This window comes from Vitis vinifera, chromosome 13 (genome assembly GCF_030704535.1).
Source record: "Vitis vinifera cultivar Pinot Noir 40024 chromosome 13, ASM3070453v1".
In the NCBI taxonomy this organism is placed as follows: domain Eukaryota; kingdom Viridiplantae; phylum Streptophyta; class Magnoliopsida; order Vitales; family Vitaceae; genus Vitis; species Vitis vinifera.
In genome coordinates this window covers 9,724,515-9,794,863 of record NC_081817.1, presented here as the reverse complement: position 1 = coordinate 9,794,863, position 70,349 = coordinate 9,724,515, and the positions used below count along the sequence as shown (strand labels likewise).

General features: G+C 35.0%; 2 protein-coding genes and 4 long non-coding RNA genes across 8 annotated transcripts; 3 read left to right on the top strand and 3 right to left on the bottom strand.

The window, feature by feature from the left end:
* Positions 1-19,493: 19,493 nt before the first annotated feature.
* On the top strand, positions 19,494-20,412 carry LOC104881194 (uncharacterized). Its single transcript, XR_787183.3, has 2 exons — positions 19,494-19,808; positions 20,175-20,412. It is a non-coding gene; the product is annotated as an uncharacterized LOC104881194 (long non-coding RNA).
* An 8,450-nt stretch (positions 20,413-28,862) lies between these two features.
* Positions 28,863-31,585, top strand: LOC132254886 (protein FAR1-RELATED SEQUENCE 5-like). The gene is made up of 4 exons (XM_059741896.1): positions 28,863-28,892; positions 28,978-30,576; positions 30,745-31,203; positions 31,487-31,585. The coding sequence occupies exons 1-4, from the start codon at positions 28,863-28,865 to the stop codon at positions 31,583-31,585; spliced, it is 2,187 nt and encodes a 728-aa protein (XP_059597879.1).
* Positions 31,586-33,356: 1,771 nt separating this feature from the next.
* LOC109123715 (uncharacterized) lies at positions 33,357-33,763 on the bottom strand. The gene is made up of 2 exons (XR_002031502.2): positions 33,668-33,763; positions 33,357-33,569 (listed from the first exon to the last, which is right to left on the bottom strand). It is a non-coding gene; the product is annotated as an uncharacterized LOC109123715 (long non-coding RNA).
* Positions 33,764-35,575: 1,812 nt separating this feature from the next.
* LOC104881203 (uncharacterized) lies at positions 35,576-36,112 on the bottom strand. The gene is made up of 3 exons (XR_002031493.2): positions 36,025-36,112; positions 35,791-35,937; positions 35,576-35,697 (listed from the first exon to the last, which is right to left on the bottom strand). It is a non-coding gene; the product is annotated as an uncharacterized LOC104881203 (long non-coding RNA).
* A 477-nt stretch (positions 36,113-36,589) lies between these two features.
* On the bottom strand, positions 36,590-37,143 carry LOC104881191 (uncharacterized). Its single transcript, XR_787180.3, has 4 exons — positions 37,076-37,143; positions 36,927-36,984; positions 36,731-36,850; positions 36,590-36,630 (listed from the first exon to the last, which is right to left on the bottom strand). It is a non-coding gene; the product is annotated as an uncharacterized LOC104881191 (long non-coding RNA).
* A 13,807-nt stretch (positions 37,144-50,950) lies between these two features.
* Positions 50,951-56,751, top strand: LOC100254093 (uncharacterized). 3 transcript variants are annotated; one of them, XM_059741574.1, is made up of 8 exons: positions 50,951-51,210; positions 51,738-52,225; positions 53,221-53,706; positions 53,794-53,943; positions 54,308-54,406; positions 54,990-55,040; positions 55,142-55,572; positions 56,057-56,751. In XM_059741574.1, the coding sequence occupies exons 2-8, from the start codon at positions 51,784-51,786 to the stop codon at positions 56,666-56,668; spliced, it is 2,271 nt and encodes a 756-aa protein (XP_059597557.1). In that variant the 5' UTR covers positions 50,951-51,210; positions 51,738-51,783; the 3' UTR covers positions 56,669-56,751. The 3 variants fall into 3 exon arrangements, with proteins under 3 accessions (XP_059597557.1, XP_010658757.1, XP_010658756.1); XM_010660455.3 differs by having other exon boundaries at positions 50,952-51,205; positions 51,750-52,225; XM_010660454.3 differs by having other exon boundaries at positions 50,952-51,210; positions 51,750-52,225.
* The last annotated feature ends 13,598 nt before the right edge of the window (positions 56,752-70,349 follow it).

The window sequence follows — 70,349 nt, the reverse complement described above, 5'->3', positions numbered from 1 at the left end:
AGTGTAATGGACCTATTTAAACAACGACCAAGCCATATGATGCCCCAAAAAATTTTAAAAAGCCCAAAGAAGTGGAGATTTGGGAGGGGACGAAGAATGTGATGATTCCTCACATTCTTCATACCCTTGTGAATTTTTTTAGTATTTTTGGCTTTCGATTTTTCCGGATATCATTTGACCACCTTCTAAGTGTAACGGTGCTATTCAAAAACCATCTAAGGCATATGATGTCCCAAAAAATTTTTAAAAGTCCAAAGATGTGGAGATTTGGGAGGGTACGAAGAATGTGAGGATTCCTCACATCCTTCGTACCCTTGTGAATTTTTTTAATATTTTTGGATTTCGATTTTTCCGGATATCATTTGACCTCCTTCTAAGTGTAACGGAGCTATTCAAATAACATCCAAGGCATATGATGTCCCAAAAAATTTTTAAAAGTCCAAAGATGTGGAGATTTGGGAGGGTACGAAGAATGTGAGGATTCCTCACATTCTTCGTACCCTTGTGAATTTTTTTAGTATTTTTGGATTTCGATTTTTTCGGATATCTTTTGACCACCTTCTAAGTGTACCGGAGCTATTCAAAAAACATCCACGGCATATGATGTCCCAAAAAATTTTTAAAAGTCCAAAGATGTGGAGATTTGGGAGGGTACGAAGAATGTGAGGATTCCTCACATCCTTCGTACCCTTGTGAATTTTTTTAGTATTTTTGGATTTCGATTTTTCCGGATAACATTTGACCTCCTTCTAAGTGTAACGGAGCTATTCACACAGCATCCAAGGCATATGATGTCCCAAAAAAATTTTAAAAGTCCAAAGATGTGGAGATTTGGGAGGGTACGAAGAATGTGAGGATTCCTCACATTCTTCGTACCCTTGTGAATTTTTTAGTATTTTTCGATTACGATTTTTCCGGATATCATTTGACCACTTTCTAAGTGTAACGGAGCTATTTGAACAACATCCAAGGCATATGATGTCCCAAAAAATTTTTAAAAGTCCAACGATGTGGAGATTTGCGAGGGCATGAAGAATGTGAGGATTCCTCACATCCTTCGTACCCTTGTGAATTTTTTAGTATTTTTGCATTTCGATTTTTCCGGATATCATTTGACCACCTCCTAAGTGTAACGGTCCTATTCAAACAACGTCCAAGCCATATGATGCCCCAAAAAATTTTAAAAAGCCCAAAGAAGTGGAGATTTGGGAGGGTACGAAGAACGTGAGGATTCCTCACATTCTTCGTACCCTTGTGAATTTTTTAGTATTTTTGGATTTCGATTTTTTTGGATATCATTTGACCTCCTTCTAAGTGTAACGGACCTATTTAAACAACGTCCAAGCCATATGATGCCCCAAAAAATTTTAAAAAGCCCAAAGAAGTGGAGATTTGGGAGGGTACGAAGAATGTGAGGATTCCTCACATTCTTCGTACCCTTGTGAATTTTTTAGTATTTTTCGATTTCGATTTTTCGGGATATCATTTGACCACCTTCTGAGTGTAACGGAGCTATTCAAACAACATCCAAGGCATATGATGTCCCAAAAAAATTTTAAAAGTCCAAAGATGTGGAAATTTGGGAGGGTATGAAGAATGTGAGGATTCCTCACATTCTTCGTACCCTTGTGAATTTTTTAGTATTTTGTGATTTCGATTTTTTTGGATATCATTTGACCTCCTTCTAAGTGTAACGGACCTATTTAAACAACGTCCAAGCCATATGATGCCCCAAAAAATTTTTAAAAGGCCAAAGAAGTGGAGATTTGGAAGGGTACGAAGAATGTGAGGATTCCTCACACTCTTCGTACCCTTGTGAATTTTTTAGTATTTTTCGATTACGATTTTTCCGGATATCATTTGACCACCTTCTAAGTGTAACGGAGCTATTCAAACAACATCCAAGGCATATGATGTCCCAAAAAATTTTTAAAAGTCCAAAGATGTGGAGATTTGCGAGGGTACGAAGAATGTGAGGAATCCTCACATTCTTCGTACCCTTGTGAATTTTTTAGTATTTTTGGATTTCGATATTTCTGGAAATCATTTGACCACCTTCTGAGTGTAACGGAGCTATTCAAACAACATCCAAGCCATATGATGTCCCAAAAAATTTTTAAAAGTCCAAAGATGTGGAGATTTGGGAGGGTACGAAGAATGTGAGGAATCCTCACATTCTTCGTACCCTTGTGAATTTTTTAGTATTTTTGGAATTGGATATTTCCGGATATCATTTGACCACCTTCTAAGTGTAACGGAGCTATTAAAACAACATCCAAGCCATATGATGTCCCAAAAAATTTTTAAAAGTCCAAAGATGTGGAGATTTGGGAGGGTACGAAGAATGTGAGGAATCCTCACATTCTTCGTACCCTTGTGAATTTTTTAGTATTTTTGGAATTGGATATTTCCGGATATCATTTGACCACCTTCTAAGTGTAACGAATCTATTCAAACAACATCCAAGCCATATGATGTCCCAAAAAATTTTTAAAAGTCCAAAGATGTGGAGATTTGAGAGGGTACGAAGAATGTGAGGATTCCTCACATTCTTCGTACCCTTGTGAATTTTTTTGTATTTTTCGATTACGATTTTTCCGGATATCATTTGACTACCTTCTAAGTGTAACGGACCTATTTAAAGAACGTCCAAGCCATATGATGCCCCAAAAAATTTTAAAAAGCCAAAAGAAGTGGAGATTTGGGAGGGTACGAAGAATGTGAGGATTCCTCACATTCTTCGTACCCTTGTGAATTTTTTAGTATTTTCCCATTCCAATTTTTCCGGATATCATTTGACCACCTTCTAAGTGTAACGGAGCTATTCCAACAACATCCAAGGCATATGATGTCCCAAAAAATTTTTAAAAGTCCAAAGATGCGGAGATTTGGGAGGGTACAAAGAATGTGCGGATTCCTCACATTCTTCGTACCCTTGTGAATTTTTTATTATTTTTGGATTTCGATTTTTCCGGATATCATTTGACCACCTTCTAAGTGTAACGGACCTATTTAAACAACGTCCAAGCCATATGATGCCCCAAAAAATTTTAAAAAGGCCAAAGAAGTGGAGATTGGGAGGGTACGAAGAATGTGAGGATTCCTCACATTCTTCGTACCCTTGTGAATATTTTAGTATTTTTCGATTTCGATTTTTCCGGATATCATTTGACTACCTTCTAAGTGTAACGGACCTATTTAAAGAACGTCCAAGCCATATGATGCCCCAAAAAATTTTAAAAAGCCAAAAGAAGTGGAGATTTGGGAGGGTACGAAGAATGTGAGGATTCCTCACATTCTTCGTACCCTTGTGAATTTTTTAGTATTTTCCCATTCCAATTTTTCCGGATATCATTTGACCACCTTCTAAGTGTAACGGAGCTATTCCAACAACATCCAAGGCATATGATGTCCCAAAAAATTTTGAAAAGTCCAAAGATGCGGAGATTTGGGAGGGTACAAAGAATGTGCGGATTCCTCACATTCTTCGTACCCTTGTGAATTTTTTATTATTTTTGGATTTCGATTTTTCCGGATATCATTTGACCACCTTCTAAGTGTAACGGACCTATTTAAACAACGTCCAAGCCATATGATGCCCCAAAAAATTTTAAAAAGGCCAAAGAAGTGGAGATTGGGAGGGTACGAAGAATGTGAGGATTCCTCACATTCTTCGTACCCTTGTGAATATTTTAGTATTTTTCGATTTCGATTTTTCCGGATATCATTTGACCACCTTCTAAGTGTAATGGACCTATTTAAACAACGACCAAGCCATATGATGCCCCAAAAAATTTTAAAAAGCCCAAAGAAGTGGAGATTTGGGAGGGGACGAAGAATGTGATGATTCCTCACATTCTTCATACCCTTGTGAATTTTTTTAGTATTTTTGGCTTTCGATTTTTCCGGATATCATTTGACCACCTTCTAAGTGTAACGGAGCTATTCAAACAACATCTAAGGCATATGATCTCCCAAAAAATTTTTAAATGTCCAAAGATGTGGAGATTTGGGAGGGTACGAAGGATGTGAGGAATCCTCACATTCTTCGTACCCTTGTGAATTTTTTTAGTATTTTTGGATTTCGATTTTTCCGGATATCATTTGACCACCTTCTAAGTGTAATGGAGCTATTCAAACAACATCTAAGGCATATGATGTCCCAAAAAATTTTTAAAAGTCTAAATATGTGGAGATTTCGGAGGGTACGAAGAATGTGAGAATTCCTCACATCCTTCGTACCCTAGTGAATTTTTTAGTATTTTTGGATTTCGATATTTTCGGATATCATTTGACCTCCTTCTAAGTGTAACGGAGCTTTTCAAACAACATCCAAGGCATATGATGTCCCAAAAAAATTTTAAAAGTCCAAAGATGTGGAGATTTGGGAGGGTACGAAGAATGTGAGGATTCCTCACATTCTTCGTACCCTTATGAATTTTTTTAGTATTTTTGGATTTCGATTTTTCCGGATATCATTTGACCACCTTCTAAGTGTAACGGTGCTATTCAAATAACATCCAAGGCATATGATGTCCCAAAAAATTTTTAAAAGTCCAAAGATGTGGAGATTTGGGAGGGTACGAAGAATGTGAGGATTCCTCACATTCTTCGTACCCTTGTGAATTTTTTTAGTATTTTTGGATTTCGATTTTTTCGGATATCTTTTGACCACCTTCTAAGTGTAACGGAGCTATTCAAAAAACATCCACGGCATATGATGTCCCAAAAAATTTTTAAAAGTCCAAAGATGTGGAGATTTGGGAGGGTACGAAGAATGTGAGGATTCCTCACATCCTTCGTACCCTTGTGAATTTTTTTAGTATTTTTGGATTTCGATTTTTCCGGATATCATTTGACCTCCTTCTAAGTGTAACGGAGCTATTCACACAGCATCCAAGGCATATGATGTCCCAAAAAATTTTTAAAAGTCCAAAGATGTGGAGATTTGGGAGGGTACGAAGAATGTGAGGATTCCTCACATTCTTCGTACCCTTGTGAATTTTTTAGTATTTTTCGATTACGATTTTTCCGGATATCATTTGACCACTTTCTAAGTGTAACGGAGCTATTTGAACAACATCCAAGGCATATGATGTCCCAAAAAATTTTTAAAAGTCCAACGATGTGGAGATTTGCGAGGGCACGAAGAATGTGAGGATTCCTCACATCCTTCGTACCCTTGTGAATTTTTTAGTATTTTTGCATTTCGATTTTTCCGGATATCATTTGACCACCTCCTAAGTGTAACGGTCCTATTCAAACAACGTCCAAGCCATATGATGCCCCAAAAAATTTTAAAAAGCCCAAAGAAGTGGAGATTTTGGAGGGTACGAAGAACGTGAGGATTCCTCACATTCTTCGTACCCTTGTGAATTTTTTAGTATTTTTCGATTTCGATTTTTCAGGATATCATTTGACCACCTTCTGAGTGTAACGGAGCTATTCAAACTACATCAAAGGCATATGATGTCCCAAAAAAATTTTAAAAGTCCAAAGATGTGGAAATTTGGGAGGGTACGAAGAATGTGAGGATTCCTCACATTCTTCGTACCCTTGTGAATTTTTTAGTATTTTTGGATTTCGATTTTTTTGGATATCATTTGACCTCCTTCTAAGTGTAACGGACCTATTTAAACAACGTCCAAGCCATATGATGCCCCAAAAAAATTTTAAAAGGCCAAAGAAGTAGAGATTTGGAAGGGTACGAAGAATGTGAGGATTCCTCACACTCTTCGTACCCTTGTGAATTTTTTAGTATTTTTCGATTACGATTTTTTCGGATATCATTTGACCACCTTTTAAGTGTAACGGAGCTATTCAAACAACATCCAAGGCATATGATGTCCCAAAAAAATTTTAAAAGGCCAAAGAAGTGGAGATTTGGAAGGGTACGAAGAATGTGATGATTCCTCACATTCTTCGTACCCTTGTGAATTTTTTTAGTATTTTTGGCTTTCGATTTTTCCGGATATCATTTGACCACCTTCTAAGTGTAACGGAGCTATTCAAACAACATCTGAGGCATATGATCTCCCAAAAATTTTTAAAAGTCCAAAGATGTGGAGATTTGGGAGGGTACGAAGAATGTGAGGATTCCTCACATCCTTCGTACCCTTGTGAATTTTTTTAATATTTTTGGATTTCGATTTTTCCGGATATCTTTTGACCTCCTTCTAAGTGTAACGGAGCTATTCAAATAACATCCAAGGCATATGATGTCCCAAAAATTTTTAAAAGTCCAAAGATGTGGAGATTTGGGAGGGTACGAAGAATGTGAGGATTCCTCACATTCTTCGTACCCTTGTGAATTTTTTTAGTATTTTTGGATTTCGATTTTTTCGGATATCTTTTGACCACCTTCTAAGTGTAACGGAGCTATTCAAAAAACATCCACGGCATATGATGTCCCAAAAAATTTTTAAAAGTCCAAAGATGTGGAGATTTGGGAGGGTACGAAGAATGTGAGGATTCCTCACATTCTTCGTACCCTTGTGAATTTTTTTAGTATTTTTGGATTTCGATTATTTTCGGATATCTTTTGACCACCTTCTAAGTGTAACGGAGCTATTCAAAAAACATCCACGGCATATGATGTCCCAAAAAATTTTTAAAAGTCCAAAGATGTGGAGATTTGGGAGGGTACGAAGAATGTGCGGATTCCTCACATTCTTCGTACCCTTGTGAATTTTTTAGTATTTTTGGAGTTCGATTTTTCCGGATATCATTTGACCACCTTCTAAGTGTAACGGACCTATTTAAACAACGTCCAAGCCATATGATGCCCCAAAAAATTTTAAAAAGGCCAAATAAGTGGAGATTTGGGAGGGTACGAAGAATGTGAGGATTCCTCACATTCTTTGTACCCTTGTGAATTTTTTAGTATTTTTCGATTACGATTTTTCCGGATATCATTTGACCACTTTCTAAGTGTAACAGAGCTATTCGAACAACATCCAAGGCATATGATGTCCCAAAAAATTTTTAAAAGTCCAAAGATGTGGAGATTTGCGAGGGTACGAAGAATGTGAGGATTCCTCACATCCTTCGTACCCTTGTGAATTTTTTAGTATTTTCCCATTTCGATTTTTCCGGATATCATTTGACCACCTCCTAAGTGTAACGGTCCTATTTAAACAACGTCCAAGCCATATGATGCCCCAAAAAATTTTAAAAAGCCCAAAGAAGTGGAGATTTGGGAGGGTACGAAGAATGTGAGGATTCCTCACATTCTTCGTACCCTTGTGAATTTTTTAGTATTTTTCGATTTCGATTTTTCGGGATATCATTTGACCACCTTCTGAGTGTAACGGAGCTATTCAAACAACATCCAAGGCATATGATGTCCCAAAATAATTTTAAAAGTCCAAAGATGTGGAAATTTGGGAGGGTATGAAGAATGTGAGGATTCCTCACATTCTTCGTACCCTTGTGAATTTTTTAGTATTTTTGGATTTCGATTTTTTTGGATATCATTTGACCTCCTTCTAAGTGTAACGGACCTATTTAAACAACGTCCAAGCCATATGATGCCCCAAAAAATTTTTAAAAGGCCAAAGAAGTGGAGATTTGGAAGGGTACGAAGAATGTGAGGATTCCTCACACTCTTCGTACCCTTGTGAATTTTTTAGTATTTTTCGATTACGATTTTTCCGGATATCATTTGACCACCTTCTAAGTGTAACGGAGCTATTCAAACAACATCCAAGGCATATGATGTCCCAAAAAATTTTTAAAAGTCCAAAGATGTGGAGATTTGCGAGGGTACGAAGAATGTGAGGAATCCTCACATTCTTCGTACCCTTGTGAATTTTTTAGTATTTTTGGATTTCGATTTTTCCGGATATCATTTGACTTCCTTCTAAGTGTAATGGACCTATTTAAACAACGTCCAAGCCATATGATGCCCCAAAAAGTTTTAAAAAGGCCAAAGAAGTGGAGATTTGGGAGGGTACGAAGAATGTGAGGATTCCTCACATTCTTTGTACCCTTGTGAATTTTTTAGTATTTTTCGATTACGATTTTTCCGGATATCATTTGACCACCTTCTAAGTGTAACGGAGCTATTCAAACAACATCCAAGGCATATGATGTCCCAAAAATTTTTAAAAGTCCAAAGATGTGGAGATTTGGGAGGGTACGAAGAATGTGAGGATTCCTCACATTCTTCGTACCCTTGTGAATTTTTTAGTATTTTTGGATTTTGATTTTTTTGGATATCATTTGACCGCCTTCTAAGTGTAACGGACCTATTTAAACAACGTCCAAGCCATATGATGCCCCAAAAAATTTTAAAAAGGCCAAAGAAGTGGAGATTTGGGAGGGTACGATGAATGTGAAGATTCCTCTCACTCTTCGTACCCTTGTGAATTTTTTAGTATTTTTCGATTACGATTTTTCTGGATATCATTTGACCACCTTCTAAGTGTAACGGAGCTATTCAAACAACATCCAAGGCATATGATGTCCCAAAAAATTTTTAAAAGTCCAAAGATGTGGAGATTTGGGAGGGTACGAAGAATGTGAGGATTCCTCACATTCTTCGTACCCTTGTGAATTTTTTAGTATTTTTTTATTTCGATTTTTTCGGATATAATTTGACCACCTTCTAAGTGTAACAGACCTATTTAAACAACATCCAAGCCATATGATGCCCCAAAAAATTTTAAAAAGCCCAAAGAAGTGGAGATTTGGGAGGGTACGAAGAATGTGAGGATTCCTCACATTCTTCGTACCGTTGTGAATCTCTTAGTATTTTTCGATTACGATTTTTCCGGATATCATTTGACCTCCTTCTAAGTGTAACGGACCTATTGAAACAACTTCGAAGCCATATGATACCCAAAAAAATTTTAAAAAGTCCAAAGAAGTGGAGATTTGGAAGAGTACGAAGAATGTGAGGATTCCTCACATTCTTCGTACCCTTGTGAATTTTTTAGTATTTTCCCATTCCGATTTTTCGAGATATCATTTGATAACCGCTTGCAAGCAACTAAAGGTTGGCTGATATGGATGTTCGTTTACCAGAATGATGTCCCTTCAAAGGAAGAGCAATTACATGTAGCAAAATGCCAAATTGGCCTATCAATACACGAATCTGTGGAGGAATCCAAACAAATTACAACTTATACAAGTAAATCTTAACCGGTCGACCGGTTCTCTTCAACCTGTCTCCTACTTATCTCAACCGGTAGCCACTAGCCATTTGAGAATCCTACCACCAAAAGGGCCAGTGGCTACCGGTTGAGCTAAAGATGCAACCGGTAGAATATAACTGGTCGACCGGTTAATGTATTCATTTTGTTTTCGTTTAGGTATGTGATATGGCGATTAGATCAAAACATATGACTTCTCTTTGTTACTATTCCCAACATAGATCAAGACATAGGCTTATCCACAGACAAGCTCACATCAAACACCAAACGGATCTTGTGATCCTTAAAAAACCCAACCTTATCATGTATAGACATAGGCTTCCAATTCATTTGATGCAATTTTTGGTTAAATAACGCATTTCAACATGGACATAAAGAACATGAATAAATGAATAAATGACCTTGGGCACAGATCATAATAATTGCATTGGAAGTAACTAATGAATTATATAACCTTATGCTACCACCATATGCATCAGTTTTTGTACCTTTGTTGGTTTTTGTTAGTTTATTTCAATCCCACAAAGTCGTTCCAAAATTGACTAGATTAAAAAATGTTGATCTTATGTTGAATCCTCATTTAAGGGGTTATAGACATTTGATCCTTTTTCTTCAATAAGCCATCAAGTCTTTTTTGGATAATCGAAATTAGGAGGTGCAATTTAGGCAAGTTGTCATGACTTAACCCAACCTTAATTTGGATAAGGTTCAAAAATTATTTATAATCTTAGGGTACAATTTTATTTCCCCAAACTTAATTAAGGTGAAATACAAATAAAAATTCGAACAACCCAAACCTAATCTAAATCCAATTCAATATTTTTATAATAATTATAATTTAAATTATTTTACTTAATAACTTCATTTTATTTAATTTTGTACATGTTACAATAATAATATCAAATTACTATTTTTCCCCCTTTTTTATAAATACAATAACGGTGCGAAGACGGTCGACTGGTTTAGTAACCGATCGACCGGTTCGTCGGGGGTCAGAATTTAAAACGGCCCCCACGCGCTTCATTTCTCCCGTTTTCGCCTCAATAGCTTCCCGCCCCTTCATATCCATGCTTCCCGAAGAGTTTTTGGCCAGATTTCAGCCCGTTTGCAGGCTGAGGACATCATTTTGGGATGGATTTGGGCTAGGGTTTTGGTTAGAAACCTAGGGTTTCACCTCTTCAGGGCGCCTCCTCTCTTCACCGCGCGTGTGAGGGCTATTCAGCTTCATCTCCAGGCGTCTAAGGTTTCGGGTTTGTGGTTGCATCTTCCTCTTTGCTTTCATTCCCTGTTTGGACTCCTTCTTCACCTCTTTCACTTCATTGATGGCACCACGGAGAGAGACGAGGACTTCCAGGGCTCAGGGCAAGCGCCCTGTTGACCCATCTCAGCCCGAGCAGTCGGAGGCTCGCCGAAAGGCGAGGTTTGACACGACACTTTTCAGTTCGAATGAGGACTATCAGCGCTACAAGCAAAAATTTGCTCAGAGGAAAGTCATCCCTGGGAGAAGGGTGAATTTCTCCCAACTTCAGCACTTTGGCTTTGAGGGGTTGTTCGGACGGATGGGATGGCTGCCCGTAATGACGATCTCTGAGCCCGTCTTCCTGACTCTGGTGCGGGCTTTCTATTCTCGGGCGAGTTACGAGGTTGGAGGACCTGTATTATCCACTGTGAGAGGCGTTGAGATCCGTTTTAGTCCGGAGAGCATCTACCGCATTCTCGACATCCCTTCGGTTGGACTCCATGTTTATGAGGCCAAGGTGTGGCCCACTGTGCCAGGATTTGAGCCTAGAGAGGCTGTTTAGAGGTTGTGCGGACTTGCCGATCCTCAGGGGATGGGCAAACCATCGGCTCACAGTTTGACAGTGACTAGCCGAGTCCTTCACCATATGATTTGTTCGATTCTCTTGCCACGTGGAGGACATCTAGACGAGGTCTCCTACCTCGAGGCTTTCATTGTTGACTCGATCCTCACCGGGAGACGGATTCATGTTGGCTACCTTATGATGATGCACATGATCTCCTGTGTTGAGAGCTCGACACGTGTACTCCCCTACGGCCGCTTCCTTACCCGTGCTTTCAAGGATGCCGGGATCGACTTGAGTAGAGAGACAGATATTGAGGCTCCCACTACTTATGACACGTATGATGCGCAGTCTCTGGGGCGCATGAAGTTCGAGAAGGCACCCGATGGCTCATGGGTTAGGAAAGCTGAGCGACAGGCTCGGGGACATGATCAGATACACCCTGGAGTAGAGGAGGAGGCTGAGATCAGAGAGATGAAGGCTGGGTTGGACCCTCAGAGGGACTTTGAGCATAGAGGGCCCGATGTTGACATTCCGCCACCACATCAGTCAGAGGGCATTCATTGTGAGGCTACCTTCTCCGAGCCTATGATGACTGAGCCGTCCTTCATAGCAGACCCTTCATCTCAGCCATCATTTACCGAGCTACCATCTCAGGCTCCTCATGCTACTAATTATCCACCTTGGATGGATTTGTCAGCACAGATCAGCTCTCTCGAGACCCGTATGGAGGAGTTAGTCGTAGTGCATGATACTCGTTTTTCTTCCATAGAGGATCACATCGATCAGTCTGAGGCCAGCTTCACCTCTCAGTTTGAGCATCTCGTAGAGAGGATTGAGCGGCTTGAGAGCCACCAGGAGAGGCACCACGAGGAGATGATGGCTTACCTACGTTCTGTGTTTCCACCACCACCTCCTCAGCCTTGAGTGTGTTTGGGATCCCCCTTCGTTTCTTTTTGATGTTGCCAAAGGGGGAGATATTTATAGGATGTACGATCTATAGGATCTACGAGTCTCTCATGCATGTCATTGTTATCAATGTCATATCTATCTTATTGTACATGTGAGATTTCCATATATATATGATATGATATCTTTATCAATTGATTCTTCGTGTTTTACATTGCTTATCATTTGATTGATCCATGATTGGTTTGAGGGGGAGATTTCTTTCTCTCCTAGATAACCAAGGTTTGTCAGCATCAAAAAGGGGGAGATTGTTAGCCCAAAGGTTCTCCTAATCGGGTTTCGATGATAACAAACTATGGTTAAGTAACTAATTGGTTTAATGTTTAAGAATCTCAAGTAGTAACTCCGAAATTCATCAAAGGACCAAATGGATACAAGCTCGAGACGCTTGGAAGACTTGAGATCATAGGAAATGAATGTAGGATGATAGCATGAGTGCAATTAGGATGTTCATACCTTTTCATGCATCTTGGAAAACTCGGTTTTTTATTTAAAACTTGATTTTCTTTAAAACCCGATTTTTATCAAATATACCTTAGGCTAAATGATTCAAAATTGGCATATTAGCTCACCTAAAGACATTGCATAAGTGTTAGAAAAGGAAGGAATTAGAAAATAGGTTTTGCGAGTCCAAAAAATCTCAACCGGTCGTCAATAAGACCAACCGGTCAAAGTGTTGATTCACCGGTCGACCGGCTGATGTCGTCCGATCGAGTATCGATCGCGGAATATTTAAAACCCATGGAGGATGTAAATTATAGCTGGGTAGTCTGAATTTTTAGACACAAGCATATTTATAGGACGAGATATGGCAGCATTTGCAGTGCAAAGTTCACTGAACTGCTGGCTTATGATCTATATCATGTTTTGGCTTTTGACGAATAACCTTTCATGATTAAAGTTTTATACACTTCATTGGTGAACCCTTCCATATTCCAAGTGTCAATAGATAATTTACATTTTTTTCCAAGGTTGGGGGTTTAATTTGACTGTGGAGAATTGCATTTTGAATTTCTTTTTGGAGAATTTTTTGTATTGAAGCTTGGTAGCTATTGGGGTGTTTTGGTAAGAAGCTGACTACTAAACCTTGGATCTTGTCTCTGGAAGGATATGAAGATACTTGAGCAATCCCTGATGGGTATTGGAAGCCTTTTTAGAAGTCAATAGTAGCTCAATGTTACCTAAGAAAAAAAATAAAAATAATAAGTAAGAGTCCATGGATTATATTAATGGATGTGGTGATACTCTTGCTCTCTTTTTGCGCATTTGGTAATAAAATTTATTACTTATATAAAAGATAATAATTTGTAGATGAGCTGATGTTTAGGCATCATGTTTCCTTGTTACGGTAGGGGATGAATTCAATACAGGGCAAAAAGTTAAGATCGAAGCTGGAAAAGCCCATAACCTTCCATTTTTCCCCAAAGAAGAGGAGTTGAGTGAGGAAGAACTTGAAAAGATGCTAGAAGAATGTTACAAGGATGGTTCTAAATTTCTTACCTATGCTGAAGATGATTATGAGACGAAAAGCTCAGTGAAAAAGAAACTCGCTTATCCCTTCTATTAAGGATCCAACGATCTGGAGCCATTGTGCATGGTACAATGTTTAATAATTTGAGATCTGGAAAGTCAAGCTGCAGATAATATCTGCTTTTTGTGTTCATCATGTAAAGGGTTTTATTTATATTGGAAGCTGATAAGCAATGTCACATTAATGAGGTGTCCTCTCTCTCTCTCTCTCTCTCTCTCTCACACACACACACACACACACACACACACACACACACACATTGCCATTCTCTGTTACTGGAGAAATTGCTGATTTGATATTATTAGTACCCATGTTGCTGATAGTGTTCTAAGTGGACTAATATGAATCTATTCAATTATAACTTTAGGCATGCAAAGGTCTTGGTAGTATATACACAAGCCGAGTGGCACCAGTTCCAAAAAATGAAGTTACCCATTTGCTATCTGTACGAAGCAAATGCATTGAAAGTTCTAAGGGCACATGGGCCCGTATGAAGAATGGGAAATACAAGGGGGACCTAGCTTAGGTACTATTTTCCCTGATTGACCATGCTAGTTGCTTGTTGGTTGTAATACTTATTTCATGTGTTATTTCTGTAGATTGTGGTGGTGAGTGATGCTCAAAAGAAAGCAACAGTAAAGCTGATCCCAAGAATTGATCTATAGGCGATGAGCCCAATAATTGATCTATAGGCGATGGCGGAAAAATTTGTAATTTACTTATTGCACAAAATTTTGTCTTTTTCATCTGAATTTATTTTGTTGGACGTGACATTTTCTTCTATGAAATTATTATATGTGGATTTGTTGTACTATTGCTTTGACTCCATATATAGATTTTTTTTTTCCTTTCTGGAATCCAAATATCTGAAACAAAAACTAATACCCAACTACTCATGATATTTTTTGTTATGTGCATTTTACTTGAGCTACTGCCTTGAAAAAATGTATACAAGATGCTCATAAATTACATAACTAGAGTTATTGCTAGTTAAAAAGGATAATAAACTACGACGAGAAACTTTATACATCTCTTTGTATATATATCTTGATTAGTTGCAAAACCATAACCAATGTTATGCTTATCTCACCCTATTTTATTAAAGATCAACCGGTCGACCGGTTACCTTCAACCGGTTGTCCTGTGCACTCGACCGATAGACACTGGTCATTGTGTCTCATCCGGTCATTAATGATTTTTGGTTCAATGAATTATTGTATTTGCAGGTAGTTGTTGTGAAACAACTTGACCGAAATGGCCTTCAAGGAAATAGAGAATTCTTGGTGGAGGTTCTCATGTTTAGCCTCTTACATCACCCAAACCTTGTTAACTTGATTGGTTATTGCGCTGATGGGGACCAACGTCTGCTTGTCTATGAGTTTATGCCATTGGGATCTTTGGAGGATCATTTACATGGTTTGATAGCCTGCCTTTTGTACAAGTTATTAACCCATAAATAACAAAAGACAGTTTTGCTATTTTTGCATCTAGATCAACCATGCTGCCATTTGATTTAGTGTGAAACTTGATTTGCATGTTCAAGAGGAATGCTTATCTTGAGCTTGTTTCTTAGCCTTTTATTTGTCCACCAAGATCTTAGACGTTTGAGATAAACAGAATAGGTTCTTAGAATTATAAAATTGTTGTTTATATGACATCACAGATTAATTTCTGACTGTTGGTTCTGGACTGACTTTGGTTTTTTTCCTTCTTTTCGGAATTATTGCAAGCATTTATGCACTTATCGTATTAGTGTGTGTCTATATATACCTCTTTCAATTGAGTTAAATCCTTATAAAGAAAGGTCTTTAGTTCAAACATATATATAATTAAACATGATTTATGAATACGATTTAATTTTTTGTGCTTTTTTTAAGTGGACTCAAGCTCAATATCATAAATCCATGCATGAGCAGCATATAACTGAACTGATATACTGGCATGTCAGAGGCTTTTTTTGGTTACCATTTTAGGTGCAAATAATGCAACTTATAAGGGCGTTGTCTTCATGTTGCTTCTCCAAAGTTTAGAATGATGAAAGAATAGGGACAGTTTATGAAAAATGCTTGGCCAACAATACTTCTGACTAGAAGTTTTCTTTTGTTCCTTGGGTGCTCTTGGAGGTTAATAGGAATAATTTATGCGATCATGGGAGAGGATATTTGTGGTGATTCCATTTTACTGTGCACTTGTTTCTTTACACACTTCCACTGAATTTATTCAGTATAAATTTTTGTTACCTAAATATTGTCAATGATGTTGTGTAGTTATTAACACACCCAAGATCAAAGCTAATTAGTGACATTAAAATTAAAACAATTAAAAAAGTCTGACCTACAAGATTGTCCATTCCCATTGTATAGATTGCCACAAATGCAAAGGTTAAAGAAGAGCTCTAGTATATAAAGTTCCAATTGTCACATAGGTACTACTTTGTTATACCTATCAAAGAGAAAAAACATTGCCCCATGTTCAATTATTGAAGGTCTTTTTTGGAGTTTCAAGTAATTGTTAAAAAACCTTGTGAAAGGATTTGGCCTTGAAGTTGCAAAGCACACATAAATCTTGAACCTTCTCAAAGAATTTAGCATAGTTTGTTGAAGAACCCCTGTATAACATTTGCAGGTTTTCGATGGGAGCATTTTCACCAACTTAAGGAGATGAGGGGAATATTTCGAATTGCAAGCTATTTTAAAGCTTATTGAAGATCTATTGGATGTGATAACCAATATGCATGAGAGAACATTTTAACATTTTATTATTTGGCAATGGAAGGCAATATGCTCTTCAAATCCCTCTCACAAGATTGGGTAAATGTGGACTTCTCCAGAGTCAAGATCAAGCTTAACTTAGATAATTCTGTTGGAAAGTTGATGGAAAATTTGAACTGAAAGGATTTTTAGGCAATATTCTTTTAGCAGTAGCAGTGATGGTAACAACATTTGAAATTTGGCATGATACTAGTGTAATTTGGTGAATACTTCCAAGTTTTGTTTGATGTAATGATGTATTTTTTTAGGGGAAAGAAAGACAGGATGGATGACTTGATGGTGGAGCTGACACTAGATGCTGACAGGCTCAACCACTGGATGAGAGAGTGTGTTTATGACACTTCTCGAACCTTATCGACCGGACAGGCTAAACCGGTCGACCAGCTGGAACATAGTCTCGATCGGTTGGGCATTTTGACCCGAGAACCTTCCTTTTCAAATTCATTTCTTTTCTACTACTTAGGCAAGGTCTTTAGGTGAATTAATATGCCATTTTATAATCAATTTGCCTAAGGTATGTTTGACAAAACTCGGGTTTTAAAGAAAAGCAAGTTTTAAAGAATAAACTGAGTTTTGTAAGATGCATGAAAAGGTATGAACATCCTAAGTGCACTCGTTCTATCATCCAACATTTATTTCCTATGATCTCAAGTCTTCGAAGCGTCTCGATCATGTATCCATTTGGTCATTTGATGAATTTTCGAGTTTATACCTGAGATTCTTAAACATTTAAAACAATTAGTCACTTAACCATGGTTTGTTATAATGGTTTGTTAACAATCTCCCCCTATTTGATGATGACAAACCTTGCTTATCTAGGAGAGAAGAAATCTCCCCCTCAATCCAAACATGGATCAATTAAAGCGAAAATTTTAAATGACATGCAAAATTTCAATAGGAGACATTGTGAATTGTGAAAATAGCATATCATATATAATAATATCGCATATACACAACACAAGACTAATGATATGGAAATGTCATGCATCTGTGTGCCCCCTACATCATATAATTTCTCCCCCTTTGGCAACATCATAAAGAAACGAAGGGGGGGGGGGGGGGGGGGGGGTCTCGAATATATCAAGGCGGAGGTGGAGGAAACACTGAGCGAAGGTAGGCCATCATCTCCTCATGCTGCTGATCCATACGCTCCTCAAGACGCCCAAGTCTCTGATCGAGATGCTCAAACTGAGAGGTGAAGCCGGTCTGATACTCATCTATGCGATCCTCCATAAAGTGGAAACGAGTATCATTGACGACTGCAAGCTCCTCCATACGAGTCCCGAGAGAAATGATCTGAGCGGATAAATCCATCCAAGGCGCATGATCAGGTGTGTGAGGTGCCTGAAATGGTATCTCTGCGTCATAAGGCTCAGATGGTCCAGTTGTGTATGCCAACTCAGATATCATCGGCTCAGGAGGAGGAATGTCGCACTCAGGCATGCTCTGAACAAAGTCCCTCTGAGGGTCTAGGCCACCCTCCATCTCTCGAATCTGGGCCTCCTCCTCATCTACATGATGCATATGTCCCTGCCCATGGGCCTGTGCCGGTGGTCGCTCAACTCTCCTGATCCAAGAGCCATCAGGGGCCTTCTCAAACTTCATCCGCCCCAGAGACTGCTCGTCATATGTGTCATACGTGGTTGGGGCCTCCAAATCTGTCTCGCGGCTCAAATCAACCCCGGCATCCTTGAATACTCTTGTGAGGAAGCGACCATAGGGGAGGACGCGGGTCTTGCTCTCACATCAAGATATAATATGCATCATCATCAGGTACCCGACATGAATCCGTCTCCCTGTCAAAATGGAATCCACTATGAAAGCCTCGAGGTAGGATACCTCGTCTCGATGTCCGCCCCGTGGCAACAGAATGGAGCAGACCATGTGATGCAGGATACGACTGATCACTGTCAGGCTATGTGCAAAGGGTTTGCCCATCCCCTGGGCATCGCCAAGTCCACACAGCCTCTGAATAGCCTCTCTGGGCTCAAATCCCGGCACCGTGGGCCACACCTTGGACTCATACACACTGAGTCCAACTGATGGTATATCGAATATCCGGCAAATGCTCTCCGGACTCAAGGTGATCTCAACTCCTCTGACAGTGGAAGTGATTGGTCCTCCAACCCCGTAGGTAACCCGTGAGTAGAAAGTGCGAATCAGAGTCGGGAAGATAGGCTCCGAAATAGTCACCACTGGCAGCCATCTCATCCATCCAAATATCTCCTCAAATCCAAAGTACTTAAGCTGGGAGAAATTGATGCTTCTCCCGGAACAACTTTCCTCTGGGCGAATTTTTGTTTATATCTCTGGTAGTCTTCGACAAAGCTGAAAAGAGCGGTGTCGTACCTCGCCTTTCGGCGAGCCTCGGACTGATCTGGCTGAGATGGGTCAGCAGGGCGCTTGCCCTGAGCCCTGGAAGCGGCTGACTCTCTCCTAGGCGCCATCCGAAATGACGAGATGAAGGAGACGAGGCTGAAAAGAGGGATGCACACACACCTGCAAGGCCTAACGTGCGGGAAGACACTGACGCAGGCTCTGGTGCGTCTACTGAGGAGGAAATCGCCCAAATGCGAAGCGCTAGGTCCCAAATTCGAAAACCCTACCCTCCAAAATCCAATCCGTACCTCGCTGAAGGTTGTAATGGTGTCAAAAATCCCTTCAGGGCAGCTGGAACGGCACAAGGCTTGAAGAACCAGAAGAAAGGAGTGAGAAAATGAGGCGCGGGAGGCTCTTTAAATTCTAATCCCCGATGAACCAGTCGACCGGTTATTAAACCGGTCGACCGAATTGAAAATGTTAGTAAATTTTGAGATGATTTGTGGAAGAGTTTTCCTTATGCATAGACTTTAATATCTTAGGATGCTAACTTTGTCCAATGATATTTGCACCTGTTTCACAACAGTACTCATTTTTCCAATATTTCATTTTTCATTGAAAAAAAACATAGATGAAGGCTCCATCAGTATGGAAAGGAAAATCAGGTAAAGAAACACCCAAACTGTTGAAAAAAGCTGCATAGCATTGCAATTTTTGTATTGGAAAGTCATATTATATGTAAGAATTGCCATTACATGAAATAAATTGATAAGCTCGGTACCTCTAGTCTACTTTCTCGAAAATGGCACGACAAAAGTACAAAGTGAAGTCATTTTCCATCATTTTGAAGGAAGATAGAATTGTAATCCATGAATATCAATATTCTAGTTAGGCAAGCACCAAAATAGTGGAAGTTATTCAATTCCATTTGCATAGTTTACTTTAATTGGACACCTAATAGTAGCCCAAATCTTTCATATGATATTTTGGAGTTTCTGAGGTAAAGTGAGAGCGTTTCTCTGAGATTTGGTTCAACTTCCATGATCTGCTACCTGAATTTTCCAGTTTCTGCAGTAACCCTTTTCTCTCTCCTTGCATCTGGCTGTATGATGACTCATCATCTAAGCTTCCTTTTTTATCTTACTTCTTTCCTGATAATTTGCTGCAGAAAATTGACAAGATGTATGCTGCTTTTACTGGCCAACCTCTCGAGCAAGTGCAACAATACACTGAGAGGGATCGTTTCTTATCTGCTTCTGAGGTACATTGCACTTTTATCTATTTATTTTTGTCTGTGATATCAATTCCAATTTCTTGGTAATAACCTGTACAAATCCACTCCTAACTGTAAGTTTGTAACTGGGTTGCTTTTGAAAACATCATGAACATCTATCCTATGCAAATAAACTTGAAAACACCAATGATTTATCCATCACATCCGATGTAGATTCTTACATACAGATCTGAAATTCCTTTTTCTTTTTTGGTTATATGACATCTGGTAAATTAGCATGTGTCTAGATCTCTCTGGGGCTAACTTTGGTGTCAGTTCATATTTGCATATTGTAAATCCACCCTGTCACAACACTACTAACCATTAACCTGCCATTGCCGCCTTGTTTTTCAGGCCATGGAGTTTGGCTTCATCGACGGTATCCTAGAAACCGAGTACTAAAATTCCAGCCATCCATGGAAGATTATTCAATGCAAATTTGGAACTTGGTGCTGCAGATTGCTGTTTTGAGGATGATCAATTGTACCGTCATGTGTGATGTTGCAAATGGTGCCATATCATGGTGCCTATAGATTTTAATGCTAATTAGTTGAGGTTCTGATTATAGAAATACAAGATTGTTTTATTTTAACTCACTTTTGGTCAAACTAATTTATTGATTTTACTGTTGAGTGGAAATTAATCCATAAATTTCATTTATATCCTAAAAAACTAAGATATTAAAAAAAATAATATAAATTTTAAAAAAATTTAAAATAATATTTAAGTAGTAAATTCATACTTTTCATACAAGAGTTAATCATATTTTATTTTTATTTTAAAAATAAAAAATAGGAAGTGTATCCAAATGAATAATACTTGCAAACCTTGTAAAACTCAAGAGAACCCTATTTTGATAATCTAAGTGAAATTCACCCACATGATTCAAATAATAAACAGAAATATATTTGATGTCCAAAGATGGATTTAAATTCAGCAATTTGCACAAAGGTTTATCCAGGCAAATATTAGGGATTTCAGCATTTGATACTTCCCAACTTTCATATTGGAAGCTTAATGGACTTGTCTACATTGATGCAATACAAATAATATTATAAAACTTCATGGGCAGATGCTGAATACTCCAGCATTGTCCTCAAAATTTATATAGTCTGCAGCCATTGTTGGGAACTTGAGCATTTCCCTGTCATCCAAGCACTACCCCAAACTGTAACATAGATGATGTCCTCAAGTTATACTAATTTATGAACCTGATACAACAAGGAGATTGTAGAACAACTCAAAAGGATTCTAAAGAAAGTTGGCCTTGAATTCATAGCAGTTCCATAGGGGACAAGAAACTAAGAAGGTCTAAGGCCATCTTATGGAAAAAGAATCAAGGGCTTTTTTAGGGACCTTTTTTAAAAACAGTTCTCAAAAAACAATTTTTGACAACAGTATTCAAAAATAGTTCTATGATATTCTGTAGAATAAAAATGTGTTCGGAAATTGGAATGTTTTCAATCTATTTTATGCATTCTCAAAGTATTTTTTAAAAAATAATTTTTATCTATAGTGTTTTATTTTCAATCATTTTTTATATTTGTACGATTATTTTTTAAAATAATTCTTAGAAAACAAGTGAAAACAATTAAATATGAAAACAAATTTTCAAAAAACAGTTTTTTGTCAAAAAAAATTGCCAAATATATTTTCAACCCTGGAAAACAATTCCAAACAGGCTCCAATGTTTTGTGCATGCATGGGTGTTTTATTTTGCACTTTTGAACAAACTAATAGTACTAGAACAAAAAATAATTCATCAATCAGATAATTCAGTCATGTAAGATGAAGTCGCAAAGTACAGGCTCATTTATCTTTCACAAAAATGAACTGAAATTATTTCAGATGCCATGTAAAATACAATAGAATGGTTCAATTTTTAATTGTCCATTCCAAATGAATGCAAAGTTTTCTGTAATGAGATGTAAATACGATGCATTTTTAACCAGCAATGGTTCAATTTTCAAGGATTAAAAAGGGTATTTCAGAGCAAAAAGGAATTTCTAAATCTAAACCTACTTACCATAGTTTTGGTGCACCATTGAGAACTTGTAGATAGCTTTTAATAAAGAGCCATATTTCATGGACTTCAATGGCCCCATATGTCTGTAACACAAAAGTAGGGTCATAACTCAATCCAAGGAATAGATAGTGGTTAGAGAATACCTTACACATTGTTTTTTCATCATAAAATCCCACTTTACCAATAAAGCGGCCTTTGTGTAAACATAGCTGCAAAAAACATTGTTCTCTTCCATGGGAATATCTGGCACTCCAAACAATAATTTTAAGAAGGCTCTCATTTACATCGATTTTACTTTTAGATTTTAGATCATGCACCAGCTTCTTGTGTATCAAATCCAGGCGTTCACAGTCCAAACATTCCCCCAAAAGCAAGTATCTCCAGGGACCCAACCATAAATCTTCCAAGTCACTAGCATATAAAAGGCATGGTATGTTGACAATCTATTAAAAAAATGAATTTCCAAAAGATAAAATAAATAATTTAGTGGTGCATAATGCTATAATGTTTATGCACTTTCAGCAACCATTAACATAGCAACAGTTGAAATTCTTGATCTTTAACTACCATGTCAAAATCCAAAACAATTAGAGATGAGAGATGAGTGATGCAAATGCTATAAATGAATTTTGATGGATGGGAATTGGGTACTAGGCCCCTATTCCCAAATGCAAACTAAAGAACCTTTGTAACTCCATACATGGATATACAAACTTAGGGTAAGAAGGGAGTGAAAACCTACCTCACCAATTTGCCAAGACGGTGGTGATCAAGCTTTTTTCTCTGTGTCCACCATTGCAATCTGTTCTCCTTTGTATCGTCTAGATGAAATGTTGAAGATGATAAATAATTCTCCTCCACTATCGTTTTAAATGCAGGAGCTACATCATCAACCACAGTGGAGCCCCAAGGAGAGTGCCATTGTTTGTCCAAATCTTTGTGCTCAGTGTATTCCAGACTCGGAGCTTGCATCATCATCTGAAACTGCTGGACAAAATTTTGCAATTTATTTAGTATCCATAGATTATAAATAAGGAGGTAATGTGGATCCTAAAAGTTGCATGTGTTCAACTTCATTTGCAAAGTAATGTTTTGTTAAGTGTTGAGAGACACCTAATACCCAAGGCCTCCTTCAATTGTTTCTGAAGAAACAATTGCTCACCTTGGTAAATGTGATTTTCTTTCAAGAGCCCCTGCCTTCCGAAGGGAAATCCTTTTGAATCCACTCCAACCTCAATTTGATTGTCCTTGGCATGCAAAATAAAGACACAAAATAGATAGAAGAACTAAATAAAGGGTTTTGAATTAGAGTGAGCCTTTCTCCTTTAAAGATATATTGTATTTTTCTTATATCTAGTCTTTTGTGGAACCTGTCTTTCACTCCATTTGAAGCCACCATAGATTTAAAAGGGGTACTAAGAGGAAGACCTAAGTAAGTAGACAGAAGACCACCCGCCTTATAACCAATCTCTAAAGCCCACTCTTCTAAGTTCTCCATCATTTCCATTGGAATTAATTTTCTCTAATCTACATTAATTTACAACCTAGATATAGCCTCAAACCACATAAAATCGACTCAAATAAGTCATTTGCAAAGAAGACTTACAGAAAAAAATAGGATCAACAACAAACAAATTGTTGGATAGAAGTAAACACTACAGATGCAGTTGGATGTGTAATGGAAATTTAAAGGCTCACAACAATGGAAATCAATGGCTCACAAGTGAGGATTAAAAATTAAAAGTTAAATCAGTGCCCTTAATGGGGAAGTCAAAATTGATCCAATGCCATCGGCCTGTTACCAGCAATCTCATTTTCATTTATAGCACCATTCTAGAATTGATATTTGAACTTCAAATCTATGCAAAACACAATGGAGATATTTGTTTTCATAAGACATCCAAATGCACCTCAAATAAAAATGTATTTAAAATAGTAAATAAAGAATGGGTTTAATAAGGAAACCAGAGGGCCAAAACTCAATACGATAATTCATGCAAGCAGGCAAGCATAGCTCACCCTATTGTATTAAGTAGTAACCGGTCGACCGGTTGTATTCAACCGGTTGACCTGGGAACTCGACCGGTAGACACTGGTCATTTCTTGGTGCGAGTCCCAAAATGGTCAGTGGCTATCGATTGCAAACCAACATGCGACCAGTTGATGCTATTTCTCGACCGGTTGACACTGCCATTGTTTTTCCCCCAAAACCAAAAGCGGGACTTGCTACCGGTTGATGCATTGCCTCAACCGGTTGAAAATACCCAAGTTTTATTAAAAAAAAATATAGTAGGCTGACCATATTCGTAGACATTATAGTAGATTAGACAAAGGGAGGAGAATACATACGTTTTACGATGAACCAATACTAAGTATAACTTTCCTAACGCATGATTCTTCTATGCTTTTGATGGAAATAGTCATAACCTTCCTTTTGCCATCCGAAACCAGGGATTTCAGACTCAATATTTAAAAGACAAAAATATTCATGGCACCCAAATGGGAACCTAAATTATGTGATGTCTACCAACAATTTAAAATATACAGAAAAAGTTTTAAAGAGATGAAAATAACCTATATATCAAGAGCTATAAACAAAATAAGATAGGTATAATATATACATGTAGAGGAAAATACATCATCCATATACCATCATTTGCATTGAGCGAATACATTTACGCCATTTATGTGAATGGCCGATGACAACATCCATAAGTAATACGAGAAGTCATAATAACAAAAGGGCATTTATATTAGCCAAATGTCCAAAAACAGAATGAAAGTTTAATAACTATAAAACTAGTACAAAATGTAGAAGGGGTCATTAATGGTCTGGTCCATGAAGCGGGAAGTGGGATCGGAAGAAGACCATCATCTCATCATGCTGGCGTCGTATAACTTGCATACCCTCTTTCACTTCCTCGTGTAAACCATCAATGTAATTCTCTAGAGATGTCAAACGTCGGTCATTGGCTAATACAATCTCCTCCAAGCGGGTACCAAGGGACTTAATCTGGGCATTGAGGTTATCCGATGCCTCAGAGTCGTCCGGTCCAATTAGTGAAGGATGATTTCTTAACGCCCTAGCTCTTACACCACCTGTTGACAGTATTTGTGTGACATTTGCTTTTGCATGAGTTCTTCCCTGTACATCCTCATCTTCATATTCTTCATCCTCGGAGGGCCCATTGTCTGAAGAGACATCAACCTCTGAGGGGGGAACGGAAGACTTCCTTGCCCATGAACCATCTTTCTTCCGTACAAAATGCATGCGGCGAAGTGAAGCCCGATCATATGTATCAAATGATTTGAGTTTTTTCCCGTCTGTCTCATTGCGCAAATTGATATTGAAGTATTTGACAATCTTTGTGATAAACATGCCATAGGGGAGAACTGAATCTTCGCTGATTGAACATGCTTTCATATGTTGGAAAATTATGTAACCAATATTAACCTTTCTTTCTGTGAGAATGCTGTCAACCAAAAAAGCCTCCAAGAAAGATACATCATCTCGGTGCCCTCCTTTAGGGATGAAAATGTACGATATCATGTGATGTAGGATACGACTCAACACAGTCAACAAATGGGAAGTTGGTCTATCAGATCTCGGGTAACCACATAGCCTCTGTAAAGCTTCTGCAGGTTTGAAACCTTCCACCCTTGGCAACTTCTTAGCTTCATACAAACAAACCCTTTCGTTTGGAATCTCTAAAATCCGATAAAGTGCAGCAACATAAAAAACGATCTGTACACCGTTAATCGTGGTAGTAATAGGTCCTTCGTCTTCGAATGTCATATTGGAGTAGAAACATTTGACAACCTTGGGATAAACGAACTCATTGACGGAGACAATCGGAAGCCAACCCATTCTCGCGAAAAGCACATCGAAATGGAAATAACTGAGCTTTGCAAAAGCAATGTTCCTACCCGGGATTACGGTCCGATTCGCAAAGTGAAGATGAAATCGTTGGGCTAGGTCAGGGGTTGCGAACGTAGATCGATCAAAGGTGGCCTTCTTACGAACCTCCGAACTTGCTTCCACGGCCGGACGTTTACCGTTGTTGGTGGTGCGTTTTGCTCCATCCGAGGTGTTGTGGGTGCTTTCGCTTGCTTGTTGTCGGTCGGAGGTCTTTTTGTTGGTCCCGCGCATCCTTGATACCGCCGGGCTCTTCCCTTTCCCACCTGGTGAGGATGCTTCGACCAGTGCTCGTTTTGGGGGCATGAGTATTCAGATGGGCTTCAGGTATTGCGTGAGGATGAAGAAGACTGAAGTGGAAGACGGACGGGTTCAGGTCTCGCGCGAGGATGAAGAAGAATGGAGTAGAAGACAAAGGGGTTGAGGGGTAGAACTGGTTTGAACATCGGTCGACCTTCGTGGAAAGACATCCAGTTTATGAAGTAATTAAATTTTAATTAACTTAATGTCTTACATTATATTTGCTACACTTTTAATGTAATAGTTTCCATATGAACTTATTAAACCTATAATGGATTAAATGAATAAATATTTTGATGTACCTTAAAGAAATTAATTGAAGTTAATTTCACAAAATTTATATTAAGGAAAATAAAATATGAGAACTTAAGTTAATTAAATCATATAAATTAACTAATCTTTTTGATAGGTACGATATAGTATAATGAACTCACTAAGATATAGTCACACCTATTAGATTAAAATTGTAATTAACTAACATATACTACCAGAGGGCCATTAAAATTAATTATGGTTGTATGACAAAATGTTCAAATAAGTACGATATACCATGGTGAGTGAAATAAATTAATGAATCTGAATTTATTTAAAATTTCCATAAGTAGAATATCATAAATTATCTCATTTTACGTAATTAAGTGTAATTAACCTACCTTTCTCATGGCTACGATATATTATGAAGCATTAATTAAAAATAAATTACGTTAATTCATGGAAAAAGATAGTGTAATGAACTCACTAAGATATAGTCAGACCTATTAGATTAAAATTGTAATTAACTAACATATACTACCATAGGGGCATTAAAATTAATTATGGTTGTATGACAAATTGTTCGAATAAGTACGATATACCATGGTGAGTGACATAAATTAATGAATCTGAATTTATTTAAAATTTCCATAAGTAGAATATCATAACATATCTCATTTTACGTAATTAAGTCTACTTAACTAACCTTTCTCATATATAGGATATATTAGGAAGCATGATTTAAAAAAAAAACCCCGTTAATTGATGAAAAAATATAGTAAGTAGGAAACGGTATCAAAACATAGTTACAATAAATAGGCTAAACAACAGTAACAAATGTCAATATTATCAATTAAGTCCATATCTCCCCTTTATATTTTGTTAAGTTATACACATATCCATTTGCAATGGGTGTAAAAAATATGGAGATTAGGCTGACTTTCCCAACTGATATAAATGTTATATTTAATGGCACCTAAAAAACTGATGCAAATATCCAAACTATCAACCACTAAGTGTACCATTGTGGTGGTAGGTTTTCAACATGTGGCAGCCTATTAAAAAATGTAATAACTCCATCAACCAACCACATACATATCTTAGTATATATTTGGGGGAGTTTTAGTATTGTAAGAAGCTTGGAGACTGAACGAGGTCTGCTATTTGTTGGAGAACAGGTCACAAAAAACATCCAGAAGACAAATCTTCAGGTCAAGCTGCATCACACTTGGACCTTCCATTTTAACGGTATGATCTTTAACTCAATAAAGAATAGGTAAACAAATCCATAATACATTTTTTAAGCTGAATGTCTTCATCTTTGAAATGGATGGGGGAATATTTCCAAAACCTAATAGTGATTTTTAAATGGTATGTATTGATGTTAAAGAGTTTGGATTTTGATTGCCTAAAGCACATTGTTAGTAATATGCATCAGTGATCTGTTGAACAGTTGAGATTAATTTAGTTAATATAAGTGAGTCATGTTGGCTGTAAAAATCACAACATCATCAAAATTATAGGGTAATACATATTCAAATGACTTAAAAAGAGAGAATCAACCTTAAGAAATGTGTATTATTGACACCCAATATGGGGTAAGTTTGGAATAAGTGTGGCGGTGTACCCAAAAGCTTCCGTGCTTTTAGATAGAATTATATAAAAGTGATTTTCCATGTTTTTAAAGAAAATGGATGAGAGGTATTAATTATTGTGACTGGCAAACTCCTTGAAGATGGCAACTAAGATTAATGTTGGAAATTTTGTTAACATAGTATGACTAAATAGGGCAACATTATAACGTTCTGATAAGGAATGAAGGCCTTAATGAAATGAACAACGAAAAGAAACAATTAGCTAATCTGTTAACATATTAAAACAGTGAACGTGAACCGGTCGACCGGTTAAATAAGACAGGTCGATATATTTTCTCAACCGGTAGACACTGCCAAATTTTGTGAACAGCACCAAAATGCATCCGGTGAATTTGTAGGTCAACCACATTATAATAGCGTAGAGCAAGGGAAGAGAGTAGATTCGGGTTACGAGGAAACAAACAATTGTACCGATTGGTTTTTTATGCTCATCAAGACCAACAACACCATCCGCTACCCAAAAAAAGTTGGACAATCTAAAATATTGTTATTGCACAAGGACCTCCAAAAGCGCTACAACCTTAGCCTCAACAGCAGAACCACGTCTACGAAGTTGAACTTAACTATTACTTCACTTGGTTGTCTAAGGACAATTTAAATTATGGTGCGTTTCTGTATAGATGTCAGACGTGGATCATTGTCTAATGCCATCTTTTGAGGGTATTGGTGTCGCACTTGCATTTGTCACAAGTTTTTTCCTCAACATAATGATTTTTAAGTGATATTTAATGATTTTAAAAAGTTTTGCTTATGATTGTGTATAGCAGAGTAGTATCAATTTTGCAACATATGACCTTTTAAATGGAAAATCATGGGGAAATTATCACGTGTGCAATCTACACCGGTTCTATAATTTATCAAATTCTAAGTTTTTTTTCCAAAAATGAGAATAGATGACGTTGTCGAATTCGGTTTATCTTCAAGTATGCAATCAATTGATACAAAAGTGATACGATAATTTGTTAAAGTATTATTGGGGAATTTTTTTACCTTATTTATGTAATGTAGATGATGCAATCGGTGAAGGAGAAAACAATCAAGCGGGAGTTTGAAGTGAAGGAGGAGGACGTCGTCAATGACGATGCATTTATCGGTGCCACTTACGACATGGGTGGAAACGGTTTGAAAGAGAAGGTGTTGAAGGGTATTTCAGATGAAGAAGTCTACAAATTGCAATTCGATTGCATAGATGAGGCTGAAACATTTTACAACATGTTAGCTAGAGTAGTTGGATTTAGTATTCGAAAAGATGATTTGAAGCGAGACAAGAATGGAGATATAATATCTCAAAAGTGGGTGTGTTCTAGAGAAGGACAGCGAGCGACAATGTTTATTGAAAATGACAAGCGACAGTGTGAGCCACGATCATTGACAAGGGTTGGATGTGAAGCTGCATTTCGTGTAGGCTTGAATAGGAAAGATGGAAAGTGGATTGTAAAGGAATTTATAGGAGATCATAATCATAATTTGGTCGATGCTATCAACACACAATTCCTTCGGTCTCATCGAACAATAAGTAATCCAGATAAGGCACAAGTTGATGTTTTGCGTAAAGTAGGTGTTAAAACCACACAAATTATGGACTATATGGTAAAACAATCAGGGGGACATGAGCACGTCGGTTTCACACAAAAAAATATATACAATCACGTTAATGCAATGCGTAGAAGTGAAATTAAAGACGGTGATGCAGAAGCGGCATTGGCTTATTTGTGTGGAAAGGCAGAAATGGATGCTTCATTTTTTTATAAATTCAACATTGATGAAGAAAGTCGACTAGCAAATTTGTTTTGGGCTGATTCAACTGCTCGAATGGATTATGCGTGTTTTGGAGATGTCCTAGCATTTGACACAACCTATAGGACAAATGCCTATAAAAAGCCTCTAGTAGTGTTGGTCGGTGTTAATCATCACCATCAAACTGTTGTATTTGGTTGTGCGTTATTGATAGATGAAAGTGTTGGGACATATGAATGGGTGTTGGAGACATTTCTTGATGCAATGATGAATAAGAAACCCATATCTGTTGTAACCGATGGGGATAAAGCTATGCGTAAGGCAATTAAAAAAGTATTACCCGATACATGTCATCGATTGTGTTCATGGCATTTGCAACGAAATGCATTCACGAATGTGCATATTAAGGACTTCTCAAGCATATTTGCAAGGTGCATGTTCATGCGTGGGAATGAAGAAGAATTTGAAAAGGTTTGGCATGAAATGGTTGCAAATTTGGGACATAATGAGAATCGTTGTGTGACCGAGATATATGGGAAACGTAAAAGATGGGCAGAGGCGTATTTACGTGGAAATTTCTTTGGAGGGATGAGAACCACACAAAGGTGTGAGAGTATGAATGCATATCTAAATAGATTCTTAAAAATTCGCTTGCGACTGTATGAGTTTGTACAACAATTTGATAGAGCCATAATGAGAATACGGCAAAACGAGGCAAAGGCAGAGTTCGAGTCGAACAATTCTTCACCCGTGCTTTCAACCAAACTAGTCATACTTGAAAATCATGTTGCGACCGTATACACAAAAGAATATTTCCTTAAATTTCGTGAGGAGATGAAAAATGTTGAGTTATTCTTTGTGGTTGGTCTTGTAAGTGATCATTCAATGCGGGCATACACATTATCTAAGTTTAAGTTTAGACACCCGAACTTAAATTGGGAAGTACAATTTTGCCCGGATATTGTAACATTAAAATGCTCATGCATGATGTTTGAGTCAATTGGCATCCCATGTTGCCACATGGTGGTGGTTATGAAGGTGGAGCATTTGGAAGAGATTCCTCAGTCATGTATTATGAAGAGGTGGACAAAGTTAGCAAAGGTGTATACAAGATCAGTACCAGTGAATGAGTCAGATAACAACATGGATCGGTTTGTACGATATGGTTCATTGAGTTCGATGTGCAACAAGCTCTCCTACTTTGCGTCAGATACGTCATCTTCATTTATAGAGGCCAAAAATGAAATACATAATTTGACGGCGAGAATGGAGGAACTCTATAACTATAATTTGAAAGGGAAGAAAATAGCATCAGATGGAGCGACAGGTACTAACCAAGTTCGTGATCCAAATATTGTGAAGACTAAAGGGAATCCAGGCAAAGTGGCAATGAATGTTCAAAAGGGAAGACGATGCAGTCGTTGTAAAAGAGTGGGTCACACAATTCGAAAGTGTCCAGAAGCTACAATCCCTCAAAATGCTGAGCCGGGTTATATGGTATGTCATATTCAATAAAAAATTGCCCCTAAGATTAATTTTTGTAGGTGTACTAACATAAATGACTAACATAATTGTTTTGATGGCATTATGAGTACGTAGGAGGAAACTAATTTGTCTTCCCAATGTGACATTCAAAGGGAAATGATGCCTTCAACAAATTCATCGGTTGACATTTTTGCAACCTTACATGTATGTACAATAGGCTTGTTATATAATTTCCAAACATTGATAACATATAATTCAATAATAATTTACAACACTTAATCATTGAAACATGCAGGGAATGTTAGGGGAGCAGTTGCCGAATGACCCATCTGACATGTACATAGATTGGGGTGAACTTAATAATGTAAGATCGGGAATGAAGAAACACTTTTGACATGAATTTCAGCTATGCATTATTTAATGATTAGGTTTAATTAATTGGAATGGAATTGGATAGCTGAAAAAAACAATGAAATGTGCATGTGCAGATAGCAGGATTTCAGCAACATGAACAAAGTATGTCAACACCATGTGAAGGTGGGGATCCAAACAAATATCAAAATGAAAAGGATATGCAACTTTTTTTTTATTCCTTAACGGAGTAAGGGATGGTAGGTATTAAATCAGTATTTATATTAGTTGACGTTATCACTTCCACTAATGTGTACTTTTAACTTAACTATTTAATGAAAAGTTTGAATTTTGATCAAGAGTCAAGTTGATTGATAGAATGCAATATCCTCTACATTTATAATTTAATTGATAACAAGGGATAAAATGATTGGTAAATGGAGAAACCGATTCATTTATATCATGTCGAAAAAAATGGTTAATTATGCGGATTTAATTAAATTCAATTGTGGTTAAAGTTTAACAATTAGGTGGTTATGAGTTAACTATAGGAAAGTAATCAATATGATGTAATTCATATGAAATAGGTAAATTTAGTGATTGTACTCAAAATGGGTAAATCGTAGTTAGGTAAATTGTAATGCCAGTTTTCATCAATTTCAAACCTTATAATTGAACTTAATGGTACCTTGTCGAATGTTTCCATAGTGAAAAGTTATTGGTACAACTCATATCATACCCTTTTTGTGCACAATAGCATTGCAGGAGGCAACCGGTTGAGGAAATTCCTCAAACGGTTGAGGCATTATTGACCAGTGTCTACCGGATGAGGAATTTCCTCAACCGGTTGAGAAAATTCCTCAACCGGTAGCTACTGGTTAAAAAAATACTCAACCGGTTGAGAACTTTCCTCAACCGGTTGAGCAAATGGGTATCAACCGGTTGATGATTTTTTGACCAGTGGCTACCGGTTGAGAAATTTTCTCAACCGGTTGAGGAAAATCCTCATCCGGTAGCTATTGGTTAAAAAATTCCACAACTGGTTGAGAAATGGGTATCAACTGGTTGAGAAAATTTTTTACCAGTGGCTACCGGTTGAGGAAATTCTTCATCCGGTAGCTACTAGTCAAAAATGGCTCAACCGGTTGATACCCATTTCTCAATCGGTTGAGCCAAGTCGGTCGACCGGTTCTAGAAGTGATCGATCGGTTGAAGTTGGTTAAAAATATCCGCTACCGGTTGAGCAAATACCTCAACCGGTTGATGCCCATCTTCACCCGGTTGCCACTGGTTAAAAAACCATGAACCGATTGAGCAAATTCCTCAACCAATTTGATATATTTGTCAACCGGTTCCCACTGGTCAAATCATTCGTCAACCGGTTGAGACAATTTCTTCATTGATCAACCACTTTCCACAACTCAAAATATGAGGAATGTTCTCAACCGGTACGAATAATGCGTATGCCTATGAAAAGTGGACATAGATAAATCGTTGGACTGGTTCTTACCGGCTGAATGGCATTCGTCAACCAGTGTAGTAATGTACTAACTATATATTGTTAGCATAGATAAATAAATGGATATTTACAGATCTGATTAGGTTAAAGATCGTACAAAATCACACATGTCGAACATGAATGATACCAATATATTACAATTTCATTTTGACGACCATATTGAAATAAGAGTATTTGGATATTGAAATAAAATGGACTTAATCATTAATAATGTATGGTCATCGAAGCTCACAACTTCCCAATAAACATGACGATATGTGGATATGGAAATGATAAATATTTGAAAAATAACAAATATCATAATAATAATTTTTTCATTGATCGTGTCGACGTCTTTGTACAAACAATAGCCACAATGGTTTGTTTTTCTCTATTTCCCTCATGTAAAACTAAATCACATGCTATTTCTCGACGTATTTTCATAGAATTACAAAAGTCGGAGCTCGTCATCGGATCACCATTTTTGAATCTCTGCATATGTCTAATGACATGCACTCCACAGTCCCACCTAAGAAAGAAAAAAGAAAAGCAAAACAACTTATTGAATGGTTGTCTAATTATACCTCAGCAAAAGAATAGTAATGTGAGTTATGTATTCATACTAACCCATTCTCTTGGGTCGGAATCGAAGGAGCCCAATCAATGGAGAATCGGAAGACATCTTTCCCTATGTCATACAGTTTGAAGAACGTTTGACAAAATTCAACCTAATTTATTATGAAAGTGTTAATAAATATGGAAGAGGAAAAAATAGAATAGAAGAAAAATATAAACATGAAAGCATACAACTGTTTTGACACTCTGAAACCGGAACTTGTCTCGATTCTTCGATCGTAATGAGTCCAAAATTAGGGTATGAGAGTTTTTAAAGTCAATGACGCACAGATACCAATGACCAGGGCATTCGTCATGCATTGGAATAAATAGCTGTAAAGTTAGAAAAAGAATATATATGAGTTGGGGCACAAAAAATCTACTATATTATAGGTGAAAACAATATCTATTCTAAATTTCATATATGCAATTAAACATTAGAAATAATTACTAACCTTCTCGCAATCATCCAATTCACTAATGTACTTACTCACGATGGATGTTTTTCTATCGAAAAAAGGATGAGGACTCCCGCACAAAATCATTTGCTAATAAGAAAATATAATACGAACATTACTATATTGTACTTAATATGTAAGTAAACAACAAGAGAAATATGAGCTTACTGAAAATGTCGTGGGAAGATAGCATCTTATACTTCGTATGCCTATGAATTGTCTTTCAAAATAATTTAGCTTTGGGGCTTCTAAATTTATTACCTGTTGTTGAACAATAACTTCAATAAATTTATTTAACTAATATAGGATGCATTTGATATAAATGAAGTAGGTACTTACAACATCCATCAAATTTTGTCTAGGACGTAAGCATGCAAAATCTCCACGAACTCCATGTTCATGACCAAAGTCAACAAGTAGCTCACTAAAATAATAATATGTTCAAACAAACTTCAGTAAATTGGAAGCATATGAAGGCTAAAATTGTAACAACACATCTATGAATGTTCTAGACGCGACAAACCTTTTTGACAACGCTTTATTGAAAACATAATCAGCGACAACAGATTGAAGTACATTGAATGATTGAGTATCCACCACGTCTTCACGAATGGACATGGGGATTGACTAATTCAAAAACAAGACATAATTATTAACTATATATGTTAAGTATCAAAAAATAAGAACAATGATATTAAACTATTTGTATTATACCTCTGATGCTTCACGTTTTACCATCTTCCTTGATTTCTGTACAAACAGGGAGACCTTGAATTTACTTGGTTTCCTCTCCCTTGATGAACGTTTTTTCATGACATGATTAGGATAACCACATAGTGCTCGTAATGGTTCCTAATATGGAAAATGTCAGTAATATACATCTATTTACTATGTAATGGTTAAGTAGTTGTAAAGAAAATAATTTTTTCTTTTATATGATACATACCTTTCCATAATCTCTTCTACTCCTTTTGATTGGAAGTGGTAAAATATTTTGATTTTCGTCTGGAATGATATGCACTTCAATTGATGTAGCACATGCATCTTCATTCTTTTCATTCAAGTCCTCGGTGCATAACTTCTCATTTGAAAAAGTGTGAAGATAATGTTCATTCACATTCATATTGTTCATATCTTCCAAACTTCTCTCGCATGAGAGCATGTCATTCTTCGTTCCTTCCTCGTGCATTCTCAAAGGTTTTCCGCTTGACCTAAGGAAGAGACCTTTCACTGTAGTATAATTCTCCTCAAATTTAGCCAAAATTTGATCACAACTACTACTACTTGCACCATAAGCCATATCAAGTAGATGTGTCTTTAATTGTTGAAAGGTTTTATCCATCTCCATTAAGTTCCCACCATCAACCTAATGATATATACGAACGTGATTAATAACATCATAATACAAAGGTTCAATGCTAATATAGATAGTCACAATGAATATTGTAAAACACTTACTCGTTTAATAACATCTTTGTTTAGATTGGATACAAATTTCTCATCCTCCTCATTCTCACTCGCCATTGTCGTTGCATTTCCATCAACGCAATCCCTTATCTCATTTTCTATCACCCATATTTTGAGCTACAATATATTCATCAAAATATAATACATATCAGATTTTAAATCACTACAAACTTAAATCAATAGTAAACGACTTTCAAAACTATAACTTACATTCTCATTTGCATATCCACCAAGTTTTTTCAATCTTTGTTTCCTATCCAATACTTCATCATCTCCCCAAGCAGTAATCCGAGGAGAAGGTCGAGTATATAGCGGTAGGAATTTCTCTTCAAACGATATATGCTCGTGGTAGAATAACTACGAGTATATTTGACATAGATATATAGTTAGTTCATAAATTATATTAAAACAAAATCGTATTTCACTATGATGTAAATTAATTACCATTAAAAACAATAAGCAACCGCAAACCCCACTTTGTTGTTTCTTCTTAAACTCTTCAATCCCGTGCACAAGATAGGACAACACAAATTCTGCCCAATTCATTTTCTTTATTGAATCGATGTCTTCCACAAGATGTAAGAAAGAGCGATTCACAAAAAGCTTCATTGTTGGGCACAATAATGCACCCAACACAAATAATACAAAACGAACTTTAAAATCGTTTCCACTCTCTTTATCCTCCCTAATTTGATTTTCTAACATCACTAATGGCAATCGCCGTTTTTTATCACAATATTTTTTACATAAATCATTCTTATGACCAACATCTTTGTTCATGCCAATCTTGAACCCTCTTGCCCTCAATCCCATAATAAATTCAACATCAATGGGGGATAATTTGATACAAGTATTATACAACTGTAACATATAAGTGTTCGGATTAAAACTATTTATCAACCAAAGACATAACCCATGATCAATTTTCCTACATCGAAGTTGCAAGAGGCTACCAAATCCTATTTCTTCTATGGCTGCTTTTTGCTTTGGTTCTAAATTTTCAATCACTCTAATAACTCGCTCGGGGGAGCATCGAGTTTGAAGATATAACTGAAAAGATACACAAACATCAAACATGTTTACATTAATATAATTTCCAACAAATACATAAGTAAAGAAATTAAATATTCATTACAAAAAAAAAAATTACCTTTGGAACCACACCCTTTTGAAGTGAATATTGTTTTGAACTTTCTTTGGACTTTGCCATGAAATTTTCTTTTTCTACTTTTGAAAGTGCATTCCACTTCTTGCCCAATTTTTTCCTCAACTACATTAATTGGTCACATAATTTAAATTCTAATTTTAAAATGTAATTATATTAGACTAGCAAAATTACTCCTTACATCATCATTTATCTTCACTCCTTTATCCTTCTCTTTCATCATGGCTAATTGATCGTTACTACAAAACAATTTCAAACAAATTTAACAATAACAACCACAAAAAATACATTAAAAAACATATTATTTTACATATTTCTATTTTCCCTTACTAGTAATGTATCCAAGCGCCGATAGGCCTCTTTGGATTTCTAACAACTTCAAGACCATCGCGTTCGCTCCTAAAAATTAAATCAAAGCATTTAAGTCAATTTTTATAATATGATTTCAAATATAATAAATCAAACATACTTTCACCACCACTACAAAATCCTCCCTAAATCTATGTACATTTTAAATGGTCACAAAATTAGCATATCAATCTTTTTCAATCTCCAATTATGGATCTAACCACATTATTTTCAATAATGTCATCAATCCATAAATCTCACAGAAAGCATGAAATATAATGGCTACAATATTGTAAAACACATTATCAATACTCACATTTTTTCTTCTTCTTCTTCTTCCAGCTATGTCTTCAATTCGGGTCTTCAAACCACGAAATTTAAAAGCCGAAAACACCCCTTAAACAAAATATAAAATATGAACAAAATACAAGGGTTATGGATAGGAGGGAAGGAGCGGGAATATTATACTCTTTACTTCAAAACCCGAAAAAACCCCAAATATGAAAACTAAATATGGACATAATCAAAGGGGATACTAAAAAAGCCAGAACTCAAAAAGATGTCTCCCGAAACAGCTACAATATCTTACCCGAAAACACCCAATAACACAAAAACATCCAACAATACACAAAGACAACTTAAAGCACCTGAAAATAACAGTCCATGGAGATACCTGAGAAGAGTCGAGTATGGAGAAGAGAGGAAAATATCGGGAAACTCGGTAAAAAATGGAGAAAACAGAAACTCGACTGAAGATTAATCGTGAGAGGGGTCTATATCTCCTTCTTCAGTGCTTTCTTTCCCCCATTTCTTCATTGTCTCGCATTTGCCTCTTACGTTTCTTCCGAAGATAGGATTTCTTTTTTTTTTTTCTAGAGTAGACTCTGGTTTTTAGGTTGGTTTTGAGTTTATTCCGGAGTTGTTTGAGGTGGGTTTTGGAAGATGATGAGATTGTGAGTGAAGATTGAGAGAGGGTTGTGATTGTGGAGACGGGCTGGTGATAAATTTGGCACTAGACACTCCTTGAATGAAGAGAGGAAAAAAAAGGAAACTAGACCCGACTGTCGAGGATGAGTGGAGATCAGAGTATGGAGGAGTGTGGAGATGAGAGCACGAGACACAACCAACCAACCTATGGAGAAGCGTGGAGATGAGTATGGAGAAGTCTGGAGATGAGAGCACGAGACACAACTGGAGGAGAAGACGGAGGAGAAGACGCTCGGCTATGGAGGAGAAGAGAGGGAAAAACGGGAAAAAAGGGGCTGAGAGGGGGAGAGAACAGGTAGAAAATGAGGGAAGAGAGGGAACAAACGGGAAAATGGCCTGAGAGGGGGAGACAACAGGTAGCCAGTTTTCCTTTTTTCCTTTTTTTCTTTTTCTTTTCAATGGCTGAGATTTAAACTCTTGCATCCAACGGCTATAAAAAATCTGAGGTATGGTACCTCCCTCAGCACCATAGAAGTTTCCTTTTGCCATACAAGAGCAAATTTTAAACTACTACACACGCAACATGCATGTTTACTATTTTTGAAAATTCAAACGTTTTAGGTATATTTAGTAACAGTTTTCAAAAACTTTTTAAAAATTGTTATCTAATGTTTTATGTGAAAAAAAAATATTTATTTTAAAACCTAAAATGTTTTTAATCTGTTTTTAATATTTTTTAAAAATAATTTTTATGTTTAATATTTTATTTTTAATAATTCTATATGTTTGTATAATTATTTTTTAAAATAACCATAAAAAACAAGTGAAGATAATAGAAAATAACTAAAAGATGTTATCTAAAAATATCATATTTTTTATTGTCAAATGTATTTTTTTTTTTTGTTTTTTGTTCTAGAGAACAAAAAAAACTATTCTCAAAAATAGTTATCAAATAGACCATTTCTATCCTAAAACCAACAAAAATTTTAAAAATTAAAAAAGCGCTTAAAGTAATATTATTTGGGCATCTCTTTGAAATTATAAAATTGAAAAATACTAGTGAAAGCAAATAAACCCTAAGTATTAAAATATAAAGATATAGCATAAATGAACTGTGATAGAGTTGAAGTATGAAAAGACTTAAACCTGGCTTAATAAAGTGGCTGACAAAAAAACAACTTTAGTTTTATACTACCGTATTAAAGTCTAAACTAAGAAAGAAGATTATGTATATACAGTAACGTGTTTTTTTTCTTAGAATATTATAAACCCTCTATTTTGTTCTTTTGACACATTCCATATAGGATTGTCCTCCTACATCCTTTGATGCTTTAATGTGCAATTGTGGTTATTTTTTGAGTTGTTTTTAGCTCTTATTAATTGATGGTCCACTAAGACTATATCGATGACTAGTTTTGGATTTTCAATTAGATATTTTGGAGAGACTAAGTGGATCCCTATTTCGTGTGTAGTGATCCTTAATTATTAATTTAGGACTTTTTTTTTTTTGATTGAGTTATAGCATATTTAGGTTTGTTTAGAATTCTAAAATCTTAATTCTTACAAATAAATTCTTGTTTTAAAATAATATAATAATTGATATCATATTCTTTAAAAATATAAAATACAATAAGGTTTTGATAATGAATTGGAATGAGGTATTTTTTTTCTTTTTTTAAAGAATGATTTAATAAGATTCAAGTTTTTTTTTTTGTCAACTTTATCTTATAAATTATAGAAATTGAGGTATTAATCAATATATTGAATGATTAAATTGAGAAATAATATGTTAAGATTATTAAATATATATTCAAAGCTTTATTTTATGATAAAATAATTTTATTTTTTAACATCACAAGAATCCTAAATCAAAATAAAGATTTGAGTTTATTAATATATATCAAAGCAATTCTTTTTTTAATACTTTATGAACCAAAAACAAAATTATAATTTGAGTTTATTATGGTTATCTAATTCATGTCTTAAAATATAAAACAAAATGTGTTTTTTTTTTTTAATAAATATGCCAAAATAATTATTATTTTTAGATATCATGAATCATAAGTAAAGTGTATATGATATTAAAAATCACACATCAAAACATAAAATAATTTAATTTTGTAAATCAAAAACAAATATGCAACTTGTATGATGATTTTATGAAATATTTATACTTAGCTTTCATATCATTTAAAACATACCAAACACACCTTAAACTAACCCATGCATCAACCGTCCATCAATATTCTCCATAGGTCGTTAGCTTAGCTTCCCATTTCTCTCACCCATCAATTGTGTTTTGTACTTTTGTTGCTACTTGCTACTGCTCATATTTCAGATGGCTTAAAACGTATCTTAACCCCATACCACTCTCTCTTTAAAGCTTATTTTTAGTTGCTCAAGACAAGTACTTCAGACCATGCCATACCCTGCAACACCCTATTCTTTAGGCAATCAAAAAAACCTATCTCTACCACCTTCATCAGACATCAAATGTCTTTCTTCTGACACAGCCCATGCTTTGGGCTGCCCAAAACCATCTATCATAATGAATAGCCACCCATGCTTCCCATCCACTAATTCTCCCTCCTTATCCCTCCGCACATGCACATTTTGATTAGCAGCACCCAGCCTCACTATGATGTCGTCTTCTTCTTTCCTTCAAACTGAACACCATAGCAGTTTCAATATGCAACAAATCATCCGTGAAGAGGTGGCGAGGATGGCTCGACCCAAACGTTTTTTGGTCATCATGTAGAACTCAATTGTCAACTCCATCGAAACTCACCGCGAGGAATCCGACATGCAACAACAAGAGAATCCGACGGGCACTAGACGAATGGGATGTGTACCAGCAGAACGTGCCATGAGGAGTAGAAACGACGAGTGCGCAGCTGAATTGCAGCAAGCTTCAGCCTTATTCAACCCACAACTCGTTCAGATGCTAAAAGGACTTCATGGATGAGGTCTCTTGAGGCTTGCCAAGATTTTGCTGTTGCAGTTCTTTAATCCCGACAGGTTTTCCCTTTCATGGATGACTTTTTTTATTTTCTTATCTTGGGCCCTTTATATTTAAGGTTGTTTTTCTTATAAGTGATTTCTTGGTCTCATTATGCTGTTATATTTGACATTTTTGGTTCATTCCTGATTGGAATATTGTTCTTTCTTATATTTTCTTCCATTTGGCATAACAGAGTGTTTGCCATGGATTCATATATGATCTTATTGGATTTTAATGTAGTCATCATTTCAATTACAAATATTTTCTCTATTTATCAATTGCAGTGCATAATTTTTTATCTCAGTTATTTTAGTATAGATGAAAAGAACTTGAAGTTTCTCTTCTTACTCTGAAAGTAGGAGTACTGAAAATTACCCATCAGTCCATGTGAAAGGTTGTGGGAGTGAAAAAAATAAAGGAAGATGGGGAGGAGAGGCAGAAGGTGGAGAGTGGAGGCATGAAGGTGGGGAGGAGAGGCAGATCACCCAATAGAGAATAGAATAATCCTTACCTTCAACAAATGGGCCATGTTCTCTGCTCTTCGATTCAAAGGCCCCATTAAATAAATAAATAAATAAATAATCTATTACTTTTCACAACCCTACCTATGTTCTGTGGCCTATCAGATAAAATCCAAGTAGTTAGATTCACAACTCTAACACCCTCATCATGCCCTCCACCAGCTCCCACCCAAAAAGAGATAAATTATATGATTGTTTTTACTTTTTATTTCGTTTGTTGTCATAAAAGGAATTATGATAAGTAATTTTCAGATTTTATGGTTGTAGTGACTTGTAAGTACTAATTCTTGACTCCTTCATTTTAACCTTATACTTTACTTCTACAAACCAAAATATGATTTTTGGGTTTGGTTAGAAGCAATTTAAGAGGGAAAATTGATTTTTAATTTAAAATTTAAATTTCTTTTTTAATATTCTTTTTATTTTTAGTTTATCAGAAAAAATTATTATATTTAGAATAAGGAACTAATTTTTCATTCCTACATTTTGAAACATTGGATTATGTGATTTTGAAAGTCAAATTGATTATAAACAGGAATGGGCTAAGGGTTGGATGGGTGGAAGGAGAATCATTGCATGGGACAGTATGAATATTGACACAAAAAAAGATACTTCGAAAAAAAAAAGGGGGGGGTTTGGTGTAGTTTGCATAGATGCACGAGGAAGCTGATTGATTCCCAATGAAAATGTATAAGAGTAGAAAGAAGAAACATGAGCAAAGACTTTAGTCTGACAAGGGGAATTGTTTTTTGAAAGGAAATTGTTTTTTTGATGGTAAAATTCCATTTCCACCACATTTCCCATCCAAATCAGGAACCTGTACAATGATGCCATCGCACATGAGGAAAATCATCTGGCTTTCACTATTTTATGCTTGTATTTTTTGTGGCATGTGGCATGATGTCACTTGTCCAGGGGACGTGAACGCTACTTTCCAAATTTGGTTTTCCCTTTCCACCACCTCCTGCTTCATCCTACTCATCCATAATCCATCTCTCTCCCCCCACCAAAAGATACCCTGCAAAAACAGTGGTCCTGATGTCACTCCTGAGCCTAAAAACACAAGCAACCCTTGAACATGATATAAATATATTTACTCAAATGCTTGTATGCATAATTCTATAAAGTTATTTACTAAATTTTTATTTTATTAGAATGCATCATAGTGTAGAGACTGTCTAAAGATTTCCATGCATTTATTTGCAAGATCAATGTCAATAGGCAAACAAAATCATTGGGATTTGGTACGTTAGTTTCTATGTATGTAATATATTGAACATGGTAACTACAAAACAAAAAAAAACTATGTGAGATGAAAGGATGATGAATAAAATAAATGCATGTCTAGGGTTTAATTGGATGATTTTACAATCTCAAATGCCCTTTCTCATACAAAATGACATCCAAGGATGTGTTTACTTAATGTGTGGGAGTAATGTTCCTACTCTAAGGAATGCAAAAACCAATAATTAAATAAAATTATTATTATATATTTTTAAAAATTATTCTCATTCTAAAATTTTGTTTTGAAGGGATTACAACTTCATCTTTAAAAAAAAAAAAAAAAGTGTAAGAGTTTAGAATTTAATTTGACATATTTATATTTCATTGACTAGGTATAATTATTAAGGATTTGATATTTTTAATATTATTTAAATTTGATAAACAATTATTAATATTAATATTTATATAAACAAAATAAAATAAATTTATTAATCCCCCTTACATGTGTTGATAACTACTTTAAAATCAAGTGAAACCCACAAATATTAAACCAACTTTCATTTCATTTCATTTCAATTATCATCATAAATTGATATGGGTTTGCTCAAAAACACATTATTTAAAGTGTCTTTTCTTTAAATTTCACTTGCCTCATTCGATATTTGAACTAAATACACTTAATCACTGAGAGTTCAAAATTGAAACCCTTTGATAAGACACTTGCTAAACAACCCCCTTGATAAGATCGGTGATGGTTGAACACTGGTATAAACTTCAGTATGAGTAATACTCAAGATGGAGATAAGCATGTTGCATGGAATAGATCAAACACAAAGGTGTACCTCTAAATGGTTAAACCCTACAATGAATAGAATATGAATGTCTAGACACTTAATTGGTTTTCATATGAGATGACTACCTCCTTGCAAATGTTATTTCATACTGTTTCCAACATAGCTAAAAGACAATGATGCTCTCTCCTCATGCCAACAGCATCAACCGCAACCTCTTATGTCATCAGCTTGGGTTAAAAAAAATGAACCAAAGAAAGAAACAAAGAAAAAGGAACTTAACCATAAACCAGTCTTCTGGTATTGCTAATCATATAAAGACTAGCCTAGGCATTCATAGTAGTAAATTGATGTTTCACCAAATATTCATCAGATAGTCACAAATAGGTAACTAAATCCAATTGAATGTTTTCCAAGGCAATCTCTTAGCAAAAGTAGCAATAACTACAAACTCTCATTATGCTAGACCTACCAACATAAGTCTATTTTATTTGGAAAAGAATGGTATTGCCATCTGGTTTCGGTACATCTAGCAACTACAAAATGAACTCTCTTCAAACGTTTAGTTTCAAATTAAGCAATGGCTTGCTTCAAATATGCAATCAAGTCAGCCCGTTCCTGAGGCTTCTTTAGTCCAGGGAACACCATCTTTGTTCCAGGAATGTACTGCATAAAACAAATTTTACAGAGTTATTAGTTACAGAAAACAATGAAAAGGAAGTAACCTGAAAAAAACAAATTCCAGCTTTGTAAAAGGATATCTTATCCTTCGTTTGTGTTGTATCCACTGTAGTTTGTAGTTACCATGTTCAATGTAGAATTATCTTATTTCTGATCATTATACAAATGCCTTATGGGATAATTGGATAATTGAATAGGAAGTCATGTTACACCATTTAATAAATGTCATAAAATATATTTATATCAGATTTCCACAAATTCCAAATTTGAACAGGAAGTCATGTTACATCATTTAATAAATGTCTTCAAAAATGCAAAAAAAAAAAAAAACAAAAAAAACAAAACAAAAACAAAAATTTAAACCCTATAAAGGATATATATTTGCATGGAGAATAAATATCTAATCCAATAAATTTTCATAAAAACTATTTGTACTTTTCACAAAATTTTTAATGGTGGCCTATTAGGATTTTCTTTCAAGTTGCTTCTAGATGGGAATGGGTCTAGATAGAATTAAAAGAAAAACAAAAGAATTGAAAGAAAAAAAAATGAGAAGTGAGATTTTCAATATTTACTAATATAACCTTGATAGATTTATAAATGAAATTACATTGACTTATAAATTATTTGTCAAGATAGCTTTTACCAACCTTGACATAAGAATATTTTAACCATATATATTGACTTATAATTTTTCTATCAAGATTGTATTACTATAAATTAAAAATTTTTTTAGCAAATTCCATATATGTCATTATTGCCTTTATTTAGCTACCTTGACATACAAATATATTAATTTTATATTGACCTATAAATTCTCTGTCAAGGTTGCATCATCATAAGTCATGGAATAATCACTAGAATTCATATATATCATTATTCCTTTTAACTAAGTTTTATATGTCATAGTTGTCCATTTAAATAAAAAATATTGACATATACTACTTTGAGTAAAGATAATATATGTCAACAATGACCCTTTTTCTTGTAGTGATATATATATATATATATATATATTAGCACACTTGATCACATGAATGTAATATATTAGTCTTGCTCTCATCCAGGGGATGAGTAATAACCATTATGGGAGCCCAACTAGTGTTTGATTCTCTACATGGATGGACTATTTAAGTATTGTAAATCGTTAAGATTTCCTTACTAGTATCGCTAATGCAAAAGGTACTCTAATAAAAGAAAAAGAATCAAATAGGTTGGTTGTAATAAATGTTGCACACAAGCCAGATGATGCACTCCCACTTCCAAATCCATATGATATTATCAATGTTGGAGATTCAATTGGCTTTGAACTTAATTGGCCAACAAACCTTGTCATACTTGAAAATGAACATCCTCGTGTATGTCATTTTATTCTTATAGTAAATTTGATTGTAACTTGGTATTTTATTGTTTAGGAGTATATCTTACTGAAATTCCTTCCCTTTCATAGGTATTGGATAAAGGAAAGAAAAAGATGGTCAAGACACCAGATATTCAACAATCTAAGCCTCAAAATTATTCAACCATTAAAAATTTTCAAAAATTTTGTGAATAGTTGTCTTAGTAATGAGAAAACATACCTAATACAACTCCCCACTTCACTATTTGTCGTTGAATTTCGAACGTATATATCTATAGAGGATTGTGAATACACTACTTCATCTTTAGAGATGTCATCAAGCTATATCTCCTTCTATTTATGGTGTGCACCTTTCATTTTCATTTGCCTTTATTTTATTTTTTTAATATGAGTTGTCCATGTTGTAAGGGATGAAACTAATGACAACTTTCTTTTAGTGTTTTGATAATAAGTAGATGTATGATCAACTACATGTTGCCAACAAAGAATCACAATTTGTATTTTTTTAATCCTTTTACAATATCACGAGCAAGATTCACTACTCCTGAAACAAATAACATAGCACAATTATCAAAAGCACTTCCTAGGGTGTCATGATGTCGAATATTTTCTTATGCCCTACAACCCCAATTAAGTCATGAATATTGCACTTTAATTTGATGTTTTATGTTTGATTTATGTTTCTAACTAGATGATACTTTTGTTTTTAATGTTTTAGCTTTGATTGAGTCTTGATAGTGATTGAACCAAGGAAAATAATAGTTTATTATCTTAATAATCACAAACCATGTAATGACTTCAATGACTTGAAGGATATTGTAAGCATGTAAGCTCTTCCTATTATTTTTCATAGTAATATTAAAAAAATATATATATATTACATTCATCTCAAATACAATTTTTTATTATTTGTATATATTAAAAAACATATAACATTTACCTATTTTTTAAAAATACTCATTGAACTTCTTTACATAGGGCTCTTAGAATCTTTGGAAAGAAAACATCTAACAGGGAATCATCTTGACAATTAGTGCAGGTGACATTCAAAATTTTGCTTTACATATTCAAGTTATGGATCTACATCATTTATATATAAGAGTACTAATGTTATTTATTTTATAATTGATCAATTAGTGTCCCGAACAAGAAGAGGGGTTTAAATGAGACTACTTTGTTATGAGGTTCATTAAAGAGATAATTATTTATTCTAAAATTATTACATCAAAAGGTTTTATTCATTTAATGAATTCTACATAGTTTCATGCTTCCAATTATTGTAAATATTAATGTTATTTTCTTATTTGATTTCATTTTGACAATAATAATAAAGAAAATTCTCAAGTAAATTCGACAAAATTAGAGGAGGACGACTATTGTGTTACAACTAATCATCAATCATCAATCATCAATCATGTTGATGCATCACGATCATCCATGACAAGTCCCTTAGCCACTACATGAATTTTTCATAGGCATTTCTTATTCTTTGCACAATGTTTCTATATCAAAATAGGAAAAAACAGGACTTAGATTTGTTCCTTTATGATAACATTAATTAATCTTTATTTTCAGTAAAAACTTTAAAACTCATTAAACTATAAAATATAGGTATACGCTCTTAGGAGGATGGTATGTAGAATAAAAAGAAAGTAGAATGAAGAAATAAGATTTTGGGCTTTTAGATGTGACTTTTATGTTATACATTGTAAGACATAAATGCTACTTTAATTGAAAGTGAAAATTTTGGGTTTTCGGATACGACTTTTGTATCACTTTATAGTTAGTCAGTTTTATGCATAAGAAATGCAAGTATACATGAATCTTGAGATGTTTAACATTTATAAATCATGTTTAAATATGAATTCACTCTTTTCTTTTAGTTTTGGTGAGTTTAATGTGTTGGATGCACTATTTTTTTATGAACATTTGGTGTATAAATATTATTAGACAATACAATGTATTACAGGTTAATCTATAAGTATTAAAAAAAATATAACTTAAATATAATATGATTATTATATTTATGGATAAAATATACACAAGTTAATCTTACATATTAATCCATAAGCATTACAAAAATATATAGGTTAATAAGCCAATAGCGACCATATCTTTTATGATTATTTACAATGATATGATACCATAACTAAAAAATGATGCATTTAAAGTGACATCATATATATATCTTGTACAACTTAATAGTAAAATATATCTCTAGAAATATATGGTGTCACTTCTAAATACTTTGCCACTAATATTCTTATGGTATCACTTTCAAATGCATCACAATTTATCTACTTTGTTGTTACTTTCAAATATATCAACAATTAGTACTCTCTATTGATTAGATGATGCTATGTTGTAGTAATACTGTATGTTTATGGTGACTCGGTTTAAAAGTCATCATACATCTTTTTCTTTATAGTGTATTTCCACCTTATCTTATTAGACCAATTGAAAGTTGATTTAGATAAAAATACAAAATTCCTAGTCATTTTCCCAATAATGCATCCTAGTGGCATCTTCATTGCTATTTCACTTTTCCACTAAAGACAAAATACCCAACTTTTTTGTGATTGGATGTTGCCTTTTAAATCATTAAAAACATTTGTTCCTTAATTTTAGGAGGGATTATAGCTAAAAGCACTCCCTTACTATTCTTTTATGCTATTTTTTCCCTCCCCTCCCATTAATCTTTACTAATTTTTCATTATTTATATTTTTTAAATCAAAACATGATTTTGGTAAATTAAGGTTGTAGGTTTTTGTTTCCCAAATAAAAAGTATGATGAGGAAAAATCAATTATAGATATAATCTCATTGGGAGTTGGGCCTTTGATAATTCAATTTTCCATCTTAAACAAATGAATTATTGTTGAAACTTAAAAGAAGTTAGCTAACTTAAAAAAAAAAAAAAAAACTTGGAAACTAATGGAATGATCTACACAATAAATAAAAGCAAACTAAGTGTCCTAAATCATTATGCTTCTAAATTTAGATCTTAGCTGAAATAAGATCTTAATTTTCTAAAAATATTCACGTTCTTTCACATTTGATTTTCAAAAAGTGAAAACCCTAACTCATACCAATATCTAACTGAATCAATTACCATTGAATCAAACCCTCTAGATATGTATTCAATGAGCCTAATAAGGATACATATCCTTATCCTAGAAGACTTGGAGAGATTTTTTTTTCATAAATAAATAATCAAATCAGTCACGTTTGATTTAAACCTCAAGGTAAATATTCAATGAACCCAATAACTTCAAATATGCCTTATCATATTATATTCGTACAAAACTTTTATTCTTTGAAAAAGTTTGAGAAATCTAAATCTTATAATCGAAAGATAATACAACCTAATAATTCAATGTTATTAATATCCTCTTTTAAGATGCAATATTTTCTCTACACAAAGAGAAATTCAACCATGAATCACGGTGGAAGAAGTCTCCTCATAGGCCATAATGGCTTGAGAAGAACATAAATGTAAAGAAAATATTGAAAATTTCATTAAAACAATACATATTTATATATATATATATATATATATATATATATATATATATATTTATTTACCTCTGTTCATGATGTGATCAACTCATAAACATCTTGACGTTGAAACCATGACACCATTTTAACACCATTTTAAGCTTTTTGTTATAATATCAACAGAATGTATAGGCCATTGAAAGTGTGATAGAGGGAAAGGATAAGGTCGATGAGTCAGCTTATGATATTGATCTTTTTAACTTATATAAGATCATGTCCTTCAAGTGTGGAACTATGCATGGTCCAAAGCCCCTCCCAATTAACTATTCTTCTTCTGATATTTTTCCTCCTCCTGTCTCATTAATTTTTAACCATTTTTTTCTATTTATCTTTCTTTTAATCACTGTATTTTTCTAGCTTATAAAAGGACAAAAAGAGGCTATCATATTCCCCATTTACTAACCTTTCGGGGATTGCAAAATCCAACTAAATTAAACCAAGCTTAATCGAAGTTGATTTGATTTAGTTTGAATGATTGGTTAGAAGTTAGTTCATTTAGACTTTTAACACTTAAGGAGATAAGAAAACTACAAATATAATCGATAAAATCAATTTTAAAAATTCTCAAATCAAATTATTGGATCGTATAATCAATCTTGATTGATTTACATCCTTCTTTTTTTTTTTATTCTTTTTAACTTCCGTTTTACTTACCCCCTTAATCATTGGTATTTGAATATAGTTAGAAAAATATTCACGTCGGTTGATTTCATTGGGGAGGTGGGGAGGGAGGGATAGGCGGATGGTGGGGGTGGGCACAGGAAGGAAAAAAAAAAAAAAGAAAAAAAGAAAAAATGGTGATCTTGATATAAAAAATACAATCGACTTATAATATATAAAAAAATATAATTTTTGACATTAAAAAGCTGATTTTCACATTTCATAAAGTTGGATTCCGACACACAGTTTCCCTTTACCCTTCTCCATCAATAATTATGTTTCTTACAGGAAAATGACAGCTGATCAACTGCTTTAATTAACATTTGTCCTCATGTGCTCCATGTTCCCTCTGTTCACCATCCTGAGGGCCCAATGATTGAGCTAGTTGAACTGCTTGTAAAGTAGAAGATTTTTATTATTATTATTATAAATACCTGTACGTTGAATATCATGACACCATTTTAAGCTTTTTATTATAATATTAGAAAAACATACCGGCTATCGAAAGTGTGATAAGGTTGATGAGTCAGCTCAAGATATTAATCTTTTTAACTTGTATAAGATCATGTCCGACTGTGGAATTGCCACATTTTATCCCTGAATTCTCAAAGGGAAAAAGTCCCTTCCAATTTACTATTCTTTTTATGATATTTTTCCTCCTCTCATTAATTTTTAATCACTTTATATTATTTATCTTTCTTTCCATCACTGTACTTTTCTCGGAAATTTTGAAAGAAAAAAGTAGAAAATAAAATATAAAAATAAATAAACAAATAAATAAAAATAAAAACTAAATTTAAAAATCAATAAATTTTTATTATAATTTTTTAAAACTTATTTAACTTATTTTTCTCTCTTTTACAAAAATTAAATAATTTTAAAATATATAAATTTTAAATTGATTTTAATTATATTATATATTTTTTTTATATTTCTTATAATGAACCAATATGAGAAAATTATTTTTTATATATTTTTTCTTTTTTTAATATTTTTCGAAACCAAAAGTATACATTTTTTTTTTATGAAAATGATGTTTTGAACATATATTTATGAAATGTAATTCCAAAAGTCACTTTTTTAAGTCTTCTAAAAATGATTTTTAAATTTTGTACAATATCTTATTTTGTAAAGAAAACTTTTAATCTTTTCAAAATCACATTTATCTAGGCATTATTTTCGATTATTAAATTAATTTTATAATTTGAAATAATTTTAAAAAAATCTTGAACCGCTACCCCACATAATGAAGATATTTTGCAGTCAAATTCACACAGACTTGCTAGAGCCGCAGCCTCTCTCCATATATGTCCTTGTGTGCTCATAATTAGCTCCATGGTCTCTCCGTCCGCACCATTCAGAGGGCTGAAGTTACTCAGCTAGGAGAAGGTCTGGTATGTCCTACTCTCCATAATTTTTGTATGATCACGGATAAAACCCTATATATAAAAATTATTTTTAAAATATAAAAAATAAGTTAGAAATATTTAAAATTTTTAAATATATTTTTATTTTATAAAACGTTAAAATATTGTTCTCAAAATTTGATTTTCTAAACTCTAAAACACTTTTCAAACAAATTCAAAATAATTGAAACCGTGTCATTTTTAAGTCTTTTATGACGTCTTGTGCTTATTGATTCAAGGAATCTCTTTCCCTTTAAACATCTTCTTTGATGTCATAAAATAGTTAAAACTCAACAAATATGTAATTTTTAGATGATTTGGTAACATCTTTCAGTTTTGAAATGCTAACCCAGAAACAACATTCAATACCTCCTCTGCATTTACTCTTTGATTTGTCACACGCCCTTTTGACTGTTAGAAGAACAAGAGGCAGAGTGAAGTCCCGAATGCAAAATTTGTCTCACATTGTTTCTCTCTTCTCATCCTGTCTCTAAAATCTTTAAATTAATTTTAAGCTTATGCTGCAGAGCAAGTACGGCAGTTGAAGGTGTTGCCACAAATATGATGCAATTTGGTCCCTCAACTATAGTCCCGAATAACAGCGGTGATGGTTTTCCCCGTATGACCCCAGCTATAATCCCAACTGTAGTGCCAACTACAATAGTTCGTGAAGTTCTTACTGAAAGCAACTATAAAAATTGGAGCACTTGTGTAAAATGGTATTTGGTGGGTCAAGATCTATGGGAAGTTTGCCGGACGAAAGACAACATTCCTGATGAAGCACGAGATCCAGAAGCATTTTCGGTTTGGGAAAAGAAGAATGCCATGGCTTTACATGCTATTCAAATTTCATGCAGTGGGGAGATGCTTTCTCAGATTAGGAGGGAAACTTGTGCAAGTTACGTGTGGGACTTTTTGCAGAAACGGGCCAAACCAACCTTCTGTTTCGACCCAAGAGTCAGTGGCATAGTCGAAGGGTCACCTGCTGCCTCAGCCTCAACTGGTAATCTGCCTTCCCTCTTCCTCAACTCAAAAATAATAATTTTGTTGATCTTGTGCAATGTGGAGAAATTAGGGAAAAAAAAAAAATACGTGGTTCGACGGATCGCCTATGTCCATGTCCACATGAATAAGGAAGAAAGACTTTTACTATGTATGAAATTAGGGTTATATAAAAGGGTACTTATACTAAAGCTCAGGTAATAAAATTCAAAAAATACCCTTGAACGGTACCTACTCTCCCCTCATTCCACTCCTTTCCACTCTAGTATTTGCCTCTTTTTCTCCATATATGCATTTCCCTCAATATGAGCCACATACTACAACAAATTTCTCTATACATAATTAACCTTGACAATATGTATACAAACGCGATACTTAGGGAGAAAACTTTGGGTAAGATTGGGTGGGGATTCGTGCTTTGGTGGATGAGGCTAGGTGTCATTGTCACAAACATTTTCTTAACTGCTTTTTATTTTTCAAATATTACATTTCTTTTATTTAGACATACTCGTTAAGAAGAAAATTATGATAATATATGAAATATAGAAACATTTTAAAATTTGACTAATTAAATATAGAAATTAAAATAAAGATTAAATCTTCTTTTAATATTTAAAAAGTTTCTAAATCAAGCTTAATTTTGCAACATTCTCCCTTGAATTTGATTTCTTGATTTGTGATTCTAAGTGACTTCTTCAACCTTGTAAAATCTTCAGAAGAATTTGGACTTCGTCTATTTAAATTACCCACCAACCCTTTGCCCTAGAAACTCCTTCCATTTGGGCTTCATTTCCAGTAGCCCCAGAGCCCAACACGCAGTATCCAGGCTCCCCCACCATTCATCCATTGAGAATATGCAACTGAGGCCATAGATGGGCCTGAGCAGTTGTACTAGACAAACAATAGGGTAGATTCTTGGCCGGATTGTCAACTAATTTCTCGCTCTACAATGCTGAACAGATTGATAGCAATTAACAAGAAGAAAACTGCCTGCAGGGAACGTTGACTTCTCTCAGTATCAGGGCTTAATCAAGGCATTGAACCGTGGTAGGTGGAACGATATCGAATCCTTCTTTAACAAAAATCCGGGTACAGTGAGCGCAAAAATTTCACCAAAAGGCGAGACCGCGCTTCATATCGCAGTTCGTGCTGGACATGTAAAGGTTGTAGAGGAGTTGGTGAAAAAACTGAGTCCAAAGGACTTAAAACAAGAGAATAATGAAGGGCGCACGCCACTTGCTTTGGCTGCATTGAATGGATTTAAAGAAATAGCGCAGTGCATGATTAAAAAGAACACGGAATTGACTAGTATTTTAGATAAGGAAGGAATCCTCCCAGTTGTGCGTGCTTGTAACCGAGGCAAAAAAGAAGTGACTCGTCTTCTCTACAATTACACTCCACCAAAGGAGCAAGGTCCAAAAAAAGGCGAAGGCAAAAATGGTGCAACGCTTCTTGTTTATTGTATTGCTACCAAATTCTTAGGTAGGAGAGAATGAAATATTCCAACCATTTTCGAGATGAGAAATCTATCTTTACCCTACATAATTCTCATACCCTCCAATTCAACAGATATTGCTTTGCATATCCTCGAGAAGCACCCAAGTTTGGCTGTTACTTTCAATAAGGATGGCGTTTCCCCCCTGTATGTATTGGGTCAAAAGCCTTCTTTGTTCAAGAGTGGAAGTCAGCTTTGGTTTTGGCAGCGTTGGATCTACTCATGTGAGTACATCTTCAACTTTATTTTCTTGAAAAAGATATAGATGGATACAAGTACTATTGTTATTCTCTCAATATAATTGAATAGAATTATTAAAAAATATTTTATTTATAAATACTAACACTTAACAAAATAAAATAAAGACTCCTAGAAAGTTCTAATAATAAAATAAAGTACTTAAATATAAACACTAAACCAACCACTCAAAATAAAATATATATATATATTATTTAGAAACTTCTTATATCAAGTTTTCAACATTTTAAATGACTGCATCACCATGGCATAAGAAAGATCTTAGTTCATTAGTTTGATTTTCGGGACATGCATGGTAAATTGTACTGATTTGCACATCTTTCATGTAAGGCATATCTGTAAACGTAGATTGTGCCTCAGATTGGATTCAAATAAATGTTGTTGACGACATTGCACAAGGACGAGATGATAGGAATAATACTAAAAAAGGTATGTCGCTACTACAAATTGATAATTTTAAAGTTGTATTTGTGATCTCACCTTTGTAATGGTGTATCATGAAACTATAAATTATGTTCCACATGCTAATTTAGTATCATGAAACTAAGCTGGATAGTTTTTGAAGGTTACTTCAAGAATTTTCAAGAGTCCCTTCACAAAGATGTTTAAAGAGTGTCTTATTCTTGAAGGTATAAATTTTTGTGGATAAGGTCCCTGAATTATCATGTTATGTAACATTAGCCATCTTTGTAAAGTCATTGCTTGGCGAGATTTCAGGATAAAAGTGAATAAGCATATTTTAAAAATTGCTTAAGTTAATTGTTGACCCAAGCCTACTCTTTTGGATGTTGTGCATAGATAAACAAGGGGTAGTGTGCTATATCAAGGTGCATTCGTGTAGAGCAAATTTGTGGTGACACAAGGCACTAAAAACCTTGTGAATAGAGACAACGATTTAGCATAAGTGGCTTTACTAAGGTTTCCCTTAAATTATAATAAACTAGCATAAAGGATTATTAAGAAATTTTTATCATGTATATCAAGCCCCTAATATTTCTAATTTTTATTGCAGGACTAGGTCAATTAATGCATGGGCTGGTTTCATATCCACAAAAACTTCCTGGTATGATACAATTGTTCAATTAAATGTTTATTTGGGTTCCTTGCTCCTGACCACTCAATCTTATTCAATCTTAATTAAGTCTATTTGGATCAATGACCAAGGAATCAAGAACATACATGATCAAAAGTTGAGGCATGCTCAAGCCATCAAAATTCTTGGGAGCATTTGTATTGAACTACAAAATATGAAAGTTGACGTCCTTGGTTTTCAAGTGCACCAAGCAGTCTTCCAGGCTGTCAAGCGAGGGAATGTTGAGTTTGTCACTGAGATGATTAAATCTATTCCTGAGTTAGCGTGGAGCCATGATATTAATGGAAGAAACATATTTTTTATTGCTATTTTGAACCGTCAGGAAAAGATTTTCAACCTTTTACATGGGCTTACTCACGCACAGAAGATGAAAGTGATATCTCCTTTGGATAGGTTTAGAAATAACATGCTACATTTGGTTGCGATGTTAGCACCATCGGAACAGCTTGATGGTATTTCAGGTGCCGCTCTGCAGATGCAAAGAGAACTACAATGGTTTAAGGTCAGCTTCTTTTCACCTACACCTCTCATAGCATAATACATATTTTCTCTATCCATACATTCTATTTGAAACACTAAGATCCCATCTGTGGTCTCCACATTCCCTTTTAGGACCACTCTAAAACTTACCCCTTAATATGGCGAGTTCCATGTAAGCCTTAGTCCCTATTTCCTATGAATTTCCGAGAACTCTTTCTATTATTAGTGTGCATTGGGTGTAAGAGAAAGAAAATAGAGAAAAGAAAGAAATATTTAGCCTTTTTAATTTTCTCATTGATATTTAATCAATTGGTTTCTACAAATATTAATGTTGGTAGCCTACAATTATTTTCCCAATAAGCTAAGGTGAATATCTAAGCTTCTCATGTCTTTATACCTCCAACCCCCTACCCTTTTTTTTTTTTTCCTGGAATTTAGACAACCAATCAAGTATTCACCTACATCTTAGTAGCATGCTTTTCAAAATTTTCATGATGTTACCATAGGAGGTGGAAAGCATTGTGCCACCACTATTCAAGGACCTTACAAACTCAGATGGAAAAAAGGCCAGTGAGGTGTTCTCTCAGCAGCATGCAGACTTGGTAAAAGAAGGGGAGAAATGGATGAAGGAGATAGCAACATCTAGTACATTTGTAGCTGCTCTCATTGTTACCATTATGTTTGCTGCAGCCTTCACTATTCCTGCGGGTAACAATGACAAAGGCGCTCCCATATTCTTGGACGATACCTTCTTCATAGTTTTTATAATATCAGATTCAATCTCACTCTTTTCTGCTACTACTTCAGTGTTGATGTTCCTGGGAATCCTGACATCAGTATATGCAGAAAACAAATTCCTAACACGGTTGCCCACAAAGCTAATAATAGGCCTTTCCGCCCTTTTCATCTCTATTGCAGCCATGATGATAGCCTTCTGTGCTGCCCTTGCTGTTTTGCTAAAGGAAAGCTCAACCAAAGTGGTTATGATCCCGATTATTTTACTTGCCTGTGTTCCGGTGACCCTATTCGCATTATTGCAATTTCCCCTCCTTGTTAATATTTTCATTTCCACATATGGGCCAGGCATCTTCGATAGGAATATACAACGTTGGTACTAGCTAGCTGTGTCCCTTCAATATGTTATAACATAATGCATGTCCTTTATTAGTCTGTTCAATAATATGTTTTATTTTAATACCTATATGATTCTATATTACCTCGATTTTATGCATTGTCATATATTTTGTAATGTTGAGGTTTGTAGTGAAATTATGTGATTAAAACTTTTAGTTATAAAATTTATGGACACGTAGATGCTAAAGAAAACCAGATGGACGTTTGAATTTTCTCAACTAGCAGCAATTCACCCTACCCACCTGAAAAGTGACAGTATGCACCACCAAATCAACCCTCCGGACAGACGGTGAACCATTAACAAGTCCTATGGAGAAACTAATACAATTTTAATTTAGCAAACATGCTAGCTGCTAGCAATAGTCATTATTATTGTCTTATATGTTGTCAGCATAGCTTCGGGCTTGCTTGAAGCCGGAAAGGCTGCCACAGTTTTACAGTACACTTTTCTAATCTTCCAATATGTAATTTCTAGAAGCTGGTAATAAGTTGCTAATCACCTATACTCCAGTGACATCAATGCATTGCCAATAATCTATGGCCCAAAAACATAGAACACCAAACTCACATATGACATTGTCCAAGGTATTCATGAAATCAAACCATCATGAAGATCATCAATCCTTTTGGTTTCTAGAAAGTAGTAAGAAAAAAAAAATTGAGAAAATGATTTTTTTTTTGGTTCTATTATAGAAATTTATAAAGAAAATTAAATATAATTAAAATGAGTTGAAAATTTATGTATTTTAAAATTATTTAATCTTTATATAATGGAGAAAAATAAGTGGAATAAGTTTTAAAAAAGTATATAAAAATAATTTATTAACTTTAAATATATATTTTTTTATTTTTCTTTAATTTTTTTCTTGTACTTTTTCTTTTTATTTTCTTTCTCATATTTTCTCTCAAATTTCTCGGGAATCAATTATTGTTTAGTATTTCAATAAAAGAAAAACCAAATGTAGTATTATTCAAGGGATAGCAATGTCAATTTTTTCTAAAAAAAAGAAAGAAAAACAAGTGACAATGTTTGAGATGATTTGGCTAAATCATGTGTGGACGAAAGGAATCAATCCGTCATACTAAGAACTTATTTGATAGTGATTCTAGAAAACGCTTTTAATTTTTTAATGCTTGAGATCTTTTTATCATTTAAGTATTAGAAATGTTAAAAATATTTTCTAAAATCATTCCCAAACGCATTCTAAATAAAATATCAAGTGGAAACAAAATATTGTTAAAAAAACCGCAGCCATAGATACTGCAAATACGGTTATTCAAATACAAATATTAAGTAAAATTTATACTCCACGTTAGATTCATGTAGGAACATCTTATAGCATAATACAACTTTTGGTTGAGCACAAAAAGAAAGAAAGAAAAAATTCTTAAAAAAATTGGGTCCCTTGCCACCTGGTCAATTCAATGCAACAAAATGGATAGCAGATGAAAAGTCTTTCCCAATTTTGATGCCAACCTCACAAAATATAAATAAGATGAAAAACACTTTAAATTTAACCTTTCCCAACTTAATGTACTTAGTAGTGTCCGTCTGATTGTATTTTTATTCAAAGTATTTTTTTAATAAAAGTGTTTTTTTTTAGAAAAATAAATAATTAAGTGTTTTTTCAAGAAACACAATAAAGTGATTTTTTATATTTTTAAAACTATTTTCTAAATTTTACCAAAGACATGATTTTTTTTTTCAACTGTTCAATGAACTCTTAGCATTTCAGCTTGGGCAAGGTGGCTGTATGTTCCAACACTAACCTTACAAGCAACATCCATACAAAGTTTTCCAATCCAATTGGCCACTTAATAAGAAAAGTTGTTATGTTAAGAGCTATGAGTTCAATAGTTGGTTGGACCACAGTTCAACCATTATATTAAACTAGACATTATAAAAATCTTGTTTAGAGTTTACAAAAACTCTTGCGTACTGGGAAAATTACGACGTCAATTAAGCATTTTCTACCAATCACGTCCAAGCATGTAATTTTATTGAATTAAAAACACTTCCATACTTGATATGAGGTTTGAAGAAAAAAAATTGACGATCTCGAAAGGTTCTCTCACAATGCTCTAGACAATCATGCCATGATAGTGAAAGCCTACAAGAGCCAATTGTTGGAAAAATTTATACTACAAACAGGATTTCATGAAAAACATTAAAGCATGCAATAAAAATTCGGAATTAAGAAAAGCTGACCTTGATTGATCCCATAAAAAGTCATTCATGTGTTCTTCTGGTGTTCAAGGATGAGCTCAATTCGTGAAGGAGAGAAACCCCAGGTTCAATTGACTCTTCCCTTCCTACATGCAAAAACTGTGTGCGCTCTGAAGAGATTGTTCGTGTACGTTCTCTTCTTCAGTCCCAAAGAGAAAAACATAATAGAATAGGATAGCCACTTTGTCTTTTTCCCTTATATATATCACACATACACAGTTTGGACCACTTGACTTAATGGACCAGTCAAGTGAATTGGGGTGAGCCCATAAAAATCAAGCAATAATGTGTCCGATCCCATTATGGACCACAATGCAAAAAATTAAATTAACATTGATTTATGGTATTATCAAATTGATTATGTAAGTCTACACATAAAAATTCCAACAATTCTCCCACTTGGACTACTTAATCAAACATCACAACATATACATAATCATAAATCAATGTCCCATAGAATCTCATCAAAACAAAAACAAAAGTAATCATATATGCTTCATTGCTTGATTCATAGGGAAATATACAATAATAGAAATCCTTCCAACAATAGTATAATATTACAATACCATAAGTGTCTCTCACTAACTTAACACAACCTAGGCTTCCAACAATCCCATTTGAGATATTTGTTCCTGAAATACAACTATAGGTAAGCCTTTTGTTAGTGGATCCACCAACATACTTTTTGTGGACATGTGCTCAATATTAATAAGAGACTTTGCCACTTTCTCGTTAACAAAATAGAACTTTACATCAATATGTTTGGAGCTAGAAATACTCCTAGTGTTCTTAGAGAAAGCAACAGTTGCAGAATTATCACAAAATAATTTCAGTGGCCTAGAAATGGAGTCAACAACTCCTCAAGTTGAAATAAAATTCCACATCCACGTAGCATGACAACAAGCCTCATAACATGCCACATACTCTACCTCCATAGTTAAGGATGCTGTAAGTGTCTGCTTGACACTTTTCCAAGATACAACTCTTCCTGGCATCATAAAAATATAGCCCGTAGTGGATTTCTTATCATCTATGCAACCAGCTAAATCAGCATCACAAAACCCAACTACATCAAGTATGTTGGTGCGCCGATATGTCAACATTAAGTCCTTAGTTCCTTGCAAATACCTAAGGACCTTCTTAGTAGCTTTCCAATGTTGACTCCCAGGATTGCTCAAGTACTTTCCCAATATGCCCACAACAAAAGCAATATCAGGGCGTGTACATACTTGAGCATACATAAGGCTGCCAACCATAGATGAATAAGGAATGGTTGTCATTTCCTCTCTCTTATCATCCATTTGAGGACACTAAGCCTTTGAAAACTTATCACCCTTCACAATTGGCGCTCTAGTAGAACTACAGTTATGCATATTGAACCTCTTCAATATCTTCTCAATATAGGTTCTTTGAGACAATTTAAGCACCTCATTAGCCCTATCACAAAGAATCTTTATGCCCAAAACATAAGAAGCCTCACCAAAACCCTTCATGTCAAAATGGGTTGACAACATGTGCTTTGTCTCATTCAACAAGTCAGAATCATTTGATGCGAGTAGTATATCATCAACATATAAAACAAGAAATATGTAACTACTCCCACTGACCCTCAAATATATGCATTTGTCAACTGTATTCTCTTTAAAACCATTTTGGGTGATAATCCTATCAAACTTCAGATACCACTGCCTCGAAGCCTGTTTAAGACCATAAATTGACTTATTGAGCTTGCAAACTAAGTGTTCCTTTCCAACTTCTGTAAAACCTGTAGGCTACTCCATATACACATCCTCATCCAGATCACCATTCAAGAAAGCTGTCTTGACATCCATCTGATGTAGCTCCAAATCAAAATGAACTATCATGGCCATAGTCACTCTAAAAGAGTCCTTGGTCGACATAGGTGAGAAGGTTTCTTTAAAATCAATCCCTTCTCTTTGACTATAACCTTTAACCACAAGTCTAGCTCTATATCTCTCTATTCGCCCGCTAGAATCATGTTTGGTATTAAACACCCACTTGCACCCAACTGGTTTACAACCATGTGGCAAGTCAACCAAATCCCAAACTCCATTCATATACATAGAATTCATTTCATCATCCATGGCTTCTATCTAAGAAGTGAATTGAGGACAATGAATTGCTTTTTGATAAGTGACTGGATCAGAAGCATCATAACCATCATACTCATGCTCCTACAAATAAATCATGTAGTCACCTGAAATAGCCAGCCTACGAACCCTCTGTGATCTTCTCAAAGGAATCCCATCAACAACAATATCATCAACAAGAATGCTAGATTCCATTTGATCACCATGGTCTCCTTGATTTGTGGTTGGTTGTTGGACAATAGGAACATCCACATTTGGAACATGAGATGTAGGAAAAGGAATCACAACATGCTCTTCTCCAAAAGGTATCTCATGAGGCACAAAATTTGGATCAACATTAACTTCATCCTCAAAGTATACAACCTTGTCTGACTTAATGATCCTAGTGATATGAGATGGATAATAAAATATGGAACCCCTTGATCCAATGCAATAACCAACAAAGAAACCACTTATGGTTTTAGGATCAAGTTTCTTTGACTGTGGGTTATATGGCCTAACCTTAGCAAACATGGAAATGATGAAGGCTTGGTTTCTTCCCTGACCATAGCTCATAAGGTGTCATAGGCACAGACTTACTAGGCACTACTTGATTCAAAATATATGCCACAATCCTTAAGGCTTCATCCCACAAAAATTCTGGTAAAGAGGAATTAGACAACATGAACCTCACTATATCCAACAATGTGCGATTCCTCATTTCTGCAACCCCATTTTGTTGAGAAGTGTCTGGCATTGTATATCTAGCATCAATGCTGCATTCCAACAGAAACTTAGCGAATGGTCCAAGATTTTGTTTAGTCTCATCATATCTTCCATAATACTCACCACCTCTATCAGACTTTACAACTTTAATGAGTTTTCCCAACTGCAACTCCATCTTAACCTTAAAGGCCTTAAACACATTTAGGGAGTCAGATTTCTCATGGATTAGTTCAACATAACCATATCTAGAGAAATCATCAATAAAAGTGATGAAATATTTATAACCCCCTAAAGCAGTTGTGTCAAATGACCACATATATCTGTGTGGATCAAGTCTAAAGTGCTTCCACACCTATCAATTTTCTCATTTCTGGTCTTAGATGTCATCTTCCTCTTTAAGCAAACAACACAAGTCTCGAAGTTTGAGAAATCAAGATTAGAAAGCACACCATCTCTAACTAATCTCTTTAATCTTTGCCTAGAAATATGATCTAGGTGTTTGTGCCACAACATGGAAGAACTCAAGTTCATTCTAGCACGCTTGCAACCAACAACAGAATTAACAGAAGATGACTCACACAAAGGACCATGATGCAAACTGATACTATAAAGATTGCCAAACAAAACACCATTGCCAATTAAAATCGAGTTGCTAAAAATATCCACTTTTCTACCTCCAAAGTGGAAAGAGTAACCATGTCTACCCAAAACGGATACATAAATCAAATTCCTCCTAAGTGAGGGTATGTAAGCAACATCGTGTAATAGCAAAAAGCTTTTGGTGGCCAATCTTAGCTTTATCATGCCAAAAATTCTATTTTCACTTTGCTTCCATCACCCATATACACAAATTCTTCATGCTTTGACGACCTTCTTTTCTTTGTCATATCCTGTAAAGAATTAGTAACATGAATAGTGACACCAGTATCTAACCACCAAGAATTGGCATGAACATCAATAATATTAGTCTCAATCATGTTTACATTCAAGTAAGTTGTCATTTTTGCCTTATCAATCTTGGTATAATTGGCCTTCACATATTCCAAAAAACCTTTGGCCCTTTCCGTCTTTGGCACACATTCTTTTATAGATTTATCCATAGTGTATTTCATCACCATCAAACAACTCCTATTGGAGTGCTCCCATTTCTCATAGAAGGATCTTTCATCTACAGAGCTCATATCAGTGGACTTACTTGGCTCATCAACTCTCAAAGCCAAGTCCAGATTGTGTAGAGTCATATGCACGTTGAAAGACTCAAACCATTCCTCAAAATTATTTCCACTAAGAGGCTTGATGGCAAACAATTGCAGAGTAATACCAGGATTGCTAGTAGCTGGAAAATAGCAAAATTAAACAATATGCATGTTACTATAAAATCATGCTATTTGCTAGTTTCCAGAATTTCTCAATTTACCAATAGCTTGGAATTTTGAAAATTCTACATCGGTAAGGACAACTAATTAAATATCACAACCAAGATACACTAATTTTATTACTGAAAGGGCAAAAAAAATTAATACGATTCATAATATATAATTAATTTCCTTCACCAATCTAAGCATCCTACCAAGTATTATAATCATTGATAGGACAATTACAATACCCGTATGGACCTTAGTAATCACAATAATAATACAACAAAAAATGTGGGACATTAAATATCTTAACAAAGACAATTTGACACATATAGGATCACGATAGGCAACCACATATATGTTCACTATTGTCATGATAAATTCAAAATATCTCAATTTGCACAACTTGACACACTTGGAATTGCGATAAGCAATCACAAAAGTGTTCTTCAAATGTCATAATAAATTGATATATTCAACAAAATAGCTTAGGACAATATTATTGGTATAACACAAAAATTATACCCAAAAGAACAATAATAATAATAACAATTGTCCCAATAAAGCCAAATTTAATAAATGCATAATAATTCCAACATATGCATTATCATTCCAAGAAGGCCAAGACAAACAATTTTTTTTAATGAGGTCATGATGACATCATCGTCTTCTCCATGGGCTGAACAGACCTGGTTTGGGCTGAATAGATTTGGAGAAGAAAAAAAAATTCGGCCAAAAAATTATGCAATTTTTGAAGCAAACAACTGGTTTTCCATCCTCAAATATTAATCCATCAATCTTGACCAAAAAATTGCACAAAAACACATAAACGAAGAACCACAAGAAACCTTAACTTTCGAAATCCCATCAATTGAGTTCCAAAAAACCAAAAAAAAAAAAAGATGATAGGTTTTCCTCCAAAAAGTGTTTTCTACAAGTCTTCAACATCAATTTGGCTTCAAAACGGAGGATTAACACCAAACAAAAAAAAAAAATCCCCCCAAAATTGGCTTCCAAAACAAAACGAAAACCCTAAATAATCCAAACAAAAAAACAACTTAAATGTTATCTATGTTGGAAAAATCTAAACCACAAACAGGATCTCATGAAAAACATTAAAACATGCAATACAAATTTGGACTTAAGAAAAGCTGACCTTGATTGATCCCATAGAAAGCCATTCTTGTGTTCTTCTCGTGTTCAAGGATGTGCTCAATTCATGAAGGAGAGAAACCCTAGGTTCAATTGACTCTTCCCTTCCTACACCCCAAAACTGTGTGTGCTCTGAAGAGATCGTTCGTGTACGTTCTCTTCTTTAGTCCCAAAGAGAAAAATAGAACAGAATATGATAACCACCTTGCCTTTTTCCCTTATATATATATATAATTCATATATATATTACACATATCACACATACACAGTTTGGACCACTTGACTTAATGGGCCAATCAAATGAATTAGGGTGAGCCCATAGAAATCAAGCAATAATATGTCCAACCCCATTATGGACCACAATGCAAAAAATTAAATTAACACTGATTTATGACATCATCAAATTGATTATGTAAGTCCACACATAAAAATTCCAACACCAATCACATGTATCCACAATTGAGAAGCCACCCACTGGATGCAATAGAGAAAGGGAGATAATACTTTGAAAATGAGAATGCCTTATATCACTTGTTCTTTACAAATGAAAGAGGATCAGAGTAACTTAGCTATTTATAATTTCAATTAGGTAGAGCCTGGAAAACCAAAATTCCAATAGGAAATACCAAAGGAGGGTGAATGGATGATTTAAAAATTTTCAATAAGGATTTATATATCATACCCAATTTTTTTTAACTTGCAAGATGTTAACTTGACTTGTCAAGACTTACCGGCACAGCTCAAAGAAAACCAACGTTCCTTAGGAAAGACAAATCCTAATTCTGATTTATACCACAACTCTCTTGAGAAAGATCAGAAGTTCTAGAGGAAAATTCAGACAAGCTGAAGTAGAAGGATGAGTGGTTTCCTCATCATCTTGAGGTATTTTAGACAGAATGTTCTACCTCCTGATATAGTGATTTCAGCTAGTCTATTCATTCCTCATGTGCTGCCATTGGAAGGGAGATGTGCATGTGAGGCAAAATAAAGATTTCAGGTGAGATTGGATGTATCCTAAGCCTCTCATGAATTTAAGTGGTTAGCATCTAAATTTCATGGATTCAGGCAATGTACACCATTTTGTTGGTGTTGATTCCTCTTGCATCAGTTGTGACCTTGCCCAATATAGAGAATTGGGATATGGGCTAATTAGCCAGAAGTCTTCTTCAATTCCGAAAAAGCTCGATATTTATGGCTGATAAGCTGCTGGTGAAGAGAGTTACAACCTTGAAGAATCTGAATTGTCGTTATCAAAATCAAATATGGAATTTGGTTCAGCTTCCATGAAGACTGACGTAGATGACACTACTGAGTGCTCCTTTTTCTATGTTAAAGAAGAGAGAGGATTATTGAGAAACAATGACTTAACTTTTCCATTGATTAAGAATGAATATATATACACAAAATCTAAAACACAAAAATAGAAAATAATCCTAAAATTATGGGATTACAACAAAAATAGGAAGTGACAACTAATTACAAGAATTTGAAAACAGAAAGAAAATATATTGTAATGAATTCTCTAATATGCCTCCTCAAGATGGAGCTCCGGAGGAGATGCCAATCTTGACCCATAATTCTTGAAAGCGGCTTCGTGGAAGCAGTTTAATAAGAGCGTCGGCAAGTTGATTTGGTAAGGAAATATGAGTAGCACGAAGAGCACCTGATTGAACTTGATCCCGAATAAAGTGATAGTCAAGTGCCACATGTTTCATGCGTGAATGAAAGACTAGATTAGAACAAAGATAGGTGGCACCAACATTGTCATAATAAATAACATGCGGTGTAGGTAGAGTGACACCAAGCTCTGTGAGAAGGGAACAAATCCAATTGATTTCTGAAGTAGTAGTGACAACTAATAGATACTCAACCTCTGTGGATGACCAAGCAATTGTACGTTGTTTCTTGGATGACCAAGAAATTGGATGATGACCAAGATAGATAATATAGGCACTCCTAGAGGTATAATCGTCGTTGTTTCCAGCCTAATTTGCATTTGAGAAGGCATGAAGAGAAAGTGTATTTGCCTAATGAATAAATAATCCATGAATGCCTTGAGGACGAGGTGTCAGAGATTGTTGATTAGTGACAAGCCGAAACATCGGACATCGCTTGGCAGTGTGTCCTTAAATACCGCATGCTTGACAATGACCCAAATAAGGTTTGGGTTGGCATTGATCATGAGGATAAAATGCAGTGGTAGGGCCTGGTTGTTGTGGAGTGGTGGCTGGTGAACGCCAATTTGGACGATTTCGGAAGATTGTAGGATTTGCCATTGCTGGTAGTGATAAAAGATGTGGTTGAGTAGTCTGAAGAGATGTTTCTTTATTGAGAAGTTTCACATGGAGCTCAACAAAAGAATTGACGTGTCATGGCCATTAATTATATCAATGACGGATTTATACTCATCAGTTAGTTCTTCAAGAACCCAATCAATAAGATCCTCATCATTAATTAGCTTCCCCAAAAGGGCAAGTTCATCGACACGAGTTTTTATTGCTTGCATATATTCACTAATTGATTTTAAGCCTTTGGTACACCGTTTTAATTATTCCTTCAATTGTTTAATATGACCACAAGATGGTTTAGCATAGGTATTGGCTAAGGTTTGCTATGCATAAAGGGAAGTGGAGGTGCGGGCAATAAGTAGTTGTAGTGAAACGGAGATAGCACCAAAGAGAGCTCTAAAGATGAGACGATCTTAAAGCTTCTAGATTGTGTATGCCGAATTTGGGGATGCAACACTAGTGATGGTGATAGTGGGTGGTGGTGGAGTATGAGTGCCATCAATGAAGTGATGAAGATAATAACCTTCAAGAAAAAATTGGATTTGAAGGCTCCATGTGAGATAATTGGTGGATGACAATTTAGTGATATTGGAGAGATTGATCGTAAGGAGGGGATGTTGAGGATCTTAGGAGTTTTGGATGGTGATAGGATCGTTGATGGAAGAGAAGGACGCACCAAAAGCCATTGAGGAGAAGGAAAAAAAGGGAAGAAAATACTCCCAAGAAGATTAGGCTCTTGATACCATGTTGAAGTAGAGAGAAGATAATTGAGAAACAATGACTTAACTTTTCCATTGATTAAGAATGAATATATATACACAAAAATAGGAAACAATACTAGAATTAGAGGGTTACAACAAAAATAGGAAGTTACAACTAATTACAAGAATTTGAAAATAGAAAGAAAATATATTGTAATGAATTCTCTAATATTATAATGTATTGGGTATGGCAATCATAGGAGAAATGAGTCCGAAAAGGGATCCAAAAATGCCACAAGTATACTAGTGGTTCATGCTAGTGACACTGAAATCCTTGCTATTCACAATGGGAAGGCAATAGGGACTATTTCTACCAACCAACTGTTCATAGAGACAGATTTTCTAGAGGCTCGCAAGCTTAAAGAATAGTTTGATAAGGAATGAAGGAACACCCATTCTGTCTTTATTTCTAGAGAAGTAATAACTATGGGCAAAACAGATGTTCGAAATACTATTTCTCAAATGAGAGATGAGAGGTAAGGAACTTCTGAAAAACCAGATTGGGTTACTGTCTATGCAACTGTTTCTTTTATAAAAGTTGAAATTTTTTGGTATACAACATGCCCTATTATGATTGGTGATTGTCAATGAAACAAAAAGGTTATGAACAATGGAGATAGGAAATGGCGATGTGAGAGGTGTGATCAGTCTGTTGATGTTTGTGACTATAGGTATATTCTTCAGTTTCAGATACAGAACCATACTAGCAAGAAGAGCTGATCCCATTCTTCCAATCTGCAGCACTTCCAAAAGAACGTACCACTGTTCAACAATGCTACCTTGAACTCTCCAAGCAGGTCAAGGCTAAGTTTAGAAAGGTTGATTCTCACTTTCTTAAGTTAGGAGATGCTATGATCGCATGGATTGAAGCTTAGGATGAGCTCAACCCATCTGCTAGAGATTCTTTGATCTAACCAAACCAACAGCTTTGCCAATTATGAGAAGTTGGTTGGAAGACAAATCCTGAAGCGTAAAAATCTTGGGATCTGCTTTGATTCTAAAGCTCCAAGCTTGAAAGCATTTCACAACCAGAAAACAAATGCTGAAACCAGAAATTATTTGACAAGATCGCTTGTAAAAATTATACTATCTTCAAAGGCATGAGTTCAAGCTTAATAATGAAGAATGAGAAACCTGTGGTCAGAATTCTGATTTTGGGTGGAAGTAAAATGTTGAATCTGTGATGAAGTTGTACATTGAAATCACTGATCAATTTTCCATTGAAATCATCATTTATCTCATTAATTCTATTCTAAAAAATTACTATCACTTCACTTTTAAATTTTTTATATTTATCATTTTAATTTTGAATGTTTTTATTTTAAAATATTAAGAGTATAAATAATAATGATTATAATGTAGACTCCCTCGGATAGAAGGATGATTTTTATTCATTTTTCTGACCACCTCAGAAGTGAGTTGTTTTTGGGTGGCCAGATGGGATGAGAAAGAAAAGGAAGCAGAGAGTTGGTTGAAGCTATCGGAGGGTGACGGCTAGAGTAGGGGAGCGGGTAGCACCTTGCAAGAGAGGATTGAAGTGCTATAAGGATTTTGAGTTTCGAGAGAGGAAAATAGAGGAATGGGAAGGAAGGAGAGCGGAGTGCGCTATGAGGGATTTTTAGGAGGTTTTGAGAGAAAAAAAGGAGCTGTAAGGAGAAGGAGTTGGAGTAAGGGAAGTTGTAACTAAAGAAGAAGCAGAGGAGGGGCTCGCCGGTTTTGTCCAGGTATGATTACAGCATGCTCCATATTTCTCTACTCCACGCTCCCTTCACTCTCAGTCTTAGTCTCATCTTTGGATTCCACCTTCTCTCATGTCTTTTAATTTTGAGCCTTCTTCCTATATTGTATAGTACTTTCACATATTTCAGATTATGTGCTTATGGTTTTGAGTATTAGTGTTTAGCTTGGTGTTTTTGTTTGTTATTTGTGGGGTTTTGATGGAGATGAGGAAGCCTGTCTTTTGTGGTGACTCCTAGTGTTGAAGATGTAGGATTTTATGCAAAATCCCACTTCTTTTTGTGGTTTTTTTTTTTTTTTCAGCAGTCATTGTTATTTTTTCTATTTCATGTTCATCTTTTCTTTTTGGGTACATTTTGGTTTTGACTTGATTTGTTTACATTTTGGTTTCCAATTTTGCAAAAATGGGTTTATCTTAGCAATGCTTGAGCTCTGGTTTTCTCTTAGTGGTTTCTGTTAGTTGCAACTGCATTGTTTATTTCCATTTCTTTTCATTTACCCCATTGCTCTAGTTTTTGTCTTATTTTTTTTGTAAGTTCGAAAATATTTTGTTTTGCATTATTGTTTGGCTGTTTTCTGCTCTTTTTCTGCTTCAATGCACATGGGTTGATTATGTTTTCTTCCAAATTGTGTAAATTCTCTGTCTTAGGCCTAGAATTTGTAAAAAAGGTGTAAGAGTGGAGGTTTGTTGTAGTAAGAATGCATTCCACATATTTGAAATTCTTGTTATTGGTAGAATTGGCAGTAGGACAACCAAATTTTGGGGCACTCATAGAGCTCAAGAAAGGGATTCAGAAAGACCCTTTCGGAGTTCTTGATTCATGGGATTCTAAATCCTTAGCATCTGATGGGTGTCCAGAAAACTGGTTTGGGATCCTTTGTAGCGAAGGCCATGTCACATCCATCACCCTAAACGACTTGGGTATAGTTGGAGACTTTCATTTCACTGCCATTACTGACCTTAAAATGCTTCAAAACTTATCAGTTTCCAACAATCTTTTCACTAGACTTGGGACTTAGAAACTCCAGCTTCGTTTCCTCGATTCAGTATTGGAATATTAGCTGCAATTCCTTAGTTGGCCAGCCTTTTGCTCATGATAGAATGCCATATTTTGATAGTTTAGAGGTCTTTGATAGTGGTAATAATCAATTGGTGGCTGATATTCCTTCCTTCAATCTTGTAGTCTCTATCATTCCTGCTCTTTTGGGTCTCAGAAACAGCATGCAACCAGTGCCCGTTGTAGACCTCAATTTTATCCCTTTAGTACATGTCTTTAAACTCACTTTCAGTGCTCCACAATAGTTCCTTGGTGGCCTATTACTACT

Coding starts and splice junctions, on each gene's coding strand:
- LOC132254886 (XM_059741896.1), top strand. CDS start 28,863: ATGACGTTGTCGAATTCGGTTTATCTTCAA. Junction 30,577..30,744: donor TATTCTTTGTGGTTGGTCTT/GTAAGTGATCAT, acceptor GTGGTTATGAAG/GTGGAGCATTTGGAAGAGAT. Junction 31,204..31,486: donor ATGCTGAGCCGGGTTATATG/GTATGTCATATT, acceptor TGAAACATGCAG/GGAATGTTAGGGGAGCAGTT.
- LOC100254093 (XM_059741574.1), top strand. CDS start 51,784: ATGATGCAATTTGGTCCCTCAACTATAGTCCCGAATAACAGCGGTGAT. Junction 53,944..54,307: donor GCAGCGTTGGATCTACTCAT/GTGAGTACATCT, acceptor CTTTCATGTAAG/GCATATCTGTAAACGTAGAT. Junction 54,407..54,989: donor TAGGAATAATACTAAAAAAG/GTATGTCGCTAC, acceptor TTTTTATTGCAG/GACTAGGTCAATTAATGCAT.